The sequence below is a fragment of the Neltuma alba genome, unplaced genomic scaffold, assembly GCF_004799145.2.
Source record: "Neltuma alba isolate B1F8T4 unplaced genomic scaffold, ASM479914v2 tig00011388_pilon, whole genome shotgun sequence".
Lineage (NCBI taxonomy): Eukaryota > Viridiplantae > Streptophyta > Magnoliopsida > Fabales > Fabaceae > Neltuma > Neltuma alba.
In genome coordinates this window covers 211,414-283,502 of record NW_021636081.1, presented here as the reverse complement: position 1 = coordinate 283,502, position 72,089 = coordinate 211,414, and the positions used below count along the sequence as shown (strand labels likewise).

Here is a 72,089-nt window from a genome sequence, read left to right as displayed (position 1 = left end):
CTGTCATGATTTTTGGTAGATTGCTGTCTTTCTTCCACTGTTTTGATTTTGTCTTGTTCCTATCTTTTAAGACAGTGGCAATTTTGTTTTTCTCCTCACTTCTTTTGATGTTTGATGTGCTTTTACACATTGAGGATAATGTGTCATTTAAGTGTGGGGGTGAGGCAAAACCATTGATTTTGCACAAACTTGTCTTTAAGTTTTTTCATTTTGGTGTAGATATTTGAAAATTTCTTTGTTTTTGTGAATAGTAAAACAAAGAAAAATTTCATGAAAAATTTTGAACAAAAATTTTCTTTTCTTTGCAGGTTTGGCTTTTTCTCGTGAACATTGCTTAAGTTAGTTATAATTTAAACTTGAAAAGATGGGGTTTGAGGAGAATTTGGTTGTATCTTCCAAGAATGTTAGTAAATTGACAAAGAACTTGATTTTGGTAAATGACTTTAGGAAATCAAAAACCTTGTGAGGATTTGAGCCTAAATGTTTTTTTTTTTTTTGAGAGAGTACATTTATTGTGATTTTGTCTCTAGAACTTGTTTTGAATCTCTTTTGAGACTAAAAATTCTTTTTATATGCACAAAGATGATTTAGGCATTTATTTTCATAGTTACTTTAGCCAAATGTTCATCCTATTTACATTAATCCTTTGATTCACCCCTTTGAGCTTTAACCTTTTCTTTTAAAAAAATTGCATGGTTTAGATAGCCCTTTGTTTGAGAAGATGTAATTTTTCTTGCAATTTCATTACTTTAGTAAGTGCTAGGTAATAGTTTTTAGAAAGAGTGAAGGAATTAAAAAAAAAAAAAAAATCAATGATTTTGTGTAAATAGGAAAAGAAAAGAGAAATAGAGGGAAAAAAAGGTGTTATGAAAGAATGACTGAAAAGAAGGGTTAAAAAAAAAGCAACAAAGAAAATCATCATAGAGGGGGCGGGGGAAAGAGTATATGATTTTGGCTTCTTGAAGTTCTTCCATTCTTCTTGTGTTTTATTGAAAATCTTAGCACTTATTAAAGTTTTCCTCCATTTATCATTTTCATTTTATTATCCCACCTTATTCATTACAGCCCTTGAAAAGTCCTTTTGATTTGTGTGTGCAATTGGATAATATAGTGGAGATTGAGATGATAAACAAGCCTACGGTAGATGGGTTGCAATAAATGGAATTGAGCAAAACACAAACCCTTGAGTGTCATGAGAGATGAATGTAAACACTTGACTAGTGAGGAAGTTCCTATTGTGATTTATCTTTATCAAGTTAATTGCCTTGTTACTTATATTTTTTGGAAGATAGAAAAGAGTTCTTTAAAGACTTAATTCTTGATAGTTTGAGTTGTTTCTAACTTGGTGATGTTTGCTTTTAATTTTTGTTTCTTTTGTTTTGCTTTAGTTGTTTTATAAATCAAAATCTTGAGGACAAGATTTGAGGCAAGTGTGGGGAAATTTGATAACTCATTATTTCTAATATATTGAAAGAATATTTTGAGTGATTTTTTGAGAATTATCAATACATTCTAGGAGATTTCTAAGAGTTAATTGAAAGATTTGATTTTAAGCATGATTTGATGATTATCTTATAAATATCTTAGTTTCAAATAAATTAAAATAATTAATATTAATTTTAAGATTTAGTTTATTTTTATCTTATTTTAATTTCTTATAATTTATTTCCTTTTCTTTTATTTTATTTGCCTTTTAATTGTAGTTTTTTTTCCTTTTATTTGTTTTATTTTCTTCTCCCTCTTCCAGCAAGTGTCAACGCACCATAGAATTGAATGGAATCATGACCAAGGACGTGCTGGTGATTAGGGCTGCTCATGTTGGGCCTGTCCCAATTGGCCCATCCCGGTCCTAGTCCTATTGGGACAAGACAAGCCTGTCCCGAAATTTTTCAGGACAGGACAAAAAAGAGACCGGGAGGGGACGAGACAGGACGCGGGACGGTCTTGTCCCGTCCCCTCCCGAATATACTTATATGTATTTTTTTTTTCATTTTATTATATGTATAACATATATATTAATATATAAATATATAATATATAATAAATGCAAACCCTTATTTCTATCCTTTTCCTTTTAATGCGCTGCCCAACCAAACTTATCAGTTGTCACTCCCTTGCCTCTTGCCATCACTTGGCACTTGCACAGTCAAATGGGAAATAAAACGATGGAGACAAAAACGCTGAACAGGAAAGCATAGATCTCATCAGTTACTTCCTGCATGCACAAATCAACAAAGAGAGATTGAAGGAAAGAAAAGAGGTGCTGGGCATGACAGAAGCTAAAGGTATTTCCACTCCCTCTCTTTGTTTCATTGCTGCTACCCTCTCTCTCTTCTTGATCTCACTTTCTTCTTTCACTCTTCATTTTTTGCTGTTGGGTTTTTGTTTTTCTTCATTTGGATTTTGATTTGTTCTTCGGATTATTGTAATAGAGTTGGAATCTGAAATAATGAATATCTTGAAAAGTGAAAACTCATGTAGTTTCTGTATTGCAATCTTGCTTGACTCTGTCCTTTTTTTTTTTTAGAGACGTCCTAACCCCATCTCGATCCCGATGAGACCGGGACAACTCTGGGACGGGACGGGATAGGCACGGGACGAAAATGCCGTCTTGTATATCTTTCCGCGAGGGGATACGGGATGGAGGAATCCCGGTCTTGTCTCGTTCCATGGGCACCCCTACTGGTGATTTGAGACTTTGAATCTTCATCCTTGGACACGTGTTGCGTTGGTGAATTGGAAGACTTATTAGAGGAGTTCAAGGACGACACCGTTTGCACTTTGGGGAAGACCTATTGATCACTATTCATCATCATCTTAAAAAAAAAGGGGGGGCGAACTGGTGGAGGAACAGGGGAAGGCGCCGAAGGGGGTCTAACTGTTCTGGAGCTGTTCATGATTGTCTTGAAGGAAGGCCGCCGAAACTGTTCTGGGTGATCTTCTTCTCCGCTGGACCTGAGGAGAAACGCTGACTGGTTTTGCGAGAAGAGACGCCAAGCTGGTTTGGAGAGAGCTGGAGAAGGGTCCTCTTTTTATAAGCAACAACTACCATCTTTTTCCTAAATATAAGCAACATTTACAAGTTGTCTTAAATTTTTATAGCGAATTTTCTATTTTACTTCTATTAATTATTTATTTTAATATTCAATATATTTATTATCTTATTTCCCAAACCATTATCTTTTTCCATCACTCATTCTTTCTCTTTCATAATTATCTTTATTATAATAATTTTCTTATTTTCTTTCTTATACTCTTTGTCCTATAAATAAGAGTATTTTGAAAAAAGAACTTCAAATTTTTACTTATTTATTAGTTTTGGAATCCAATGTTGCTTTAAAAAGGGATAGAGGGAGTAACACAGATATTCTCTCTAGGGCAAGATGCATTGCAGTAAGCTATCAGCGTATATACCCATGAAAATCAAATCCTTACTTGTTGAGTTAATGCTCTTTTATCTTATACTATTTACAAGTCATTTTGTCTCATATTTATTCATTTTTTTAAAATATTTTTCGTAGTAATTGCATATATTAAAGATTTTGTCAAATTGTAGCTCTAGCTAATACACATGATTAATAAGGATAATTTAAAAAAGACAACACATATTTATTACAAATAACTAACTTAACTAATTTTATTAATATACTCAAATTAGTCAATTAACAGCTTTTATATTAAAGACCAGATGTAGTATATACTAAACAAAACCATATAGTAAATTCTGAATATTGTAAGTTAGTTGTATATTCATATAGTAAGTTATTTTTATGAAAGAAAGATACAAATATAATACCTTGCTGGGGTAGTGAGCCTTTTCGGCTTTTTTTTTTTTTTTTTTTGCTAAAGCATAGGTGTCCTCCTATTGGAGGTAATTCTATTCGAAGCACTGTCAGGTACTAAATGTGAACTCCTCTCCCAGCAGGGATTCAAACCTTGGTTCGTCACGTTATGAAAGACTGACCCCTTTCACTAGACCCAACTCTGGTTCTTTTCGGCTATTGTTATAAAGGGACAATGTCCGCACGGAGGCTAGAGATACGAGAAATGTATTAGATTCTGGATGACTGTCCTCCGAGTAATTTGAAGAGAATTCCAAAGTCTTCGAATAAGCTGAATGAAAATCATCTATAAAATATGAAATAGAAATATTGAAAAAAAGATAAATTAAAGAAGTAAACAAGTGGATACTAAATGATTTATTATTCTTTATTCTTTTAATTTCCTTCTTTCAAGAAGGACATGATATGACATCAAACATGCCACGCCCCAAAAAATAAGGGAGGACTGGCACAAAATATACGAGAACTCATATTCCTTAAGTCTTAAAACAATACAATAATTACCCCACTTAATAATGATATTATCACTAAATCAAACATATAAAAATATTTATTGTATTCACACAAAAACAGACATTCCAAATAACAAAAAAGGACAGAAATTTGCATGTAAACTACATAGAGCATTTAAATTATAAAAACAAAAAAGGCGTAAATTTAAATTTACGTCAATTAGTAGGCCTACTCAGTAAATTTACAAGCTTTGATCAACAATGAAACGCCTCTACTATCAAAGTATACGATGCTCTCTAATGTCAAAAAAAATATTTGATGAATAATGTACCATTAATGAGAACAAGATAAGACAGTGCTTAAAAGAAAATTTGTGCACGTATTGTTTTATAAAATAAATTATTAATGGTTATTTATAACTCTAGTAAAATATAAAAGAAAATATATAAATGATTTTTAGTAGATAAAATTTAATAAACATTAAAGCAACTCATGCATGAAAGATAATCATGTAATAGTGTGAAAAACCTTTTTCGATTGAGGACTTCGATAGAACGAGCAACAAGCATGGACACACAGTCCATGAGGGCAAGTAACCAACAAGTGTGGCTAAAACCATGAACACAAGCGCGGGAACGATGCCCACGAATATCAAGCGAGCTCAATGTACTTAACCATGGTACACCAATACAAGTGCAATGGAAGCCACACAAAAAAAAACACAATCAAAACCACAAATATCAAGCGCAACCAAAGCCATGAAACAAGAGCAGCTGAAACCACAAAACAAGAGAGCTCGATAGTAATCATGACACACTACGGACTAACGGTTCTGCTGTTAGCAACCAGCATTCTGTATTCAGTCCTCACAAAAACATTTGCAAGCATGTATGGGGTCGAAAACCATAGCCAACAAAGCTTTTCTTTATCACTAAAACTTTGTAAGATGAATATTTCATAACAGAAGACCCTAACTTGAAAGTTCAAAAAATCTAAAATATTTTATTCAAATTCTGTCATTGGACATAAAAACATTTCACGATGTTAAAACATTACGATGTCAATAAAGTGAAAATGAATAACAATACAGTTCAAATTAATTTGTTTTGTTTAAACCATACTTGAGAAATGTAGTAGCTAAATAATAATATAACAAATAAGAAAATGTTTATAGGAGCTATTTACACACCTACTACGCTCTCAATATACAATGTACTCCTATTAATCAGCTTATGAATTGTATTTACTCCTTACTTCCTAGTGTTCAAACAATGTCATTAGCATTCCAACCATAATTTTTGTTGAAATATTCACAGTGTCTCACTTAACAAGATTTTCTTTTCACTAACAAGGCTTTCCTTAACTTTTACCACATCCAAACATCATTTTAAGTTTTATAAGTCACTTCACATAATTATATCAACACTTAAGATATCGATGCGCTCACAATTCAATTCTTAAATCAAAGCTATTGTTTAAGAAATCATACCATGTTATACAAAACAAACGCATCCAATACCCCACAATCAACATTCTACCTTTATAGCCTAAACTTATATTACTAGAGTCATTTGTTAATATTCTTCAACAACTTAACAAGTACAATCAACCACCACATAGGCATTCCAGGATTGCATAAGAAAAAACACACTTAACTATCGAAGTTTTCAAATGGTGTTCTTTCCAACATCAACTCTTTTTTTTTCCTTTTCACCAAGTTTTCAATTAGAACACTCTTAATTTAACCAAATTTCTTTTCTACACAATTCCACAAACACTTCGTATGCATTATAAAAATCAAGTTGTAAAACAATCATCATCATCTCAAATTGCCAAGCAATCAAATTTAAGCATCCTTGTTAAACCCCAAAACCAAATAAATTAGATTTCTTGACAACTTTTTAACCTATAAATAAACACCATACATCAACCACATATCGTTCAAGTTCAAGCGCCATAGTAGTTTCACAAAAGTCTCAATATTCCATTCAATACCAATATTTTGCTTTCAATCCTACTTTCGAACATTTTATCAAACACCTAATATGCATTTAATTTGGAAAGCTTAAAAAAGCATGTTCCTCTTAAAACTACAGCCCCCAACCACATACATTATACTTATAATTCAACTTCATTTAATCACCAAAACTTGGTAAAACTCAAATCTAACATCAACTAGATTTCCCACTCCACACACATACCCGAACATGGGGAGGGGACAACACTTTGCTACATTAAGAAAATAGTAGCATTCTAAAAAACAAAGTAGGAGGAAGATCTCTAAATATACCTAGAAAATCACGTATGAATAAAAATGTGAAGCTTTGCGTACACCTTGTCTGACGGCCATGTCATGAAAACAGAAATGGGAGAAGAAGGTTGGTGTTTCAAAACAAAACCTTTTAACCATATCAGACCAACTAGACAGACACAGCATTGGCACTGCAGGAGAACAAGGGAAAAGAAAGCAAGCGATTTCAATGTTGAGAGTGGGATCGGATGAGACCCTCTAGAAATTTCTTCTCCTTTACTCAGGGTCTCAGGGTCTCAGGGTCTCAGGGATCACCCCACCTCCCCCGGAAGGAATGACGGAGTGATATATATGAAATAAAATATAATCAGCATTATGTTTATTTAAGGGCAATATGGTAATTTTGAGTGGTAAAGGTAATAAATAAATCATCCCCTCGGCGCACACACGAGACTTGAATGGAACAAGAAATAAGGCTCTATTAGATTCAGTCTCAAATATAATAATGAGATATTAATAATATTTAGTATTTAATTCCCCATATCTCTATTTTTTCCTTCCTTTTTTAATTCAAATTTATTATTATTATTTTTATTTAATAAATAAATATTTATTCACTACAATAGAATACACCCAACTTCTCCTTTTGCATTTAATCCAAAAATTTAAATATAGATATGAAATATGCTAATCTAATAATATTGTTATGATTATTACTGTTGTTACTGTTACTTTTGACTACATTTATTGTTTCTTCTCTCTATCTCCGATTTTATCAACTTGCTTCATCCATTAATCAATTATTGTTTAATTTAAGAGTTCTCAAATAATTCTTGGGGTCATTACAAGACAGAACTTGGAAAATAAAATTTAATCACCAAAGAAGGGGATCTCCGTGAGCTGATTATCTTCCAGATACAAAGTTTGCAAGTTGTCCAACCTAATTTCGCCAAATAACCCTGCTTCCATAACAACAAAAAAGGGAAATGCCAATAAAATACTACTTGACTTCCAAAATTCCATGAAGGTGATGCTAATATTTAAAAAGACAAATTGGTGACAAACTATCAATTTCACATTTCAATATCTGGGGCAAAAAATAGTCACTGGATCCTTGGTGGCTCCCAACTCATTTTTAAAATTTTTGAAATAAAAATAGTCAACACTAAAATTGGAGTACACAATAGCTAAATTAGAATAGCCATCAAAACTCTAGAAACAAAAGTAGTCAATAAATTTTAAAATCTCAAATTCCTGCTCAATGAATAATTTATCTTTTTGCATATTAGCATGACCTTTTTGAAGTTTTGGGATTCAAGTGGTATTTTTGGGTCATTTTCCAAAAGTAGTCAATAAATTTTAAAATCTCAAATTCCTGCTTAATGAATAATTTATCTTTTTACGTATTAATATGACCTTTTTGAAATTTTGGGAGTCAAGTGCTATTTTTGGGTCATTTTCCCGAACAAAAATATCATACGCAGCTTTTTAATGTTAAAGTAGGTGAAAAAATTGAATGAAAAAACATTTCATTAATATAATCAACCTCTAGATGTCTAGATGCAACGTGAAGTAAAAGATTGGCGCACAAAAACAATAATTCAAAGTTATCTTTCGCCCTTCATTATATCATAAAACTAGTGATTTAGCATAAATCAAACCTCCGATATTAATTGGCCAAAAAAACACACTTCATATATATTAGTTTGAAATATAATATTAAACATAATGTTTTAAATTATATCTATATATAAGACATAATATATGTGTAATATAATATTTCATTCAATATTTGATTGGATATTTGGTACTTTTTAAAAGATCCAAAGATGTCTACAATATGCCAGATTTTTTATTGATTAAAAATTGCCGCCTAAATAAACTTAAAAATGTAAAAAGGAAAATTAAAAAAATCAACTTATATAAAGTAATTAGATTCGCCCTAGTCATTAGTCAAACTAAATCAAACAAGTTAGAACGATAGAACAGAATATTCAAGTTCAGTGTTTAAGGATGTGTCTGGATAATATCTCATGGCATTATTATATATCGGCGTTGAGATCCTTACAAAACCCATTAGAATCACAAATCATAAAAAGTAATTAGTGGGAAAAAGAAAAAGTGACCTGACAAAGAATTTCGAGACAAATCAAATTCCTGAAGTTGGTGGAAAGGGAGGAAATAAGAAGCATTCAATGACCACTTGGAGTGTTCTAACTCTGGAGCTCTTTTATTGATCAAAACAAGGCTTATAGCTGTGTGTGTGGAATTATCACAGGTGACACCCTCCCAAGTGCAGCAATCAGAAGGGTTAAGGTTATTCCAAGAAGGAAGAGAAGAGCCATTTGGGTAATTGAAAGCTTCTTTCATTCTCAGAAGAGCTTCTCTCTCTTCTTCCAAACATCCCTCACTTCCCTCATTAAACCCTAATATTATAATAACAGCAACCACCCACCACATTACTTGTTCCCTCACCCAAATTCCCATTTTTCAGTATGCTTCTTTACTTTGCTTCAATCCTTTTCTTGGTTTCTCCATCTGCGAACTGAGTCTATATATAGGCCGTTCAGGATTTTTGCTTTGTTGTCGTCTTTACCAACCCATGGAACTTGGCTTTAATTATCACCTTTTTAATTTATGAATAAGGGTGTGAGTTGCTAGGAACTTAGGATTTACTCAATGATGACGAAAGCATTGGACCAAATCAGAAGTTCGGTTTGGACAAAAAAAAAAAATCATTGTCATGATTACTTAAACCGGCTTGGATTCAGCGTTGATCAACTATGGATCCATAATTTGAAATTACAGGGGGAATCGAAGCGACTTTTGAAAAACTGGATATGTTTTGGACTTGACAGGAAAAAAATGAAATTTTTTTTTTGAAAAAAATCTATCAAAAATTTAAAAACTGAAAAAAGTTCCATATATTTTTAAACTATTTATAATCATACGATGTCATTCAATTGAAAACTTCACACATAATGGTATTATTTTGTTGGCAAGTTTCTTCACACAGTTTGTCTTTCGTTTTGTTAATTGTGTTTCTTTCCTGTTGTTCCTTTCAGCTGGGCCGGCCTACTTTAGTTTATTTGAATTTTACTCAAATTAACCAATTATAATAAGTCGGTGTAATATCCTAATTTCTATTTTAAGATTTATTGAGAAAAAAAAGAAAGTAAAAAAAATAAAAGTAAAAATATATATAATATAATACTATTTTATTATTATAATATAATAATATATATTTAAAAAAAAACCCACCCAACCTTTTCCACCGACCGTGGAAAAAGGGGGGATTAAGGGGGTATTTGGATGAAACCAAACCATGATTTGGAAAATAGTTTCTGGAGAATAGAATTTGTGAAGAATAGATTTTGTGAAAAAGTGATTTTGAGAAGTGAGAGTGTTTGGATAGTTATTATCAGAAGCACTTTTTATATATACAAATTACTAAAAAAAACATAAGTTAATATGATAATTACATAAAAAATAAATTTTATGATATATTTTAATTTGAAGAAATAAAATTGTTAATAATATATTTTTTACCAACATAATTAATAATACATAAGATGATATAATTAATAAATAATTAATATGTGCATATATATATTTATAAGATATAAGATTAAATATGTTTATAAAAAAAATAATCAAGGGATGTTAAAGTCATATTATTGTTGAGATCTACTCTAACAGGCACAATCATACTCTCCAATTTGAACCAGAAGCAAAATGAATTCACTTCTCTTAAAACCATAGTTTTGGACACTAAAACCATGGTTTTGGCTCAAACTATGGTTTCGGATTATTGATCCAAAATTGATGCTGTTTGGGCAACATCCCACCCAAACCATGATTTTGCCTCCCAAACCATGGTTTAGGAGAGCACCCAAATAGGCCCTAAATGCTGAAGAAGAAAGTTGGAGAGGGGGGTGCATTAATTACGGAAGAAGAAGAAAAAAATGACGGGGAGACAATTGGAGAAAGGTGTATAAATGAGGAGGGGTGATAGGATCAGAAAGAGAGCGAGGCAGAGAAAGAGAGAGGGAAAGAAAGGAAGCGAGAGCAGAGTGACGGTCATTGTGAAGGAAAGTTAAGTTTTGAAGATAATTTAAGTATACACAATTATTTCTGTTTATCAAACTTTATTTATAAATATTTCATATATATTTTAAACTTTATAATGATAGTATTAGTATATTAATTAGAAAAAATTTTGAGACTTATATATGGAATAAGTTTTGAGTTTTGATGAGTATTAACCACAGTATTATAAATCTATTATAGTAGATCATCTCTATCAGTTTAGATTTACCCATTTATTGGTTTTTAGTATTTAAATTAATTTATTTACTTGAAAAATATGTTATTTACAAGATATATCATATTTGTACCAATCAAAATTTTGTTAAATAATTTATTTGGGTTGTTTGACATGTTATTAAAATTTTAATCAGTTTAATTTTATTTATTGTGTGACTGGAGGTTTGAAAATAATTATTTTAGCTAAAAGAATTCATTATTTGTGAAGAAAAAGAAATCTGATAGTTACACTATTAGAATTTTGAGTAGATTATTTATAAATATTTGAGTTACTGTTGAATTTTTTTTTTTGTTTGATTCTGAGGTTTAAACTTTAAATGGGATTTTGAAAGTTTAAAATATAATAAGTTTGTATTTGGAAATTTTGGAAAAAATTCTTTTTATTTGATTAAATAATTCAGAGGATGTATATAAATAATTTGGCTTGTTAGAGAATTATAAGTTATTTCTAAAATACTTAATTTCAGGTTATGAGAGTTGTGAGAATTTAGAATAAAAATTACATTAAATTAGAAATTTAACTAATATATATAAGCTTCATTAATTAGCTTATATTAATGTTTGATTATATTAATTGTGTATATTAATTATTAGATTATTGGTTTGAGCACGGGGTTGACTTTGTGATAATCCTTTTTATAGCCTTGGTGAAAGGTAATCACTTTCCACTTGTTATGTATGCTTGTATGATGTTTGTGAGTGATTTCGAATTATATGAGATTTTTGAAATGCCATTGGATTATGATTTGAGCAATGAAAGGCTTTATTGTTAAAATTGCCTTGAGATACTTTATGTTATTGAAAAATAGTTATGAAATAATAAATTTATAAATTTGTCATGTGGAACAAGAATTTATTGAGAAATGGTTTTGAGGATTGACATTGATTATTGAAATTTTGAAATCTCAATTTTGGTAAATGTGAAAGTTATGATGTTATTGGTAAACGATTATTTTATAAATCTTATGAGTCTAAACACGAGAGGGGATGGTGAATGTTGATTGATGGGAGACATATTATAAGAAGAATGAGGGGATGAATTTTGTACATATTATAGAGGTAATAAGGTGGGAGGACGCCAGATGTACACTGGTTGATCCTTTGGCTCTTTCATGTGCTGTAGGGCATATGACACTCCGCTAGTGAATTAGAGGGGGAACTCATGGTCCGGTCTTGTGCTCTGTGGATTTTGACATGTTCACATCACTTGATCGGTGAGCTTATTATGTTGAGCTACCAATCACATGGGTCAGTACTAGCCCATGGGTTCAGTCAGAGCAAATAAGGTGTGAGGAAATAAGGTAGAATTGAGAGTAAGATACTGTATTTTGATATGTGTATATATAACCATGTGACAATTGTGAATGTTATGATTTTTTGTAATTGTTCTACTTGACACCTCCCAAGCATTTACTTGTATGCTTGATGAGTAGGATTGTTGGTTACTGAGGCTTTTGTCTCTCCCTGTGATTTAATATTTTCATGTAATAGCTCTAGGGCTGATCCGTCAGGAAAGGCGGTGAAGGCTTAGCTATCAAGTTTATCTTGTATAGCTTCCTTTTTGCCATGTGATGAGTCATGTATATTGCCACCTATGGCTCTTTTTGCATACTCTGATTTATCTAAGACTAATGATCTTAGCTACTTTTGTGGGTTTAGAAGAATTTTATTTACAAAATAACATGTTATGGGTTTAGAGTTGAATGTGACATTCTAGGCTTCATAAAGCCCAATGCCCAGTTATTATGAAATATTATTAATTATGGTTAATGTTTCTAGCGAATCAAATTTCTTTTTATAACCATAGTAGCTTTTTTTAAAGATTATACTAAAATTCTTTTCTACCGTGATTAGTATTATTAAATTTTGAGTTTAAAAAGGCTGGAGATAACCGTTGTTACAGTCAACCTTTTAAATTGTAATCATTTTATTTGTTTTAATGAAATTGTTTGTTAATAAAAAACTGCCTTGAGTTGAATTGATCATTCGCTCATTAGTTGATCAAATAAATATAATTTATTCGTTTTTGAATATGTCATTTTCATCCTGTTGAGAATAAACTATATATATACTACCTCTAACTTTTAATGTAAAATCTGATTGATTAAGTTGAGGAGATTAAGAAAATTATTAAATTATTAAATTATAGCATTTTTATATGATCTCTTGAAAAAACTTATATGAATTACTAGGTTATATATCAATTTATAAATGAAGCAAATTAATTTGAAAAAGAATGATAAATATAATTAGTTTAAAGTGATTCAATAACTTTTTTAATTTTTTTAAATTAGTCAACTGAGTTTTATATTAAGGATGGAGATATTAACATAGGAAAAATGAATTTATTTCTTTTAGGAAAGACTCAAATTTGTTTTCCTCAAAAAATCTTTGCTTTTCTCTTATCTTTTTGGGAAAACGCCCTTTCACCTTTCTACCTATTTTAGCAATAACAACTTTTTTTTTTTTGGCCTTTGAGGCTAACTAATTATGTGTACTCCCTCCGTCCCTTATTATAAGATTCAGTTTTTTGAATGGGTTTATCTCTTTCTATAAGATCTTTTTTGAATTTGTCTGAGCATTTAATGCAGTATTACCTATTTTACCCCTAATTTAATGTATTTAATATATTCTCTTTATTTATTTATATTACTATTACTTTTTCATATTTATCCATTTATATATAGGGATATATTGGCAAAAAAAAAACTGCATTTGCTACAGATTAATTACTTTTAACTAATTTTAAATGTTTTCTTAAACCATGTAATTTAATTAAAAAGATATTATAATAAGGGACGGAGTAGTAGTTGAGTTGTCTGAGGATCTTGATTTGTCCTCTTTACATAGGTCTTTGCATGGGTTTTTTTCTAACTTCTTTTAAGGGGCAAATAAATTGAAGCTCATGGGATTTCCTTATCACCTTTAAGATCGATGGCTTGGCTTGTCGGTTGTTAGGAATGGAAAACAATTATCAATATCCGCTGTTTCTTTTCCTTTCTTTTTCTCTTTCCTTCTTGACTACTATAATGTGTGTGTGTGTGTGTGTGTGTGAATTGACTTTTCATCCAAATCAAAGATCCACCGACCTAGTTGAGAGTAGGGGAAGACTAAGCGGGCTCATGGGCTGGGCTTCACCTCAGCCCAGTACTCCACATAATGTGGAGCTTGGGCATTGAGCTATCTTCAAAGTTGAGCCTGGCGTTAGTGGATGAAGTTATTACTTTATAAGATAGTAAATCAAGGTTTAAATCTCCACTAAAAAGTGTTCACATTTAGTGTCTAATAGTAATTCAAATAGAATCATGTCTAGTAAAACAAAACAAAAAAGTGGTAGGTGTGTGACGAAGTGATGTGAGATTGTGAAAGAGTTAACAGTGCTGTGGAAAAGTGAAAGTGAGAGTAGTGTTGGGATATATATCTAGTTTTTCAATAAAGGAATGACAATATTTTATTCGTCAGTCTTTTATAGGCTTTATTATTATTTTGATAGTATAGAATCAAATTTAATGGCATAGATATGAATTTTATTCGTGTGAAGACAAGAGGACAGGGCTAATTTGTCATTCCAATAACAAAGTCTTACCTGCATGTTTTACGCTTCGCAAAAAGGTTCATTTCCGAGCAACAAACTGATACTTGATGGAGTGCATAAATTGTGAGAAGGAAAAGGTACCTACAACAATTTATTTGTGTTTTAATAACCTAATGTGTGATTCAATACTTCCTCCGCTATGCCTTATCACATGACCTCTTCTATAAGAAAATTTTTGTTGCTTTTATCAGAGCTTTTGATAGTTTTAATAAGCATTAAATGTTTAGTGAGAGAGCATAAACTAATATGATATTAAAATTTAGTACAGTTAATGAGGATAATATTAAAAATCACTTGAATTTATGATAAATTTAATACTTTTAGTTGTTTTTATTGATTCGTGTAAATTAGTTAGAATGTTCTTATCTAAGTTATATATAGCTTCTGGGAGTTTTGCATAGCAATAGAGAGTTATGAAATGCAAGACTTTTCTTTCTCATTTATTCGTACTCCGTAATTACTTCAAAGCAGACTGTTGTTAAACCGCTGAATAATTATCTAATAATATTGATAAATGTCCTGAGTACAATGAAAAATAGATTTGCTACGTAACATATTTATTTTCACGGATTAAACAAGCACAAAATGATTTCATTATTCTCCCTTTTCTAATTATTCTTTGTTGAGTTAAAACTCGAATGAAAACAATTAAAAAAAACTAAATGGACATGTCCTTAATAGAAATAAAAGCTTGTTTATGTGGACCTATCCTCATTAATAAAGAAAGTCGAATATAATTTAGATTCCATGCTATATATGGATCTAATAAAAGAATTAGAAAAACTATCAAATTGTTGAGATCAATAGACCTTCTAAAGAACAATTAACAAGTCGACATTTTTGGAGAAATTTCGAACTGGTCGCCCTTAATAGATCATATGTTGCACTCCACCTAAACCCAAAAGAGAAATATGCCACAAAGCATCTAGGAAAGATCCCTAAAAAAAGTCTCAATATATGACATTCTAATTCAGGTTTGCTAACATTTGAAAATAAAAGGGCAGGATGTGAGACCTGCATTGACATTTTGAAAATGCTGTGAAATTGCCCATAAGTTTTTCTGTGACAAAAACAAGTTATGAAACTTGTCAATTCCAGTTCAATACTTATCATTACCAGTTCAATACCATCATTTTTAATTCACAATTTGTTATGTAGCTAAAATAATGCAGAACAAAAAAAAGTTATGAAAGTTGTCATTTCCAATTCATTACTTGTCATTGCCTGTTTAATATGTGACATTTCTAGTTCACAACTTGTTAATTAACTAATTAACTAAAATAATGTAGAACAAAGAAATTACGAAACTTATCATTTTTAATTCAATACTTGTCATTGTTAGTTCAATACTTTTCATTTTCAGTTTTATTAATGTCATTTATGTTACATAAGGGCATATGGGCAATTTCATAATATTTTCAAAAAGACAGTTTAGGCCTCATTTCCATCATGTCATTTTTAAATATTAGATGCCAGAATTAAAATTTTACATATTTATATCTTTTTTAGCCATTTTTCCAAGCATTTACCCTTGCAAGGTGGGACGGTGAGTGATGGATTCTAATGGTTTTTGTGGGCTCACATTACGAGGTCAATGTGTAAAGTTGAACAATTAAGTTTTCGTTCGGAATGACTCTTAACAGCTTTTTATTTATTATTTATAAAATACAATGTAAGTATATAGGGAAGTTTTACCTTGACTTGTATAAAACATATTTATATCTAAATATGTTTGGGGACTTCGAGTGATGAATCGCAAAAACGTTTTTTTTTTTTTTTGGGGTAGTGGTGGTAATGAAAAATGAACATGAAAAATATGAGATCTTATCCCGGTGCACTGAAATTGATTAATGTCATTAAAAATAAACTATTATATGCCTTTTTCCTGCGTCCTGTTATATACCTTTTAACGCGTTTGAAGATACCCGTGCCCATATATATACACTGCCTTCTATTCTTAATATAAAATCTTATTTGATTTTTATTTTGATTCTAAATGTAAAATCTAAATTTACTTTGTCTCTCTTATTTATTTATTTTTGTAAAATGACCCTTCTAATAATGATAGTTCTAGCTAATAAATTTGATTAGTAAGAATATTTTAAAAAACATAACACTTATTTATTACAAATAACTAACATAACTTATTTTTTTAATATACTTTAATTAATCAACTAATTCTTATATTTAAGATAATAGGTAATATGTGTGTATATATTTAAAGAATAACAAACTAACTAAGATAAGAGGTAGTATGTGTGTATATATATTCAAAGAACAAGAAGTCAAAAAAAGTAGACAACTCAACAACCTATAGTACGCAATCTGTGTGACGCAAGATTTCATGACGTGATTCTGTCACGCGGATTTGGCGGTTATTTTTCTTGGGTCTTCTTGGGTCACTCACTTCATTCCAAAAAAATGAAAAAGAAATAAAAGGGGAATTCCTTTATAATTTGTCGCCACTTCCAAGATTCATTGCATCCATCACATTAACAATTAATCGAAACCGCATTATTGCGCGCCTTTACAGCGAGCAAAGTATTCAAAAAGAGGCATTTTTACTAAAATACTATAAACAGTAAAAATATTTATCGAAATGCTACATTGTAAGAATTATTTACTGAGATGCTGCATTTTAATAAACTCGATCACGCTCTAATGAAGTTTCACTCTGACACTTACATTTTTTTTAAAACAAAACGGAGAACTCGTTCAGGCTGTGAACGAGTTCACCTTTTTCCTTTTTCATTTGGGGAGAAAATTACAACTGAATTCTCTATCTTATCAAGCTGCCGCCCCTTCCTTCTGAAGTTTGGAGAAAATTGTAATTAATACCCATCTCTCATCACTCTGTATCTATTCCTTCCCTCTTCCTTTGTTCTAGATTTCCTTTCAAATAGGAAAGATATTAGTAAATTTTGTAAAAAATTACTGTTTATCTCAATACTTAATATTGCCTTCCCACGGTCACCTGATGACTTGGCAGCATGAACCTTATGTTAGCAGTGAATCAGGAAACTTAGCTTGAAGAAAATTAGCAATGAGGAGCAATACAATACTCACGAGGTGGGTGAAGGAGATCTGCGATAGATTTAGGCAGTGGAGTAGGGGGAAGCATGGACTTCCAGTACAGCTCAGGAGTGGGCAAGGCTGCATGGGTAATTGCCACCAAGTTTACATATAATATAAGAATGCACATTCTGGTTATACCAGTGAAACGATAGGTGAGGGTTGAATCTTCATTACTGAAGGAACTATGCACTGAAGCCGCATATAATGCGTCCATTAATGGAATATAAAGGAATTGAGAGGAAGCATAAAATGGGGGAGAGTGCTTAGGATGTGATTCCTTCTTCTGAGATTTGTAATGAATACATAGACAAAAACATATGCTTATGTATGTGAATATTTAGTGGACAGAAAAAAATATATGTGAATATTTAATTTGAAGAAAAATCAGGAGAATAAAAAAATATGTTAAGGATGAAATACATTTGCAAGAAAGACAAAAGTAAATATTAAAAGAATATAAAGAGAAAGTTCAAACATTTATAATAACTTAACAAAAGGTTGTCCTATAAAAAAAGAATAGTTACATCATAACTAGTAAGCTAAGTTACAATAACAGAATCAAGTTATAATAACTTAACAGAAGGTTATAATATACTTGTCACCCCTTTCAAGCAGGAGCGCATAATTATTTTTCATTCCAACCTTTGAGATAAGCTCATGGAATCGAGTGAGGTGTACAGGTTTAATGAACGCATCAAATGGTGAGCTGGTCAGCAAAGCGAACAGGAAGCAAATGAATAACTTTAGCTTGCAGCTTCTCACGAACTAAGTAACAATCCAATTCAATGTGCTTGGTCCTTTCGTGGAATGTAAGATTGAGAGCATCTGTGATGAGAAGATTGATTATCACAATAAAGGATTGCACTGTCGAGATGAGAAATTAAAGCTTGAAATCAATCATTAAATATATACTACGTAACATTCGGTCTTTCTGAATAAATGTTAAACACGCAATTAAATACTAGAAAAAGTAAAAGTTGGGCAATCGTAATGAAGTCCTTGGAAAATAAAATAAAGGGAAAGAGACAGATGTTGAAGATGTTTGTAATGCCAAGAAAGGATATAGTGAAATGGATATGTTCCTAATGAAGATGTTAGATGCTTGTCTGGGGATAAATAGTGTCTCCCTATTCATGCACACCACGTCATTCCATTTTTAAAGAAAAAGCAAAACAATAAAATATAGATGGACCCTTTGGGTTAGTGGAATTGTCAATGACAATTAAAAATGGAATGACGTGCTATTCATGGCAATGGAGCAATGATTATCATGAATTTGTTTAGTAATGTGACATTGCACCGGGAATGGAGTCTATCTCTAAAGCTCTTTATCATATGTCTTTATCAGAATTAGCAAAGTTGAAGAAACAGCTTGAGGAGTTGCTGGAAAAACGGTTTTATTAGGCCGAGTGTTTACCTAATTAAAAATCTTGGAAAAAATTAATTTTTATATTTATCATTTTTTTATCATGCATAAATATCATCGTATTAGAAACAATTTTATTTGAGACACTATCGAATATTAAATGTGAACACTTCTCCTAATAGAAATTTAAATCTTGATTTACTATGTTACGGGAGACTAATCCTTTTTGTACCAAGTTACCAAATTTTTATATTCATCGATGCCAAGTTTGTTTGTCTTCGCCTTAGCGAATGTGTGCATGACGTTAGCTTGAATCTAGCTGTTGCTAGAACAAAATGGAATTGATGATGTTGGTTGACCCTATTGTTTGGGGAACTCTCGTTTTGGCCTTTTTTTCTCTTTGAAAAAAAGGAAAGAAAATTAAAAGTGTGGTGATGACGATAGGATTGGGGGACAAAAGTTTATCTTTTAAAAAAAAATTTGTAGTAATAATGAATCAGCATAGATAGGCTACTCAATTCAATTGAAGTTAAAGAAAATCTTCGCCCTCCATTACTGTTTATAAGGAACAATTTTTTGAAAGGATATATTCCTTTTTATAGTCTACACTTTATAGACGTTTAATTAATTGCATGTTTTTTTTTCATTTCTTTCTTTCACTTATTTTTCCTCATTCTTTGTCCCACTCACTTTTTTTCTATAAATAATGGTGCTTTTGGAAAATAAGTTATTTTTTTGTTACATGTTTATCGTATATATCAACACCCATATAGTTATGCAAATATATAATTAGTCACAATACACCAACGCAGCAGTGTGTGTACGTACATATAGACACAGAAAAATCAAAGCAAGTACACTATTTACCATCAAAAAATTATTGAGAGGTATTTCATGCTTCATCCAATTAAAAAGAAGTTCAAAATAATTCTAGAAATTGAAAGACTATCCTCACACATGCATGCTGTGAACACAGTCATAAATGCTTATCAAATTGAAATGTATTTAGCTGGAAAAAGAACAAGATGGAAATTAAATGAAAGAAACTCAAATGTAAATCTCCTGATCTTGCTTCATTCCATTCAGTTTCCTGAAGCTCGAAGTCGAACAGCTATGCCTTGAGTTCCCATTTTATGACCTTATCATAATCTCCTTTCAAAAGTTCCCTATAGCTAGGGGTGTTCATGGGACGGGACGGGACCGGGACAGGCCCGTCCCGGTGAACAGGGACGGGACAGAGATTTTGTCCCGTGTCCCATCCCGTCCCGGTCCCGTCGGTACCGGGACGGAACCGGGACGGGACCGAGACGTCCAGCTTCCCTTTTTTTTTTAAAAAAAAAAGATATCATAATTTTTTATATGAATTTTTTTATGTTATAATACTTATTTTTTATTGGGCTTTTAAAGATAAAAACATTATAAAAAATATTATGTAGAAAGCTTAATTATATAGCATAGAAAAGGTGTAAAAATAATAGTGTAAAAAAATACCGTAAAAAAAAACACTATATAATGACTTTATGAATTATTTTATTGAGGAAGGAGATTTTGTTGAGATAATACTACAACTTAAGAGCTACAAATCACCATAAAATAAGAGTTATTATTAATAAGTAAATTAAATAATCTAATAATTATTATTAATAAATAATTTTTAAAAGAAAAAAAAATCCGGACGGGACGGGACGACCCCGTTCCGCGTCCCGTCCCGTCCCGGTTACTGCCCCATCCCGTCCCGAAATTTTTTTTGTCCCATCCCGTCCCGTCCCAAACCCACCGGGACCGAGACGGAACGATCGGGACGGGACAAATTGAACACCCCTACCTATAGCTACAAGAAAGTATGTATATAATTCACTTATAAGCTACAAATTGAGTAAAGTCAGGATTATATAATATGCGCATTTAAAGCACAAAGGATACAAATATATAATAAAAGTAAAAATAACCTCAATGAAAAATTTTTGAATGGAAAAAATTTCTAAAGTTTAGCAGACTGGCATAATACAAAAAGATGTCCCAATTGCCACAATCCCTCCGGCCATGTCCATGGTTCAAAGCATGACTTCTACGTAAGCGCAAGAATCATAATTTAACCAACGAATTAAGACTGAGAAAGTAATAACAATAGAACTATGTATAACAAGAAGTTACATATATTCAGCCACTGATTAAATTTAAAAACATAAAAAAAAAAGAAGAAAGATTTAATTTGTACTACCAAGTGCATGTATCCATGTATTTGAGTTACCTTGTGTAACAACCCCTTATAACCGTACAATTACTTGCTTATTAACAAGTGATTAAATTTTTAATGGCTACTATAGTAGGGGGAAAAAAGAGTTAACCCAAAACCTTTAAATGATAACTATGGGAGAAAAAATAAATCATATAATTAAAAACTACCATAGTTATAAAAGACTTTGCTAATCATTTTGAAAAGTCAACTATGGTTAAAAAAAAAAAAAGCAAAACCAATCAAGTAGAAATTTGCCATAGTTATTAAAATTTCACATCCATAGCAAAGCACTAACAACTTTTTCATGGTAGCAAAATATTTACCATAATAAGGAATAATCGAACCATCAAATTCATCATAAAACTCCGAATCCCAGAATTATAACTAAAACAAGTCATATATGGGCCAAGGTATTTGAAGCACACAAAATAACAACCACTGCAACATATTATAACAACTACAACTAAAATAAAAGTCACATGTATCCAAAAAGGGGCTTTGTCTAACAACACAAGTCTTAGTATGCAATAGAATATTCAAAATATGTTAAGTATACTTATAACAAAAAGACTCTAAAGTTTAGCAATATACATCGATCAACACATGTAAAACAAAAGGAGTTTATATAGAGTAGAAAAGAAAACTCAAGCCTTGGATAACTTTCTCTTAGAACCAACATCTGAACCTTTGCCTAAAAATAATAAATAACCACGGGATGAGTCAAGTATACACAACAACTACAGTTCCAATTCAACAAACATACACGGAGTGATTACAAGATAGTTAAGTAGACAAAATATAAATTCGTATAACATAGTTTAAGCAATTTTATAAAAAAATATATAATAATTCCAGATGTAATTTGAATGCATGAAACTCCATCAACCATCCTTACAACCTTTGATAGAACCCATTGACAAACCACAAGTAACAGGATTCATCTATTTAACATGACTACACCCAGTTCTCCAATAATGAGGTTTAATTTAGCCAAAAGTTATAGAGTTCACATTGAACCAAATGTTCTCGACCGCTTAGAGACTATCTTCTTCCTGGCATCATGCACTTCACATCAAAAGGTGAAAGTAGCAATTGTATTACTTGTAGATATTACTAACAAGTGGTGGGACAGTGTTAAACCATCTCATGGAACCTTCCCTACATAGAAGGTGTTTACGGAAATGTTCGTCCAATACTATTTCCCTTCAGTCCTGTAGTTACTCAAAGGGAACCCATGTTAAAGCCTAGTGGCTAGCTTTTAATACATCGAAGCATGGCTTTAATGTTTTTAGGGCCTTCCGTATCATATATTTATGTTTACAATTAAATTTGGAATGACATGAAATGCAGGGAAACGGATCAATGTTTATCTAATTAAAGATCTTGCAAAAGTTGTAGTTTTTGTATTTATTTAGATAAAGATAAATCTAAAAGTCTTAATTGGCTCCGCACGGTTTATATTTATTGTTCACCTTCTTTTATTCTCATTTTTTTTGTCTCCTTCTGGATAACTCGACTTAACTACAAAAGTGAATTCTCTTCTTTATCTTATTCTTCTTACCCCCCTCCTTTTTCATTTTCATTGCCATTAATTATAATTTTAACTGTTCAAATTTAATATTTTATAAAACTATTAATGTAAATTTATATGAAAAATATGTAATAAATTTAAATTGTTAAAATTTGATTTCAACCATTCATAAAGTGAAAAAAAAAATTTTTAATGACAATTTATGTTGTAAGCTATTTACATAAAATTTTAATCAAATTAAATCAATGGTGAACGATAAAGGTCAAAAAGAGAAAAGCAAAATTAAGATAAAAGAGAAAAGCGAATTCCGTCAATCACATGGCGGACACGGTCAATATTTCCTTCATCGCCACTACTCTTTCCTCCCTGCTTCGTAGAAGTTAAGCAAAGCCAAATGGAAAATAATTAAAAGAAGTAAAACAGAGAATATATTAGAATGGTCATTGATGAATACAGTCAAGTAAATTAGAAGAACGCCATCGTGCCACCTTCTTAGAAAAGCAAAGTCATTGAATCCATGAGACGACTTTGAAAAATTTAGGATTCCAGTATAAAGCCTCATATTTTTCATAAAAAATGTAAAAAATAATTTTTATATGAAAAAAATATTAGGGAGTCAAAAGTTTCATATTTTCGTTGTTTCAAAGTTGAACGGGACTAGTCTTTTTAGCCTCCCATGCTTTTTCTGTGGAAAATAATCCTTCGCGGTGGGTTGTTATGTGTAGAAAATAACGCATTCACAAAGCAAATCTCCAAGTGACGTGGAGAAAAAGTTTGAATTTTCGGGGTAATTTGCGTTTCTATCCAATTGTCGGAGTCATTTCAAATCAATTATGCATTTACTTCTCTAACAAGCTAAACTAAAAGTCTTCCATTCCTATTTTCTAAATTTTTTTAATTTATACGAATAGGAAAATTCAAAAAAAAAAAATCACGTCATTCCATTTTGTAAAAGAAAGTGCTAAGCAAGAATAGCTATATCAAAGATTATGGAGATAGAGAATAAAAGGATAAAAAACAGATATAGAGAAAGAGGGCTACGACTGAGTTATTTATTTTTTTTATAAAAAGGATTTAAATTTAGTCCTCTAGGAGCAACCATATGTAATGATTCATCGATGGCAATCAAGTTTTTTCCCCCCCTTGAAAAGCAGAGGATGTTTTGTCCTTTTAAAAAATATTTTGAGGCATATTTTAACCTGGAAAAATCCAAACATTAATATAGATACACACACACATTTAAATACATGCCCCTTTGTTGATTGATTTTTTAAATTCATGCCCCTTTGTTGATTGATTTTTTTTTTTTGTGTGGCATGTTTGGTACATAACTTACAATGTCTCCATGTGAATTATTTGTACCAAGGCAAGGCAAAATAACAAATAATGATTTCTTTATATAGCTCTTGGTGGCTCCACACGGTTTATCTTTTAGTACCTTCTTTTTTATTCCCATTATTTTTCTATTTCCTTCTCTTATACCCAACTTACATGGTCTTTTAGATGGAATAGGATACTGAAGAGTAAAAAAAGTGAACCAATTTTAAACCGGTCGTTTAGATGGAATACATAGCCTCTTGCACAGGTTCCAAGAAAGTCGTAAAATGCCAAAATGCCTGATGAAAGGACTATAAGGACTTCAAAGGCTTCGACACCAAGGAAATACTCCTAATGTTTCAAGAAAGCAAGAAACAGCGATGATTTGATGCCCGAGAAGAAGGGAGAAGATGAAGGTACATGACAAATGATAATAGCAGTGTCCTCATTAATTAATATAAAGTGGAATCTTTTAAACTTATCTAATGAGTACAGGCAGGGCAGCGGTGTTTTGTGTCCATATCTAATTATGTATGAAGTATATGTATGAACTCCGTTCCTATCTCTCTTTTGGATCCGTTCCCATTATCATGTATGATGAAAAAAGTTGTGGTTTTTATATTTATTTGGATAAACTTGAAGTCTCAGTCGGCTGCGCACGGTAACACCTTTATTTTTCCCCTTCTTTTATTTCTATTTAACAAAGAAGATAAACCAGCTCCATTAATTACGTGGCAGCCACTGAGGATAATTGCTCCATTATTAACACCACTCTTTCTTCAGTGATTAAGCAAAGCAAAATAGAAGGGGTTAAAGTGTAGCAAGTACCTCTGAAATATTTTCTTAAGTGTATTCAACCCCCAAAATATTTTATGGTGCATTCAAAATATTGAAACATTTTTTAGGTGTGTTCAGCCCAAGTATTTTTTTGTCTTGGTGCTTGATGCATTAAAAAATATTTTTGGGTATTGGATGCATCCAAAAAAATATTTTGAGGCACTAGATACACCAAAATATACTTCACAGTGATAGAGGCACCCAAAAAATATTTTAAAATGTTAACTGCACGATAAATAATTTAAAATGTTAGATACACTTAAAAAAAGGAAAAATATTTTAACCATTTTTTCCCCCCAAAAAAAGAAAAAAGTAGGGAAAATAATAAATAAATCCCCTGAATTACCAAAATTACAAAGAGGTCACCTAAATAAGTAAAATTATCATGAGAGACCTGGTCCCATATTACAAATATGAAATTTTGGTAAAATGTATGAGATGCATCTCAACCAAATGATAAGTTGACCATAGAAAATGATAAATTTACTTTAGTAAATGACAATTTCAGTCAACCAAATCACAATTTTACTAAAGGTATGACAAATGACAAGTTGATTATGAGAAATAACGAGTTCACTTTATTGAATGACAATTTCAATAGACCAAATCACAACTTGGCTAAGGGACATTTTAAATTTCTTGTCAAGATTTCATATTTGCAATATGAGATTGAGTCCCTTATGATAATTTTACTTATTCAGATGACTTCTTTATAATTTTGGTAATTTAGGGGTCTTTATTTGTGATTTTCCTAAAAAAGTAATACACCGGAACCTAGGTTGGAATAATTTTCAATTAAATTAGTCAAAAAGTCAAAAGAAAGGTTGCAGAAAAACCAAGCCTAGACCTCTGGATGTATAGAAAAGCAACAGTCCCACCACGCGTAAGGGTGAATGTTTTGTCAAGACTGACCACAAGGAAAAAGAAGAGAAGCTGCATTTTGTTTTGTCATGTGAATATTTTTATTAGAGGTATAATAGAAAAAAATTGAAGATGTAATTTTATTCATGATCCCTTCGGATGTTTTTATTTTATTAAGAAAATTTTAATGAGATCCTAAATAATAAATATAATTACTAAAAATCTGAATGATGAGTGAGCCCTTATTATTTATTGCTCTAAAACTGCCTTTTTAGACCCTCGCCCTACAGGGTCAGGACCAATTCTTTTTAAACCCTGTTTTTCATTTTAATAGAAAAATTCTAAGCTAGATCCTCATAATTTTGTGGCTAGACGTGCCAGTCAGATAAGCTCGACCTATTTTTTTGCTCTAATTACAAGCTGCTTTGTTATTATTGAAGCTTTTTAATAATTATATTGTTTACTTAAAAATTTATTGCAATTCTTCCCATTTTATTTGGTGTAATTTTATTCTTGATCTTTGAATGCAGCGGTAAAATTTTAAGAAAAAAATATGGATAAATCATATTACTGAAAAAGCTAGGGATAAAAATTATACCATTAAAAAATTAAAGGTAAAATTGCATTTTGGTCTAATAGAAAAACTAAAATGCTTTTTAAAATACTGAATTCTCATTCCAGAAAAATGCCATGAAAAGCACAAAATTATTTGAAGTACCTCGTTATATAAATAATTTTTAGCGTACGTTAATCAAAGTGTCCTGACTTATAGTGAGAATGGAAGGCCAAAAAGGAATTTAAAAAAATGCAACACTGAAAAAATAAAAGACGTTTAGAATTAAAAATTATAATATTATTATATTAATGACATGTAAAATAAATTTATAAAATTAAAAAAATAATATAGAAATCAGTATGAAACACCTCGTCCAGTGTCATGTCCAACTCTAAGACATTTTGTCTCATCTCTCTTTTATTTCGTCTCAAAAATTTTTGTTTTAAATTACTGAATTTTACTTGTTCATTCATACTCAAACACTAACATTTGGTGTTATGAATTTTCTTATATTTCTTGTGAATCACCAAATTTATATTATAAATCCATGAATTTTTGTTGTAAATCTTTGAATTTCATTTACTATTTCACACATAAATACTTGTATTTGGAGTTGTAAATTCAATTATGTTACTTGTAAACAGCCATATTTTTGTTGTGACATGCTGAATTTCACTTACAAATTGTCGAATTTTACTTATTCAGTTACACTTGGACACTTGCATTTATTTTGTTATATATATTTGCATCATATGACTAAATAACTTAGTTAGCTTAGTTTTATGTTAATGGAGTAATATGGGAGCTAATGGCTTAGTTGGCCTGGCTTTGTGTTAATGGAAAAGAGACTATTTATTTGCATCATATGTTAATGGAGTAATATAAATATATATTATATATATTTGTTTTGTTATATATATATATATTATTATTTTTCAAAAGGCTTTTCTAAGAATTTCTATTTAGGTCGGACCAAGGCTAAGCACAAATACGAAGACAGCCCGATACCCAAACTCCACGTCATGTGGGTGTACTTGGGTGAGATGAAGCCTGGCCATATGAGCCTGCATAGTCCTCCCATTCTCAGATACTCCCTCTCATCCATAATATACAAAGTTGATCAAATTTTATCACAAACTAAAAAATAAAGTTTAAATTCCTAAAATGATAAAGTTTTTCTTTTTTATTCCTAAGGAATATAATTCAAAAGTAATAAATTATCTCTCATCTCTTGTTTATATTTAATAGGGGAAAAAGTGAAAAAATGACATTAATTCGTTTTATATTTTGCATCACGTAGTTTTTCTAACCAACTTCTTTGATTCGGATGAAAAGTCAAATCACATGGATATATAGTATTATATAGTAGTCAAAAAAGTAAAAAAGAAAAAGAAAGAAAAAGAAAAAGAGCATGGGCGGTATATAGTTCGTGGGTCGATCTCATAGGCAAATCGATAATTGATTTTTTATATCCCTAACAACCAACAAGCCTATGTCATAAATTTTAAAGCTAAAGGTGATAATTAAAGCCCGTGAGCTTTAAAAATAAGGTAGAAATAACCCATGTAAAGAGGACAAATCAAGAGGCTTAGAAGATGGGGACAAGTTTTATGCATTGTTATAAGTTCAATAAGGTTAGGATTAGGAAAGAAGAATCTATTTTTGAGAGGACATCTTGTTTTTAATTTTTGATAGGTTTTTGTCTTGAAATTTTTTAAGCTTTTTTTTTCCCCTCTTGGTCAAGCCCAAAGCCTGTCCAGTTTTCTAAATCCGTTCAGATTTTCAGTCTAATTTTGAGTTCTAAGTCAATGGGTCAATGAGTGCTCAACTCTGATTTTTTTTTTTTTGGCTCCATAATGAGTCGTTGAACTGGTCCAACGCTTTAATCGTTGAGTAAATCCTAACAACTGACAATCCTATTCATAAATAAAAAAAATAATTAAAAAAATCCTGAGCGGCCTATATAGACTCAGCTCGATCGCAGGTGAAGAAAACAAAGGAGGATTGAAGCAAAGTAAGGAAGCATACTGAAAAAATGGGATTTTGGGTCAGAAAACAAGTGATGAGGTGGGTGGTTGCTGTTATTATAATAATATTAGGGTCTGATGATGGAAGTGAGGGATGTTTGGAAGAAGAGAGAGAAGCTCTTTTGAGATTGAAAGAAGCTTTCAATTACCCAAATGGTTTTGCTCTTCCTTCTTGGAATAACCTTAACCATTATGATTGCTGCACTTGGGAGGGTGTGACCTGTGATGCTTCTACACACAGAGTTATAAGCCTTGTTTTGATCAATAAAAGAGCTCCAGAGTTAGAACACTTCAAGTGGTCATTGAATGCTTCTTATTTTCTCCCTTTCCACCAACTTCAAGAATTGGATTTGTCTGGAAATTACTTGTCAGGTCTCTTTCTTCTCCCCTCTAATTGTTTTATGATTTGCATATTTAGAACATATTTAAGAGTAACTGATCTGATGATATTTCTGTTGTTATATATTGGAGCAGGGCTATTTGGCGAAATTATGTTGGACAACTTGCAAGCTTTGTATCTGGAAGATAATCAGCTGACTGAAATCCACTTCTCTGGTGCTTGAGTTTTACTTTCCAAGTTCTCTTAGGTCCCATATCATGTTCTTTGGTTCTTGCTTTTTAGAAAGATCAGCAATCGAAGTTTAGAGGTCGTTGAAAACATTGAGAGTTGAATAATAAGATGGTGTCTTTTCTGGCAAGAAAAAAAAATATGATGGTGTTTTTACTTAAATGTATGAAAACTGAAGGAAAAAATAGGGATTACTAAGTCATTTAGTAACTTGATCAATCAATTTTGAGATAAATAAAGTAATGGCAGCTCCAAGCCACCAGCAACGTGAAGGCTATAACTTGAAGGACATAAAACTTAGTATACACTTGTTTACTTATTTATGATCATGTTTTTTAATATTTATATTTCATGTTTTGTAGATGATTTTCATTCACGCAATTCGAAGACTTTGGAATTATCTTCAAATTACTCGGAGGGCGGTTATGCAGAATCTAATCAATTGTCTCTCACATCTCCAACCTCCTTGCGAATATTGTCCCTTTATAACAATAGCCTAAAAGGCTCATTACCACAGCAAGGTAATATCATATTTATATCTTTCTTTGGTAAAAATAATTTACTATGTCAAATGTTTAACCTCATTGATGAATTATTTATTTTGCTATATTTATAGAACAGACAGAGAAAAAAAATTTTGTTCTATTTATAAAATAGAGAAATTTTTTTATGCAAATGTACAATTTTATCTTTCATTTATTATTATGTTAACATTGTTTTCATGGGGTATAATGTGCATCAAATAAAAATAAAGTTGAAAAATCATTGAATTTTAAATAAAAGTTAATAAAGTTTAAGGTTTTTCTTGAGTTATATTGATTGAATAAGTAAGCATTTAATTTTCATGGATAGGCCAATATATAACTTGCTGTAGTTATTCTAATGCGTCTAGCCCTAGAGAGAACTGCTATATTTTATAGTAAAACTCGACTTATATCTTAAAAATTTTATTTGAAATAATGTTTAATTGAGGCAGAGTGAAAACAAGGAGAGAAAAATATTTTTTGAGATCTAAACACAAATGTCAAGAAGATAACAATTTTGATTTCTTTCTTGCACTATGGAGCCTCAATTTTTTATTTTTGGTCATATTAGGAGTGATTGAACTCTTAACCTCTACTCACACTCCACTAAACTAACCTAACCTAAATGGCCCTATATATGTACTCCTATCAGTTCAAATTCCCTTTTAGGAGCCCATAATCAATTTTTTTAGCTCAAGTATTTAATCATAAATTAATTTATGAAGTCTAATCTACACATAAATTGGTTCATTGCGCATGCACCCATACTTTAAAAAATCGTTAATATATATTAAAGTTTAACCTATATATTGCATAAAGTTTAACTTTTTCTTTTCCATCACTTAAAGAATTTAATAAAAAAATACATATGTTGCAGGAGGCTTATGCAATTTGAAGAATCTAGAAATGTTGTCACTTGGCGAGAACAAGTTTGAGGGACTCCTTCCTCCATGCCTCAATAATTTGACATCTCTCCGTGTACTTGATCTTGAATACAATGGTTTTGAAGGAACCTTCCCATCTGAACTCTTTCATTCTCTCAAGTCCCTCAAATACATTACCTTAGATGAAAGTAATTTCACTGGCATAGCATCGCTTTCTTTGTTTGCCAACCACTCCAACCTTCAAGTTTTCACAATTTCATGCTTTAATAATCCCAATCTCAGGATTGAAACTGAAAACCCCCAATTTGTCCCTTCATTCCAATTAAAGATTTTCAGTGTATCCAAGTGCACTATGAATGAAGGAAGCAATGACAGAATTGTACCATCTTTTCTTCTTCATCAACATGACTTGAGAGTTCTAGAACTTGTCCGTTTGAACCTTTCGGGAAGTTTCCCAAACTGGGTTTTCACAAACAATACCAAATTAAATACTCTCAATGTCAACAACAACTTCTTGACTGGTCCCTTCAAGCTCAAATCCACCTCAAAATTACTTGATATGCAGTATTTTCATGCTTTCGCTAACCCTATTAGTGATGAAATCCCTCCTCATATTGGATATGTTCTTCCCAACTTGCTTTCTCTAAACATGTCTTCCAGTTCATTATTTGGTGGATTTCCAGCTTCGCTCAGTGATATGAGGCAATTAAACTCGCTAGACTTGTCCAATAACAATTTGGCTGGCTATGTGCCCCAAGAATTTGGGAAGGGTGCCAATGACTTGCGGTTTCTGAAGTTGTCAAAAAACAACTTAAGTGGTCCGTGTTTACCAGGAGGTTCAAATTTCACACATTTGTTGTCTGTGGATCTAAGCAACAACAACTTCAAAGGAAAAGTGCCAAATGGGATTGTTAAAAGTTCAGAACTAAGAATGTTGGATTTAAGTGCAAACCAACTATATGGAGAAATACCTAGTTGGATTGGAAACTTCAAGCATTTGGCTTACCTCATTTTATCCCAAAATTCTATGTCAGGTCCAATTCCACAAAGCTTTTGCAATTTAGCTGAGCTCAAATACTTAGACCTTTCTCAAAATAGATTCAATGGCACTTTGCCCAGCTGCCTAAATATGTCATCACTGAGGTACTTGCATTTACAAAGCAATGGTTTTATGGGACCCATACCTTTTGTTGTGGCCAAATCTCCCTTGCTGTTAACCTTGGATTTGACAAGGAATAGATTTTCCAGTCATATTCCGCGGTGGTTCAAGTCAATGTTGAATCTGAGGGTCCTCCTCCTAAGGGGAAACAAACTCGAAGGTTCCATTCCTGTGGAATTATGCAGGCTCAAGAACATAAGCATACTGGATCTTTCACAGAACAAGCTTTCTGGTGGGATACCATATTGCTTGAACAACATCAACTTTAGAAGGAAGGATGAGATCGACGAAGCCAAACTGGGAAAATATTTTGTACCCTGGACTACAAGAGGCCCCTTATTTGAATTCAATCACACAAGTGGGGAGCTTGTTCAAGGTGAATATGTAATGAATTTTTCATGGCACGAGGAACAAGGAGTGAACTTCATGTCAAAAAGTAGGTATGAATTATATGAAGGAAATATATTAGATTTCATGTCTGGCCTAGATCTCTCAGATAATCAGTTGACAGGTGAAATCCCTTTACAAGTTGGATACCTCAACACTATCCATACGTTAAATTTGTCAAAGAACCATTTGTCAGGGCCTATTCCGGAAACAGTTTCTGACCTTATGCAGATAGAGAGTTTAGATCTTTCATACAACAAACTGACAGGTCATATTCCTTCCCAACTTACACAGTTGTATTCTCTATCTGTCTTCTTTGTGGCTCACAATAATTTATCTGGTATGACGCCTGAAATGAAAAATCAATTCTCAACTTTTGACCCAAGTTCTTATGAAGGAAATCCTTTTCTTTGTGGTCCACCTTTACAACATAATTGTTCATCTATGGATAAACCAGCAGGGAGAAACGCACAATCATATCATTCAGAAGAAGATGGCTTCCGAGAAGCTTTCTTATGGAGTTTTACAGGAGCATTTGGAGTCTTCTTTCTTGGTGCCGTTACCTGCATGTATCTCAACTCTTACGTACTTTATTGTATATTACATGTGATTTCAAAGAGAGTGGACAGATTATTTGTATAGGTAGAAGTAAGAAAAAACCCGTTAATTTTTTATGAGATTTTGATCGTGTAAGTGATGGTGAACTCGAGAAATACAATTTTGTGCATAATCCGATTGGAAATTGTAGTGAATACTACCTCTTGCCCTAAATATAAGATCTAATTTATAGTACAAATTACATTACAAACTAGGTCTTATATTTAGGATTGATGGTGGTATTTAGCGGATTTATAGTCCTGCTCTAAATTGTAATGGGATGTCCCACATGTGTTCACATACTGGAATTACATGTACACATTAGGATGAGTTTTCTCAATATTTGGCTAATTACATAATAATTTATTTGAAAATATCTAGCATCCTTACAAATGAGATTGAAAAAAACTATAGGACAAATGTGTAGTCAACACCTTAATCTTATTTTCTAGGTACATTCAGCGCACTAATCTTTTAGAGAGAATTACAATCAAGTCCCAAGAAAGAAAAATAATTACTAAAAAGTCTTAATAACAAACTAAGCAGCCTGTGATGACAAGATTCAAAGTAAAAAATAACAACTTTAGAGACTTGTTTTGTAATTATTTTTCTTTTCTGAAACCTCATCGTAATTCTCCTGATCTTTTACATCACGCATCCAATATCCTGATTTTTTTTTTTTGTGTACCCACTATCCAGCACTCCGATGTTATTTTTTGGTCACATCCTACACCCTAATTTTTATGGTGCTGGATACACTAAAAATAGGATTAGTGCATTTAGTACCTTAACTTGCTAGATGCACTAAAAATGAGATTAGGGTGTTGGATGTACTAAAAAAAAAAGATCACGATGCTAGATGTACCTAAGAAATAAAGCTATTGAATGCGCCTTTACTCCCAGAAAAAAAATTAGGGAGAATTATAGTGAGATCCAAAAGAAGGAAAATAATTACTAAAAAGTTCTAACAACTACCTAAATAGCCTGTAATGATAAGTTTCAGAGTAGAAAATGACAAATTTTGAGACTCATTTTGTAATTATTTTTCTTTCTTGAGACTTCGTTCTAATTTTCTTAAAAAACTATAATACATATAACAGCTATGTTTAAATGAAAATGTATGTTATGATTTATCACTACCGGAAAGGTAAAAAAAAAAAATAAATACCAGAAATTCGAGATGAGAGATGCATAAATAAATAGGTTAAGGTGTAAACTTACCTTTTTTTTTTTGGTGCCAATTTGCTTTGAGAGTTTCATAGCAGTTTTATCCTTTGGATTTCAAACTTTTAGAGCAAATTTGCACATACAAAAAAAACCTTACGGGTGCTTGACAAACTCAATTATTTTTATATATTTTGGTATCTTTTATATGGGTTTTGTCAACTTAATTGGTCCCTTTTTGCCTTAATTGATTGTTCTTTGATTTATTTTATTTTATTTTGAATTATTATTTTATAGGGGCAAAATTGTCATATTTTGGTTTAATTGTGACTAATTGATTTTTGAGGACAATTAATGCTACTTTATCCTTAAATTTTGTTTGCAGGTTTTTGGAAGATTTAAAAATAAAAATGAAAATTAAAGAAAAAAAAAAGAAAGAAGAAAAAAGAAAAGAAAAAAAAATATAATTAAAAAAATAATAAAAAAAAAGGGGAGCAAAACGTTGCGTTTTGCCCCCCAACCTAATATACTATTAGGGGTGTGCATAGACCAGACCAGACCGGGTTAAGCATCAACCCGAGATCTGGTCTGGTGAAGATCTCGGGCTGCACAAAGCAGCCCGTAGTCTGGTCTGGTCCAGCACTAACCCGAAGTCAGGCTGGACCAGACTTGGTCTGGAGGACTACCTGGACTAGTCCAGGTAGTCAATGGTGTCAATTTTTTTTTCGTCTTCCAAGCAAATAGAATTGATCGGAGGAAGAAAAAACAGCAGCCAAATATTCAACACACGTTCAAAATGTAAAAAAAAAAAAAACTAATGGAAATAGGAAAAAAAATCTGTGGGTGAAGAAAAAAAAGAACCAACACAGATAGAATCAACGCACAGAGGACGAATGGCAAGGTAGAGAGCAGTGGAGACTTCACCCATGTGAGAGAGAAGCATGAGGAGCAGATGGAGATGAATCATCAAACTAATTAACTAGATAACACGAAACTAAATAAACTAGATCTAAAAAAAAATCAAAGATCTTTTGCCATTGGAAAAACTGAAAAAAATAAGAACACAGCATCTAACATAAGTTAGATCTACAAAAATCGATTGAGGAAAAAGACAAGAAGAAGAAGAAGAAGCTGAGTATGCGAAGCAAAACCAGCAACTCCTTGAGAAGACCCAGCGCTAGTTCGTCGTTGGTTGAAGACGGTGGCTCCGTAGTGGGGATCTGACGCAAGGCTAATGAGCCACGGTTGATGGGTTGCAAATGAGGATAAACCTTCCATTTGCAAAGTTGTAGAGCAGAGGAGGAGGCAAAATGGAAAATGAGAAAATGACGAGGAGAGAAGGGGGTGCGAATGGAGAGAGAGGGAGCTATGAGGGAATATAAAATTAAAAATAAATATGTAGATATTGGGCCAGACCAGACCAGACTATTTGGTCTCAAAAGGTAGCCCGAAACCCGGTCTGGCCCGATGACTTGGTCCAGTTTGGTCAGTCTAGTTCTCTCACCAGGTTGTTTTTTTTGTCATCGGGTTGGACCGGACCGGACCGGGTCAAGACGGACCAGACTGGACTTCGGGTTTTTTGCACAGCCCTATATACTATAATTCAATCATCTTCTTCAGCCGAGGGGGGGGGGACACGCAAGGGAGACACACAAAACAGAACACGCCGAACGGAAGCTGAAGACGCACGCCGGACGGAAGCAAAGACGGAAGGCGCGGAGCGGAGGCGCAGCGGGAGAAAAACAGAGGAGGCGCACGCACGAACCAGGAAGCAGACACCAGAACGAAACGGAGGAAGCTGGGGGCGGCGAACAGAGCTGAACGGCGGCGACAGAGCACGCCGAACGAGCTGAACACGGGGGAGACACACACACACGCTGAGCCGGAGAAGCTTGCACGTACCTGAAGAAAAACAGAGCCGAACCATTCAGCGTGAACAGTGTTCTTCCATGGGATCCTGTAGCAAAATACTGATTGCAGCGAATTTGATGGCAAACCGTGGCTAATTCCTAATTCTCTAATTCAACAATAATGGCAGGAGCTTGGATCATCAAAGGGGAGTTTTAGTTGCTTTAATTTCCTACTCAATAATTGTTTAACAATTCCTAGGTCTTAGGATAGTTTTTCTAATTGTTGGGATAATTGTATTGCTTAATCTGATTATATTTGGAGATTATTGTGACTGGATTATTGCTTAGTATTTGACATTGGGCTGTTTATAGTTTTGATCTCAATTATAATGTTGTGGTTATGACATTTGTATTGATTTTGGAATTAATATATTGTGATTTTCTAAGGTGGCTTAGAATTTTGGATCATATAGTCTCTTGCTAGCTTTAATTCTGTTATTTTGGATTTAAGAGTTCTAATTAAGCATTGGTTTTTAGCATCCTTAATCCCATTTTACTATTCTGGTTGCAGTTAGTAAGTTGGGATTTTAGGAAAATATTTTGTGGCAACTCGAGGTGGCTCGGTTGTTGGATCAAAAGCTTAATTATAATTCTTAATTCATTGTTTTTAACTCCCACATCTTTTAGAGTGACGATTGCCTGCGTTGTTGAATTGGAGGATTGATTTTTATCAGTGTTATCTGTGTCTCTCATTTTCATTTCTTTAATCTCCATTCATTTTAATCACTTTTATATAAAAAAAAAAAAAGTATTTTAATTTCAATTTGATTCGTAGTATTTAATTAACAGCTTATCAAAATTGAAAATCTCTTTTTATAGTTTAGGTTACTTGCATTTATTTACTAGGGTTTAATTTCGTTTTCGGCTCCTCAAAGTGAAACGACCCGAGTTGTGCACTATACTGCATTAATTCGGTTAATTTTTGGAGTAACCCCAAAGCGACAATTAAGGGCAGTTCAACTTCAGTGCTCAACAAACACTTGAATAAAAATTTTTTTAGGATAAATTTGTACCTCAGCCCCAAATAAATAGTGGGGCTTATATTGGCATGCAATCCCATTATGTGGGTTCACTTTTATATCTTTAAGCGTATTACTCCCTACAAGCTCACACTGTTAATTGAGTAATTAAGAAAGGTTTTATTCAGTCAGTAACAGATAATGGCCGGCATTGATTAGACCGAAAAATAATTGCGTTTCCTTTTCAGTCTTTAGCTGCAATTGCAATTCCATGTTTAAAAAAATGGTGGAAGGAAAAGAAAAGGATAGACTATAAGGTAGACAGATGACAAAAATTATTTGATTTATTACATTTAATTATTTTAAGAAAGACTACCCCCAGTCCTAAATATAAGATGTTAATCCACTTTGTCTGTCAAGTTTATAATGTGTTCTTAAAAATATCCCTCTTGATTATAAAGTATTTTCACCCAAGTATAGTTTCAATAGAATAAGAATAATTAAAGAAAGTCAACACATTCTTATTACAGATAACTGACTTAATAATTTTTTTAATATCTCTAAATTATTTATCTAGTTCTTATATTAGGATCATATTCTGAATTTTGAGCTTAGAAGCTTAAAAATAAGTCTAAATTACATAGATTACTAAGTTTACTTGATGAGAAGTCCCATTAGTGCCCTGCAAAGATATATAGAATGGCTTCCAAAAACTAAATCATCAATTTACAATTTTTTTGGGAGAAATTTTCAATGCCAAAAATGAAAGAGAATAAGGACATGAGTGCAAAGAAAGAAATGTCCAATTTAGAAAAAGAAGGTAGAAAGCGTATAGGTACCAAACTATGATTACTGAAAGTTAGAAATACTTAAGTGTAAATAACTATTATGAAGTTACATAATAATTCCCAGAACTAGAAAATGGTTTATCGAATATTTTAAAATAAGGAAAAGGCTTATATGTTTTTATGGGAATAGGATAATGGAACGCTATGGCATGATCAATGTATAAGTGGAATGATACTACAGCCACCGTACAACTGTGTGTTGGTCGCATGTGTTTGGTATATCATCTCCCTCATTCTTGTTTTATGCCTAATATTTTTTTTTGCAATTTTCTCATGCATCCAGGCTACACTTTGTTGTTTATAAAATCTTTTCTATGTAAGAAAGTTGAAAATTTCAAAACACAAATTACAAATGTCGGGGGATCTCTTAGACCTTCAGAGTTTCATGCAGATGGGTAGTAAAAGTTCTATAAAAGCATGTTTTCAGAGGGTTGTTAAAGAAAGCCTAAAGTTGGGTAAAGCAAAACAATTACTACCTCTGATTCTTAATAGAAGAACTAGATAATTAATTTAAAAAAATTAAGAATATTAGTTAATTAAGTTGGTTATTTATAATAAGTTGACTTTCTAAGTCATTTTATTTAATTATGTACATTAAAATTACCTCTTGGTGAGAAACCCTTACAAGTAATAGGTATATGTTGGGAAAAAATTACAAATTTCAGGAGACAAACTAGATTGATGTATAATATATTGGACCAAATTCAACTCTTTAACTAGCTCTCATGTTTAGGACCGGAGATAGTACCATGAGTAACCAAAGGATATATAACGCACACCTTAGCAAATGACCAAAGGATTGCTTTCACATATGTGCTACACTCATGTAAGGGAGGATGGGGAAACCAAAGGCGTATGTTGTGCCTCCTAAGCTTGAAGAATCATGTGCTAAGAGGAATATATATGCGGGATCGAACAGGAACGATGAATCCCTAGTTTTAATTTTTAATTGATTTGTCCATATGATTTATGATTTATTAGGGATTTTAAGATCTTTTAGAAGAATCTGTGTCTTCAGAAGATCTAAATTGCATGCCAAAGGCAAACATGAGATTCTTAGTTATGAAGTAAAATAAATTGAGAAACCGAAAGCCTACTTGGCTTTATATATATCACTCATACATAGATTGGAACACACAAACAAGAGATATTGTTTAAGTAGGACATGGATTCTCTGTCGCCACTCTATATTTAGATCATGCAGCCCTGCTTTTATTTATTTAAAGCTCACTCCTAATCTACCGCAGAGTACGTGGAAATTGATTCCTAGTTTTGTTTGGGAACCCACGCAACGGTGTCCTCATAAAGGAAGTGGCATATTGGAACACTGCCTCGTTTCACTTTTAGCATTTGGAAGGCCAAATGTTTTGGGTACCACTGTGACGTGTCTCTGTGACACACACTCACAGCTTTCACTCTACTCCCATCAGCCCCCTCCAACCACACCGTATAGGCCACTGTGTTCTCTATTTTGTGACAATAGAACACAGCATACACATAATTGAGCTTGTGGCATACCACCAGATTTGCCCCTCCCACCTTCTTCACCCCATTAGTTATTGTGTATTGTTGGTTCTTTGTTTCCTTCTTCTGCATCACCTCGGTAGACAAAGCTTGAACGTTTCTGCCAAGCCTCAGAATGGTGAAATCAAGCATGGATTCTAAAGATGTTGCACAATACTTGTCTTCTCCTTTAATCCCCGACTCCTCACACACTTCAATTGTGTTCTCCATAACCTCAGCTTTTATCGAGCCAGGCTTCGCAGCAAACTTGTTCAGTATTTCAGCCATCTGTTGGTAAAAGAATCATGAATACATGAACTATGATCTGTTTTTTTTTTTTTTAATTACAGTATATCGGATTCGGGGTGTTAGCTGTACTTAGTTTTTACCCACTTTCCAATTTTTTTTCTTTTTTTATCATTAGATTCCGTCAAAGGTTTAATATTATATTTAATTCTTGAAATTTGATTTCATTTTAGTTTTGATACATAAAATTTGAAACCAACGGTTTTTGTCTTTGAAATTTACCCGTATTTTAGTTTTTATCCCTGAAATTTAAAATTAGTGGTTTTGTTCCTTGACATTTGATCTCATTTTGATTTTGGTCTTTATTTCAGGGATAAAAATACTGTTTCAAGGACTAAAAGTCTTCAAGCAGACCGAAATGAAATTAAATTTCAATGAACAAAATGACTAGTTTCAAATTTCAGGACCAAAATCATAACAAAATCAAATTTAAGTAACTAAAGATGATATAACTCTATATAAAATAAGTTTCATTTTGATATCTTACTAGAAAGAAAATAGTACTGTTTTCAGTTTTTTGTGACTTTTCAAAGAATTTGTACCTAAATTAAAAAGAAACTACACTAATTTTAGAGTATTTTTCCCTTGAGAGGGGTCGGCCAGAATGCCATAGTTCACACACAGAAATGGTAAAGTTAGTGAGTCAGACACTACGAACCTTGCTTGAAGAAAAGGGAATGGATTTCACGACATCGCGAGGCAGGAATGAAGGTTGGTTGGAGGATTGCGTAGTGAAGAGAAATTTCATATTGTGACCCGATTTCAAATCCTTTTCCAGGAAGAAGAGAGCTGTTTTTGGGTTATCTTGGAGTTTGTTCTCAAAGTGACCACGAGAAGGACCACCACAATGATGACCAGGAGCACCATAACACTTCTCAGTCCGACTTGGAGTATTGAACACCGTTATACCTGACTTGCCAGCATGAACTATACACATATTAGCACTTAAAGAAACTTACTGTACGACCTTATTTGTCAAGTTAAAAAAATTACGAATGAACAGTGATACTATACTAACCAGGCGCGCGTAGGAGATCAGTGATAGATCTGGGCATTGGAGTAGCGGGAAGCATGGACTTCCAGTAAAGCTCAGGAGTAGGCAAGGCAGTATGGGTAATTGCCACCAAGTTTACACATAATATAAGAATACACATTCTGGTTATGCCACTGATGCGATGGGTGAGGGATGAATCTTCATTACTGAAGAAACTATGAACTGAAGCTGCATATAATGCGTCCATCAATGGAATATAAAGGAATTGAGAGGAAGCATATAACGGGGGAGAGTGCTTAGGATGTGATTCCCTCTTCTGAGATTTGTAATGAATATATAGGCACAGACATAAAGCCTAACATCTTTCATGCATAAAAAATGTAAAAAAAAATTATATGGAAAAAAAATGCATCAGGGAACCAAAAGTTTCATATTTTCGTTGTTTCAAAGTTGAAAGGGACTAGCCTTTTTAGCCTTCCATGCTTTTTCTATGGAAAATAATCCTTCGTGGTGGGTAGTTATGTGTAGAAAATAACGCATTCACAAACCAAATCTCCAAGTGACGTGGAGAAAAAGTTTCAATTTTCGGGGTAATTTGCGTTTCTATCCAATTCTTCCGAGTCATTTCAAATCAATAATGCATTTACTTCTCTAAGAAGTTAAACTAAAAGTCTTCAGTCCAAAAAAAAAAGTTAAACTAAAGGCCTTCCATTCCTATTTTCTAATTTTTTTTTAAATTTATACGAATAGGAAAATTTAAAAAAAAAAAGATCACGTCATTTCTGCAAAAGAAAGTGCTAAGCAAGAATAGCTATATCAAAGATTATGGAGATAGAGAGTAAAAGGATAAAAAACAGATATAGAGAAAGAGGGATATGACTGAGTTATTTATTTATTTATTTTTGTAAAAAGCATTTAAATTTAGTCCTCTAGGAGCAACTATACGTAATGATTCATAGATGGCAATCAAGTATTTTTTTTTTGGTGAAAAAGTATTTTTTTTCCCCTTGAAAAACATAGGATGTTTTGTCCTTTTAAAAAATATTTTGAGGCATATTTTAACCTGGATAAATCCAAATATTAATATAGATACACAAACAGACATTTAAATACATGCCCCCTTTCTTGATTGATTTTTTTTGTGTGTGCATGTTTGGTACATAACTTATTAAATTTTCTGAAAAACGAGAAAAAAGAGAGATATAAGGGAATGATTTGTAAATGCAAAGAGAAAATTTTAATGAGGGTGAAATTAAAAAACTCTCATCAATTTAATGTATTTTAATATATGAATTATAAGTGACTGATAATTAAAAATTAGAGTGATAATTTACAGGAATTTTCTTTTTTTTTTTTGGGTTGAAATTCACAGGAATTTTCTATTATAATTAAGGATTACCCTAAAATTTCCTTGTTTGTCATATTTACTGGAGCTAACCTTGATGAAAACTGCCTAGCATGTGCAATATTATAGAGATTAATTGGGGAGAAATGGATGAATATTAGACAGAAAGTGGATTGGAGTTTTAAATTTACAATCAGATTGAATATGAAACTAACTCTTATGTTAAAGACCGGAAGTAGTATAGGATTCACTTAAAAACTCAATAGCTTAAATTTGACTTGATATGACTTATTTAAAATTCATTCCTTAATTTTTGAATTATTTAAAGGTTTAATTTTACTCCTAGTATTATTTTACATGTGCAATTTTAGTCTTAATCCCTTTAATGGTGTAATTGTACTCATAATTAGTCCATGCAGCAAGTCATGGAGAAATAATTAATTGAGACAATTTTACTTCCTTTGAAAAAAAATTTGAAACTTTACTGGACCCTAAGAATTAAAATGAAATTAAATTCTAATTCGGGTAGCTAACACTTGAAAATAAGAAGATAGGATGTGAGACCTGAATTGACATTTTGAAAATGTTGTGAAATTACCCATAAGTCTTTTTGTGACAAAAACTAGTTATGAAACTTGTTAATTCCAGTTTAGTACTTATCATTACCAGTTCAACACTATCATTTTTAATTCACAATTTGTTATGTAACTAAAATAATGCAGAATAAAAAAAGTTATGAAAGTTGTCATTTCCAATTCATTACTTGTCATTGCCAATTTAACACTTGTCATTTTCAGTTCATAACTTGCTAATTAACTAACTAACTAAAATAATATAGAACAAAACAAATTATGTGCGGAAGTTATCATTTTCAATTCAACATGTGTTCTTGTCAATTCAACACTTTTCATTTTTAGTTTTATTGATTGATGTCATTTATGTTACATAAGGGCATATGGGTAATTTCATGATATTTTCAAAAAGACAGTTTAGGCCTCACTTCTATCCTGTCGTTTTTAAATGTTAGCTGCAGAATTAAAATTTTATACATTTATACTTTTTTTAGCCATTTTCCCAAGCATTTGCCCTTGCAAGGCGGGACGGTGAGTGATGAATTCTAATGGTTTTTTTTCAAGATGGTTATTCTAATAATAGTAGTTCTATACTTCTAGCCAATAAATTTGAGTAGCAAAAATATTTTTTTAAAAAAACACTTATTTATTATAAATAATTAATATAATTTATTTTTTATTATATTTAAACTAATCAATTAGTCCTTATATTTAAAATAAAAAGTAGTGTGTGTATATTTATTCAAAGAATAACAAGTCAAAAAAGTAGACAACTCAACAACCTATGGTACGCAATCTGTGCGACGCAAGATTTCATGACGTGATTCTGTCACGTGGATTTGGTGGTTATTTTTCTTCGGTCTTCTTGGGTCACTCACTTCATTCCAAAAAAATGATAAATAAATAAAAAGGGGATTCCTTTATAATATGCGGCCACTTTCAAGATTCATTGCATCCGTCACAGTAGCAATCAATCGAAACTGCATTATTGCGCGCCTTCACAGCATAAGATGGAGCATCAATAACTTGATAAGGATGCTGAGTCATAATTTTTCGCCGACTTGAATGACGAAGTTATGACGCCTACGGATGAAAAATGATAAAAATATAAAGGATAAAGATATAATTTTAGTGATACCATTTTACTCATGATTCTTTTTATATAAAATTATATTCAAAGACTGTTTTTTTTATATATAATTTATTATTTTAAACAAAAATAAAAATAAAAATGTATTTTTATATAATTATCATATTAACATATATCCTTTTTAATGACTTCCACATAAAAAATGATTATGAAAACAACTATCTACACATTTTTACTTTATTAAAATAAATTTTTTCAGAAAATCTAGTCATAATATCTTTTTTAAAAATATATTCACATTTTTTTAATCTATACTTACAAAATTAATTTTTTTTAAAATGTATTCTTCAAAATCCTCAAATTTGTTTTTCAGAAGTTATTCTTTAAACTCTAACACCCGGTAAGTGCTGTATTAATATTTTTAAAAGATGTTACCCATTAAACACTAATATTATAATAACAGCCACCAGTCACCACACTTGTTCTCTCGCCCAAATTCCCATCTTTCAGTATTCTTCCTTACTTTGCTTCAATCTTCCTTGGTTTCTTCTCTTGCGATTGAACTGAGTCTATGTAGGCAGTTTAGGATCTTTCTAACCCCTTTCTTGGTTTCGATACATTTGACTTCGGGTATTTTGTTCTACCAACTAGGGGGGCCATTTTGAAATTTCTCCGAAATGACTTGTTATTTTTCCTTTAGAGGGTCCACTGATGTTAACCATTCAGTATTTGTAGACCAATTAATTTAGATCCATATATATATATCTATATATATATAGCATAGAATCTAAATTATATATGCGACTTTCTATATCTATTGATAAGGATAATTTCCCATAAAATGTACATACTTTTCTTTTTCATCAAGGACATGTCTAAGTAGAGCATGGTTGTTTAATTAAACCTCTTTATCACTAAAAAATTTTTTTTTTAAAAAAATATTGCATAAAAGAAATTTTACGATATTTGAATAAATTTTCAAAATAATCAGAAAATAGATAAAGAAAGTCGAATATATAATTTTAGATGATATGCTGTATACATGGATCTATTGATAAGGATAATTTGAGTTACTTGTGATAAGTGTGGGACTGACGTCTTGCTTTGCTTATGCAAGATTTGAAAGAATACTTAAAGAATTTTGTGTTTGAAGCTACGAATTAAAGCAACTAATCAAGCGCATTAGTTGAAGCCCAGATACAAAAATTCTTCGATTATAATATTACCCCTCTGTTTCAAAATATAAGGTAAACTTTGTTAAAGTTCTTGGGTTTTTTATCAGACAATATTTACTTTTATTTAAACATTTAATGAGTTTTTTTTAAAAAAATTTCTATATATTCTCTTTCTTCTTTGATCATTTGTTGCATCTTTTACTCATTCTCTTTATTAATGATAACTTATTTGAGAAAAAAATATATGTCTTACATATTTATTGTTTTAAATTGATTTCAACTAATTTCTTAATAAATGTAAATGGATAAAGTTTATCTTATATTTTAAACTAGAAGGAGTATGAGATTAAATACCATTTTGAAATTTCATTATATAACTTTTTGCACATCATTCATTGTCTAGGAGCACAATTATTACCAAAATTTCACTTGCTTCTAGCAAATTTTTTAAATTCACAGAAAATAATCAAATCAACAAGTGAATGAGATCATTTAAATTCTTGATTTATTGATAATTATTTAATAAGAACAAAAAGTCTTTGCATGTGTACGCCCATCACATTCAATTCTCTAGATATTGCAATCTGTCGCCAATACAAGTTTTTAAAAGGGAACCATTTTGAAGAAATTACGATGAATTTTTCTATCTTTCGAAAATTCTTTATGAGATGACTCTACAACTCCTTATTCACGACGAAAAATTAATTCACAAATTTTTCTTCTGAATAAACTATAATGAATTTTTCGAAGTCTCTTGGTAGAAGAATTACTCCAAAAACTTTTAAAACTAAAGTAATTCCTGCAAATTGCTATTTTCATATAATGTTAGGGAGTTCGTAACAGATATAAAGATTTAGGTAAACCATGTACTTTTGGTTTGTATGGATTTTTCCTTCATTTTTAAAATCTAGAAGGGTCGTGGTTAACAAAGAAAAACAACTCTGCCTCAAAAAAAGAAAGAAAGAAAAAGAAAATAACTCTCTTTATTATGGGCACTCCGTGCACATCACTCGCTGATGGTCGGTTGATTACAATTTTGTTGCTTCTAATCAATTACTCGAAAATTTTCCAAATCATTGACAAGTGACCAGTTGAAATAATTTCCTGTAGCTGATACAATTCGATTCTTAAGTGACATCTTCCAACCAATTACCTAATGATACAGTTCAATTATTCAAAGAGTAAAGACAATTTGGCATAATAATTCATCATCCCTTGTACGTACCACAATTCATTAGATTTCCTGTGGGAGAATAATAAATAAGTAGGAACCGAATAATGAAATTACTTGTTTCTAGGAGTCAGTGGACACTTGTTTCCCCTTATGAAAGGAATCAAAGTCTCAGATTAAGCATTGAAATTGAAATTTATTATGAATAATTTAATAATGAAATTACTTGTTTCTAGGAGTCAGTGCACACTTTTTTATCCTTATGAAAGGGATCAAAGTCTCAGAATAATCATTGAAATTGAAATTTATTATGAATAATTTATCTCTTTATGTGGTCCTTGTTTATAATTTCCATTCTCCAAGTTTCATTTTATCTGGAAGATATATATATATATATATATTAAGAAATTAGTTAATATTTTATTTATATATCTTCTATCAGAATTTCAAAGGTATGAACTGTCGAGAATCTGTACGTCTTTGGAGGATCTAATTGGAACACACAAACAAGACATGCTATTTATCAAAATACATACATAGAGATCTTACACTGCAGGTACACGAAAGTGAAACTTGGATTCTTCGTCACAACATGAAAAGAAAGAGGCATAGTAGTTAAAATGTTAATTTCACTTTACCTAAATCCCTAAATCCTAAAACTTGAGAGAAATTGAAAGCCATGCCGCCTGCATATATATCATGTATTTAGAACACAGAAACAAGAGATATTGTTTAAGTAGGACACAGATTCTCCATCACCACAAATATATAACACTGAAGTTCATGCTTAGTTTTGTTTGGGAAACCACGCAATGGAGTCTTGAAGAAGGAAGTGGCATATTGGGACACCCCCTGGTTTTTCTTTCAGTATTTGGAAGGCCAAATGTTTCGGCTTCCAATGTGATGTGTCTCTGTGACACACATTAACAGCTTTCACTGTGCTCCCATCGGCCCCCTCCAACGACGCCGTATAGGCAACCGTGTTCTCCATTTTGTGACAGAAACAAAGCATACACATAATTGAGCTTGTGGCATACCGCCACATTTGCCTCTCCCACCTTCTTCACTCCCCCACCTTCTTCACTCCATTCTTTATTGTGTATTGTTGCTTCTTTGTTTCCTTCTTTTTCACCACCGTAGACAAAGCTTGCAAGTTTTTGCTAAGCTTCAAAATGGTATAATCAAGCATGGATTCTAAGGACGTTGCACAATACTTCTCCTCTCCTGTAATCGCCGGCTCCTCACACTGTTTAATTGTCTTCTTCATAGCGTCGGCTTTTACTGAGCCAGGCTTCACAGCAAACCTGTTCAATATTTCAGCCATCTGTTGGTAAAAGAATCATAACTACATGAATTATCAGTGGTTACAAAAGTGGCAGACTGAGTTTGACGCTAGGTATACCTTGGTTGAAGAAGAGGGAATGGATTTGACGACTTGACGAGGCAGGAAGGATGCTTTCTTGGAGGACTGCGTGAAGAAAAAGTTCATTTTGTGACCAGCCTTCAAATCCTTTTCCAAGAAGAAGCGAGCTGTGTTGGGGTTACCTTGGAGTTTGGTCTCAAAGTTACCCTGAGGACGACCATAATAAACTAACTCAAAGGGAGGAGGACCAGGACGAGGACGATCGTATGATATTGCCTTCCCACGGTCACCTGATGACTTGGCAGCATGAACCTCATGTTAGCAATGAATCAGGAAACTTAGCTTGAAGAAAATTAGCAGTGAAGGGCAATACAATACTCACGAGGTGGGTGAAGGAGATCTGCGATAGATTTAGGCATTAGACTAGTGGGAAGCATGGACTTCCAGTAAAGCTCAGGAGTTGGTAAGGCAGCATGGGTAATTGCCACCAAGTTTACATATAATATAAGAATACACATTCTGTTTATACCACTGAAACGATAGGTGAGGGTTGAATCTTCATTACTGAAGGAACTATGCATCGAAGCTGCATATATGCATCCATTAATGGAATATAAAGGAATTGAGAGGAAGCATGTAATGGGGGAGATGCTTAGGATGTGATTCCTTCTTCTGAGATTTGTAATGAATATATAGACACAGACACATATTTATATATGTCAATATTTAATTTGAAGAAAAATCAGGAGAATAAAAAAATGTCAAGGATAAAAAAGATACGCAAGAAAGACAAAAATAAATATTAAAAGAAAAGACAGAAAGAATAAAAAGAGAAAGTTCAAACGTGGTGTGAGATGGGAAAAAAAAGACTTGCTGATGAGAAAGAAGAGATAAAAAAAAGAAAGAGGGAGGGAGAGGAAAAGAAAGGAAGTGATGAAAGTCAAAAAAGAAGAACAAAAGCCATTCAAAAGGAAAAAAAAAAACAAGAAGAACAAGCGTAAAAAGGAGAGAAAGGCATGATATTATACATCGTTTACTTGCTATAATATTACCTTCCCTCCTACATATAAAAGCTAGTCAAAAAAATCAATTTGGCGTTAAATATAAAATTTTAATCTGTCTTTTTTTTTCATATTTATTCAGTTTTCTTCAAAATAGTCTCTATTGTAATTGTACATCTAAAATGTTTTCATTCTAATGCATATAATTAAAGTGGGTATTTTAGAAAAGACAATACATATTTATTACAAATAAGTAACTTAACTAATTTTTTTAATTAATATTTATAAATTAGTTATCTAGTTCTTATGTTAAGAACATAAGATAGTACTCCCTTTGTCTCATTTTATAAGCAACAACTTTCGTCTCCCTCTTGTCCCTAAATAAATATAAGCAACATTTGTAAGCATATGTATGACAAGAAGTTACACATATTCAGCCACTGATTTAATTTAAAAACATAAAAAAAAATATTTAATTTGTACTTCCAAGTGCATGTATCCATGTATTTGAGTTACCTTGTGTAACAACCCCTTATAACCATACAATTACTTGCATATTAAAGAGTGATTAAATTTTTAATGGCTATTATAGTAGGGGGAAAAAAGAGTTAACCCAAAACCTTTAAATGATAACTATGGGAGAAAGAATAAATCATATAATTAAAAACTACTATAGTTATAAAAAACTTTTCTAATCATTTTGAAAAGTCAACTATGGTTAAAAAAAGCAAAACCAATCAAGTAGAATTTTGCCATAGTTATTAAAATTTCACATCATAGCAAAGTACTAACAACTTTTTCATGGTAGCAAAATATTTACCATAGTAAGGAATAATCGAACCATCAAATTCATCATAAAACTCCGAATCCTAGAATTAGAACTAAAACAAGTCATATATGGGCTAGGGCATTTGAAGCACATATAATAACAACCACTGCAACATATTATAACAACCAAAACTAAAATAAAAGTCACATGTATCCAAAAAGGGGCTTTGCCTAACAACACAAGTCTTAGTATGCAATAGAATATTCAAAATATGTTAAGTATATATATAATAAAAAGGCCCTAAAGTTTAGTAATATACATCGATCAACACATGTAAAACAAAAGGAGTTTATACAGAGTAGAAAAGAAAACTCAAACCTTGGATAACTTTCCCTCTTTCCCTTAGAACCAACATATGAACCTTTGCTAGAAAATAATAAATAACCACAGGATGAGTCAAGTAGACGCAGTAACTACAATTCCAATTCAACAAATATAAAAGGAGTGATTACAAGATAGTTAAGTAAGCAAAATATAAATTCGTATAACATAGTTTAAGTAGTTTTATAAAAAAAAATATAATAATTCAAGATGTAATTTGAATGCATGAAACTCCATCAACCATCATTATAACCTTTGATAGAACCCATTGACTAACCACAAATAATAGGATTCATCTATTTAACATGACTACACCAAGCTCTCCAATAATGAGGTATAATTCGGTTACAAGTTACAGAGTTCATATCAAACCATAGGTTCTCAACTGCTTAGAGACTATCTTCTTCCTGGCACCATGCACTTCACATCAAAAGGTGAAAGTAGCAGTTGTATTTCTTGTAGATGTTACTAACAGGTGGTGGGACAGTGTTAAACCATCTCATGGAACCTTCCCTACATAGAAAGTGTTTACGGAAATGTTCTTCCAATACTATTTCCCTTCAGCCCTGTAGTTACTCAAAGGGAACTCATGTTAAAGCCTAGTGGCCAGCTTTTCCTACATCGGAGCATGGCTTTAATGTTTTTAGGGCCTTCCGTGTCATATATTTATGTTTACAATTCAATTTGGAATGACATGAAATGCAGGGAAACGGATCAATGATTATCTAATTAGAGGTCTTGCAAAAGTTGTAGTTTTTGTATTTATTTAGATAAAGATAAATCTAAAAGTCTTAATTGGCTCCACGCGGTTTATATTTATTTTTCACCTTCTTTTATTCTCATTTTTTTGGCTCTTTCTGGATAACCCGACTTAACTACAAAAGTGAATTCTCTTCTTTATCTTAGTCTTTTTACCCCCCTCTTTTTTCATTTTCATTGCCATTAATTATAATTTTAACTGTTCAAATTTAATATTTTATAAAACTATTAATGTAAATTTATATGAAAAATATGTAATAAATTTAAATTGTTAAAATTTGATTTCAACCATATATAAAGTGAAAAAAATAAAATTTTTTAATAATAATTTATGTTGTAAGCTATTTACATCAAATTTTAATCAAATTAAATCAATGGTGAACGATAAAGGTCAAAGATAAAAGAGAAAAGCGAATTCCATCAATCACATGGCAGACACAGTCGATATTTCCCCCATCGCCACTACTCTTTCCTCCCTGCTTCGTAGAAGTTGAGCAAAGCGATATGGAAAATAATTAAAAGAAGTAAAACAGAAAATATATTAGAATGGCCATTGATGAATACAGTCAAGTAAATTAAAAGAACGCCATCGTGCCACCTTCTTAGAAAAGCAAAGTCATTGACTCCATGAGACGACTTTGACCGCTTTGAAAAATTTAGGATTCCAGTATAAAGCCTCATATTTGTAACACCCCGAATTTTCTGACTCAGGATGAGCAGAAAAGAGAAAGTTCATTAAAATTATTTAATAGCTCAATCAACTAGGAAAAAAAATTATGGAATATTGATTTTTCAAGGTTTAGAAATATTTTGGAAAAGTTCATTCCCTGAAAAGTGGCTTAAATGATTTTAAAGCTATTTTCATAGCAAAATGGGTTATTTTCTTAGAAAATACTTAGAGGTTTCTAATTAACTAGAAAATTTTAGGGAAATTATCTTATGAGGTAAAGAAGTTATTTGAGGCATAAAATCCTTAAAATGGGTTAAGGATTAATTTCTGAAATTAAGAGCTATTTTCTTGGAAAATTTCAGAAAAATAGTTAGGAATTGACTTTTGACCTGAAATTTTTTTTTTAGAGAAATTATTTTATGGGTCAAAGAAGATAATGGAGAAGGAAAATCCAAACAAAACATCATGGAAAATTTTTGGATTTATTCTATGATTTCAGAAATTTAGTGAGAGGATGAAATTGGAAGTAAGAATGGTTAGAGGGGCAATTTGGTCCAAGAATATCTCTCACCTCATACGTGTACCCTGCCCTTTTAACCATCAGACACTCACCCACTTCTTCATTCATTTCGGTGTCCGTGGAAAATCAGAGTGAGAGCGCGAGCGAGAGAGGGAGAGCAGGGGAGAAGATGCTGTGCTGAATCTTGGTGATCGGAGGTGATTCAATTGCATGCAAACCGGTTAAACTGTCAAGGTGAGCATCCTGATCAAACTCCCACCATTTTCTTTTCTGTTATCTGCGTAGTTGGGTTGTAATGGAAGAGAGAGAGAGATGAGTTAGTGAGAGAAAATGGACAAAAGAAGAGGAGGACCGGTTGGTTCGTGTCCTGAGGCGAGAATGAGGTATATGATACCGGTTTTTGGGTTTGCATGTAAGGTTGATACTCTGTTTTGAGATTACCGAACTGATATAACATATTGGTATACTTCGACGTCGTTGCATGCGCTGCTTTGCTCTGTTTATGATTACCAAACAGGTGGTTATTTCTGCAAGTTGTTGGCTTCGGGTATAGCTTGTGAAAGTGAAGTATAATAATCCAAGCTTGTAGTTGCTGATTTAAATTCATGTGTTTCGAATCTGAAACTTTGTTTGACGGCATGCCATTCAGTTTTTACTGAAGTTAAAACAGAGCATTAATATGTGAATCTATACTCCCAAAGCTGGAAAAAAATCAGATTTATTCAGTGGGGCTGTCCGAAGTTTTAAGGAGAAAATGGTACCCAAAAGCCAATGGACTTGTATTATAGAGTTGTATGATATTTAGAGGACCGGGACGTGTATGTGCGTGCGTGTGACGTAATGAGTGAAGTTGGGAGCTTTATATATTAGATGGTTAAGTTTTCAAAAGTAGAGAGATATTAGTGGGTTGAATTATGAATGTTCAAGTATGTTCGTAAATTTGGAAAATATTTCCAGATTAAGTGCAAGGTTATGTGAATCATTGGAGATATAAACACACATGTGTATAGGGATGTGCTGTAATGAAAACTCAATATATAGTTACTGTTTAGTATCTCATGATGTTGAACAAGTATTGTAGGTTATTAAATTGAGTTTAGAAACTTCAAATGAAGTGGTGCTGGTATGTTTTAGGGACGTGGCATAGTTTGATTGAGATGCTAGTTACTAAGTAAGGTAATATTATGGGTTGAGATAAGGAAGGAAGCGTTCCAAAGATAATAGTTCAAATAAGAAAAATTGTCCAGGATGACCAACTATTAAGTAAGGGTAGAGATTGAAAGAGATTGGGATTTAAAGAGAGTTATTTAATTTATAAATTATGTTGGATCAAGTATTAACCAACCCTTACTAATATAATAGGTTTTGATATCTGCAAAAGCCTACCGAAGAAGCTAAGAGAAAGGAAACAAGTAAGGTTTGATTTTGAAGCAGAAGGTTCAGGTAGTAGTTCTTTCCTCCCTTACACTTGTGTATGATTGCTGCATGTCTGTTTGTGCCATATTGCTATTCAAAAAGCATGAGAACATGTAATCCTTAATTCCTTGCATGGATTATTTAGCCGTGATCACGTGCAGCTGATAGACATGGGGCAGTGATTGCCAATTATTTGCGCTTTACTTATTCAGCTTGTCTAACAGACATGGGGCAGTGATTGCCAATTATATGCGCGGCAGTGATTGCCAATTATTTGCGCATTATTTATTCAGCTTGTCTATCTGTCATTGCGCATAAATGCTTAATTGCATTAGCTTGCAAGGTTTTGTTCCATATGGCTTGTTTTGCATGTTTTATGTGATCTGCACATTTGTTTGATGGAAATTACTACTACGGGGATTCTTCGGAATCTCACCCCCCAATTTATGATGAACAGTGAAAGCTAGTAGCCTGAAGGACAAGGAGGTTGTTTAAGAAGAAGGTGGGCTGGTTGAAGAGCAGAGATACCTGTTATAATTCTGTAAATTGTATAGCAAAATATATGGGCAAGTAACTTTACTTGCTCTATGGAAATATTATTTTGTATCCTCTAGAAGAAGGAGGTGAGCATTGCAAGGTGCATGTATATGCTGTCAACCTAGAGCGTTGTTTTATTTTTAATATAATATTATAAGATTGTATAGTATGAAATTATTTTAGGTGATAATAGATTAAGTTGAAAGCAGGGTTGATATTGGACCACTCATCAATTATCTGAAGGTTTGAAATATTTGATCAATGGATTTTAATGTTAAAGGAAAACAAAAAAAACAAAAATTCCCTGTCTTTTCCCAGGACGGAAACCTGGCGTTAGTGATTCACAGATGTTAAAATGATCCTATTAGTATATAAAAGTGAGGTGTTGCAATATTTTTCATAAAAAATGTAAAAAATAATTTTTATATGGAAAAAAATATGAGGGAATCGAAATTTTCATATTTTCGTTGTTTCAAAGTTGAAAGGGACTAGTCTTTTTAGCCTCCCATGCTTTTTCTGTGGAAAATAATCCTTCGTAGTGGGTTGTTATGTGTAGAAAATAATGCATTCACAAGGCAAATCTCCAAGTGACGTGGAGAAAAAGTTTCAATTTTCGGGGTAATTTGCGTTTCTATCCAATTGTCCGAGTCATTTCAAATCAATTAAGCATTTACTTCTCTAACAAGTTAAACTAAAGGGAAAGTTTCGTTTAAGAACCGCAGTGTAGACTTAATTTCAAAAAGCCCCAAAACTTTCTAAAACTTCATTGCAGGACCAAGTGGGCAAACTGATATTAATTCCGCAAAGAAAATGATACTATAGCCCCTCATGTGAACAAGTGTGGGAAAGTTCATTTGCAAGTGAAACTAGACAATTTGTAACATATATACACATATTTACAACTAGAGTTAGTCAATTAGTCTATTTACATATCACCTTTTTCACTTGAAGAAGGTGTCCGTGAGTAAACAAGTGTGGGAGAGTCCATTTGCAAGTGGGACTAGACAATTTGCAACATACATATATTTATTTACAATTGGAATTAGTCCGTTTATATGTCACCTCCTTCACCTAAAGAAGGTGTCCGTAAGTGAACAAGTATGGGAGAGCCTATTTGCAAGTGGGACTAGATAATTTGCAACATATATACCTTTATTTACAACTGAAAGTAGTCCATTTACATATCACCCCGCAATAAGTATTATGAGGGGCAATAGCGTCATTTTTTTTGTGAAATTAATATTAGTTTGCCCCTTGGTCCTGCAGTGAAGTTTTAGAAAGTTTTGGGGCTCTCTGAAATTAATTTTGTATACGGTCCTTAAACAAAATTTTCCCCAAACTAAAAGTTTTCCATTCCTATTTGCTAATTTTTTTTTTTAATTTATACGAATAGGAAAATTCAAAAAAAAAAAAAAGAATCACGTCATTCCTTTTTGTAAAAGAAAGTGCTAAGCAAGAATAGCTATGTCAAAGATTGTGGAGATAGAGAATAAAAGGATAAAAAACAGATATAGAGAAAGAGGGATACGACTGAGTTATTTATTTATTTTTCATAAAAAGCATTTAAATTTAGTCGTCTAGGAGCAACCATATGTAATGATTCATCGATGGCAAGTATTTTTTTTTCCCCCCTTGAAAAGCATACGATGTTTTGTCCTTTTAAAAAATATTCTGAGGCATATTTTAACCTGGAAAAATCCAAACATTAGTATAGATATACACACACATTTAAATACATGCCCCCTTTCTTGATTGATTTTTTTTTTTTTGTGTGTGCATGTTTGGTACAGAACTTACAACGTCTCCATGTGAATTATTTGTACCAACCAAGGATGGCAAGGCCAAATAACAAAAACTGATTGCTTTATAGCTCCTAGTGGCTCCACACGGTTTATCTTTTAGTACCTTCTTTTTTATTTCCATTATTTTTCTATTTCCTTCTCTTGTACCCAACTTACATGGTCTTTTAGATGGAATAGGATACTGAAGAGGAAAAAAAGTGAACCAATTTTAAACCGGTCTTCTAGATGGAATATATAGCCTCTTGCACAGGTTCAAAGAAAGTTGTAAAATCCAAAAATGCCTGATGAAAGGACTATAAGGACTTCAAAGCCTTCGATACCAGGAAAATACTCCTAACATTTCAAGAAAGCAAGAAACAGCGATGATTTGATGCCCGAGAAGAAGGAAGAAGATGAAGGTACATGACAAATGACAATAGCAGTGTTCTCGTTAATTAATATAAAGTGGAATCTTTTAAACTTATCTAATGAGTACAGGCAGGGCAGCGGTGTTTTGTGTCTACATCTAATTATGTATGAAGTATATGTATGAACTCCGTTCCTATCTCTCTTTTGGATCCGTTCTCATTATCATGTATGATGAAAAAAGTTGTGGTTTTCATATTTATTTGGATAAACTTAAAGTCTCAGTCGGCTGCGCACGGTAACACCTTTATTTTTCGCCTTCTTTTATTTCTATTTAACAGAGAAGATAAACCAGCTCCATTAATTACGTGGCAGACACTGAGGATAATTCCTCCATTATTAACACCACTCTTTCCTTAGTGATTAAGCAAAGTAATAATAGAAGGGGTTAAGGTGTACCAAGCACCTCTGAAATATATATTTTTTTAAGTGTATTCAGTATCCCAAAATATTTTATGGTACATTCAGAATCTCGAAACATGTTTTAGGTGTATTCATCACTATAAAGTCTTTTTTTACCTTGGTGCTTGATGCATTAAAAATATTTTTGGGTGTTGGATGCATCTAAAAAAATATTTTGAGGCATTAGATACACCAAAATATACTTTACGGTAATAGAAGCACCTAAAAATATTTTAAAATGTTAACTGCACTATAAATAATTTAAAATCTTAGATACACTTAAAAAAAAGAAAAAATATTTTAACCGTTTTTTCCAAAAGAAAAAGAAAAAAGTAATACACCGGAACTTAGGTTGGAATAATTTTCAATTAGGGGGGTGTTTGGATAAAACTAAACTATTGTTTGGAGAATAGCTTCTGAAGAATCAATTTTGGGAAAAATAGATTTTGTGAAGAATAGATTTTGTGAAAAAATAATTCTGAAAAGTGAGAGTGTTTGGATAGTTGTTATTAGAAGCACTTTTTATATATACAAATTATTAAAAAAGGCATAAGTTAATATGATAATTGCATAAAAAATAGATTTTATGATATATTTTAATTTGAAGGAATAAAATTGTTAATAATATATTTTTCATCAACATAATTAATAATACATAAGATAATATAATTAATAAATAATTAGTATGTGTATGTATATTTATAAGATATAAGATTAAATATGTTTATAAAAAAATAATTGCGGGGTGTTAAAGTCATATTATTATTGAGATCTACTCTCAGGCTCTCCCTCGTACTATGTCTGAAAAGAAAGAGATGAATAATTGGGAAGGGTATATCTGTCTGGGTAAAAAAAAAAAAAACAACAAAGCACATATCCCATAAACTCTCACACTCTCTCTTTTTCTCCCAAAAGCGAAAAATTTTTGTTTCTGCCAAAACCATGGTTTTGGTTTTTTTTTTATGGTATTTGAGTGATTTTTTCCCAAACCATGGTTTGGGTTATCACCCAAACACCCCCTAAATTAGTCAAAGAGTCAAAAGAAAGGTTGCAGAAAAACCAGGCCTAGACCTCGGGATGTGTAGAAAAGTAAAGGTCCCACCACATGTAAGGGCGAATGTTTTGTCAAGACTAACCACAAGAAAAAAGAAAAGAAGCCGCGTTTTGCTTTGTCATGTGAATATTTTTATTGGAGGTATAATAGAAAAAAAAAATTGAAGATGTAATTTTATTCATGATCCCTTCTGATGTTTTTATTTTATTAAAAAAATTTTAGTGAAATCCTAAATAATAAATATAATTACTAAAAATCTTAATGATGAGTGAGTCCTTATTATTTATTACTCTAAAACTGCCTTTTTTAGATCCTTGCCCTACAGGGTCAGGACCAATTCTTTTTAAACCCCATTTTTCATTTTAATAGGAAAATTCTAATCTCCTCACAATTTTTGGGGTTAGGAACTGGACCTGTTTTTTCAACTCTAATTACAAGCTACTTTGTTATCATTGAAACTTTTTAATAATTATGTTGTTTACTTAAAACTTTATTACAATTCTTCTGAGAATGGAAGGCCAAAAAGGAATTAAAAAAATCCAACACTGAAAAAATCAAAGACTTTTAGAATTAAAAATTATAATATTATTATATTAATGACATGTAAAATAAATTTATAAAATTAAAAAATAATATAGAAATCAGGATGAAACACCTCCTCCAGTGTCATGTCCAACTCTGAGACATTTTTGTCTCATCTCTCTTTTATTTCGTCTCAAAAATTTTTGTTCTAAATTGCTGAATTCCACTTATTCATTCACACTCAAACACTAATATTTGGGCTTATGAATTTCCTTATATTTCTTGTGAATCACCAAATTTATGTTATAAATCCATAAATTTTTGTTATAAATTTTTGAATTTTATTTGCTCATTCACACAAAAATACTTACATTTGGAGTTGTAAATTCTATTATGTTACTTGTAAATAGCCGAATTTTTGTTGTAATGTATTGAATTTCACTTGCAAATTGTCAAATTTTATCTGTTTATTTACACCTAGACACTTGCATTTATTTTGTTATATATATATTTGCATCGTATGACTAAATAACTTAATTGGCTTGGTTTTATGTTAATGGAGTAATATGCTATATCATGGCTTTGTTGGCTTGGCTTTATGTTAATGGAAAAGAGAATATTTATTTGCATCATATGTTAATGGAGTAATATAAATATATATTATATATATTTGTTTTGTTATATATATTTTATTATTTTTTAAAAGGTTTTTCTAAGAATCTCTCTTTAGGCCGGGCCAAGGCTAGACACAAATACGAAGATAGCCCGATACCCAAACTCCACGTCATATGGGGGTACTTGGGTGAGATGAAGCCTGGCCTCCCACTTCTCAGCCACTCCCTCTCATTCATAATATAAAGAGTTGATCACATTTTATCATAAACTTAAAAAAATAAAGTTTAAACTCCTAAAATGATAAAGTTTTTCTTTTTTATTCCTAAGGAATATAATTCAAAAGTAATAAATTACTTTAAATACACTTTATTATCTCTTATCTCTCTTTTATATTTAAGAGGGGAAAAAGTAAAAAAAATGACATTAATTCGTTTTATATTTTGCAGCACATAGTTTTTCTAACCAACTTCATTGATTCGGATGAAAAGTCAAATCACATGGATATATAGTATTATATAGTAGTCAAAAAAGTAAAAAAGAAAAAGAAAGAAAAAGAAAAAGAGCATGGGCGGTGTATAATTCGTGGGTCGATCTCATAGGCAAATCGATAATTGATTTTTTATATCCCTAACAACCAACAAGCCTATGTCATAAATTTTAAAGCTAAAGGTGATAGTTAATGCCCGTGAGCTTTAAAAAATAAGGTAGAAAGAACCCATGTAAAGAGGACAAATCAAAAGGCTTAGAAGATGGGGACAAGTTTTATGCATTGTTATAAGTTCAATAAGGTTAGGAAAGAAGAATCTGTTTTTGAGAGGACATCTTGTTTTTAATTTTTGATAGGTTTTTGTCTTAAAATTTTTTAAGCTTTTTTTCCCCCTCTTGGTCACGCCCAAAGCGTGTCCAGTTTTCTAAATTCGTTCAGATTTTTAGTCTCATTTTGAGTTCTAAGTCAATGGGTCAATTAGTGCTCAACTCTGATTTAACTCGGTTTACCTAACAACTCACAATCCTATTCATAAGTAAAAAATTAATTAAAAAAATCCTAAGCGGCCTATATAGACTCAGCTCGATCGCAGGTGAAGAAAACCAAGAAGGATTGAAGCAAAGTAAGGAAGCATACTGAAAAAATGGGATTTTGGGTCAGAAAACAAGTGATGAGGTGGGTGGTTGCTGTTATTATAATAATATTAGGGTCTGATGATGGAAGTGAGGGATGTTTGGAAGAAGAGAGAGAAGCTCTTTTGAGATTGAAAGGAGCTTTCAGTTACCCAAATGGTTCTTCTCTTCCTTCTTGGAATAACCTTAACCATTATGATTGCTGCACTTGGGAGGGTGTGACCTGTGATACTGCTACACACAGGGTTATAAGCCTTGTTTTGATCAATAGAAGAGCTCCAGAGTTAGAACACTTCAAGTGGTCACTGAATGCTTCTTATTTTCTCCCTTTCCACCAACTTCAAGAATTGGATTTGTCTGGAAATTACTTGTCAGGTCTCTTTCTTCTCCCCACCAATTGTTTTATGATTTGCATATTTAGGACATGTTTAAGAGTAACTAATGATATTTCTGTTATTATATATTGGAGCAGGGCTATTTGGCGAAATTAGGTTGGACAACTTGCAAACTTTGTATCTGGAAGATAATCAGCTGACTGAAATCCACTTCTCTGGTGCTTGAATTTTACCTTCCAAGTTCTCTTAGATCCCATATCATGTTCTTTGGTTCTTTCTTTTTAGAAAAATCAGCAATTGAAGTTTAGAAGTCGTTGAAAACATTGAGAGTTGAATAACAAGATGGTGTTTTATCCGGCAAAAAAAACAAAGATGGTGTTTTTACTTAAATGTATGAAAACTGAAGGAAAAAATAGAGATTATTAAGTCATTTAGTAACTTGACCAATCAATTTTGAAATAAATAAAGTAATGGCAGCTCCAAGCCACCAGCAACGTCAAGGCCATAACTTGAAAAGGACATAAAACTTAGTATACATTTGTTTACTTATTTATGATCTTGTTTTTAAATATTTATATTTCATGTTTTGTAGATGATTTTCATTCACGCAATTCGAAGACTTTGGAATTATCTTCAAATTACTGGGAGGATGGTCATGCAGAATCTAATCAATTGTCTCTCACATCTCTAACCTCCTTGCGAACATTGTCCCTTTATAGCAATAGCCTAAAAGGCTCATTACCACAGCAAGGTACTATTATATTTATATCTTTCTTTAGTAAAAATAATTTACTATGTCAAATGTTTAACCTCAAAGATAAGAATAGATTGATGAATTATTTAATCTGCTATATTTATAGGGCAAACAGAGAAGAATTTTGTTGTCCTATTTATAAAATAGAGAAATTTTTTTTTAAAAATGTAAATGCACAATTTTATCTTTCATTTATTATTATGTTGACATTTTTTTCATGGAATATAATGTATATCAAATAGAAATAAAATTGAAAAATCATTGAATTTTAAATGAAAATTAATAATGTTTAAGGTTTTTCTTGAGATTCATTGATTGAATAAGTAAGCATTTAATTTTCATGTATAGGCCAATAGATAGCTTGCTGTAGTTATTGTAATGCGTCTAGCCCTAGAGAGAACTGCTATATTTTATAGTAAAACTCGACTTATATCTTAAAAATTTTATTTTGAAATAATGTTTAATTTAGGCAGAGTGAAAACAAAGGGACAAAAGTATTTATTGAGATCTAAACACAAATGTCAACAAGATAAGAATTTTGATTTCTTTTTTGCACTATGGAGCCTCAATTTTTTATTTTTGGCTATATTAGGAGTGATTGAACTCTTGACCTCTACTCACACTCCACTAAGCTAACCTAACCTAAATGGCCCTATATATGTACTCCTATCAGTTCAAGTTCACTTTTAGGCGCCCATAATCAATTTTTTTTTAGCTCAAGTATTTAATCATAAATTAATTTATTAAGTCTAATCTACACATAAATTGGTTCAGTGCCCATGCACCAATACTTTAAAAAGTCGTTAATATATATTAAAGTTTAACCTATATATTGCATAAAGTTTAACTTTTTCTTTTCCATCACTTAAAGAATTTAATAAAAAAAATACATATGTTGCAGGAGGCCTATGCAATTTGAAGAATCTAGAAATATTGTCTCTTGACGAGAACAAGTTTGAGGGACTCCTTCCTCCATGCCTCAATAATTTGACATCTCTCCGTGTACTTGATCTTTAATACAATGGTTTTGAAGGAACCTTCCCATGTGAGCTCTTTCATTCTCTCAAGTCCCTCAAATACATTACCTTAGATGAAAGTAATTTCACTGGCATAGCATCGCTTTCTTTGTTTGCCAACCACTCCAAGCTTCAAGTTTTCACAATTTCATGCTCTAATAATCCCAATCTCAAGATTGAAACTGAAAACCCCCAATTTGTCCCTTCATTCCAATTAAAGATTTTCAGTGTATCCGAGTGCACTATGAATGAAGGAAGCAATGGCAGAATTGTACCATCTTTTCTTCTTCATCAACATGACTTGAGAGTTCTACAACTTGTCCGTTTGAACCTTTCGGGAAGTTTCCCAAACTGGGCTTTCACAAACAACACCAAATTAAATACTCTCAATGTCAACCACAACTTCTTGACTGGTCCCTTCAAGCTCAAATCCACCTCAAAATTACTTGATATGCAGTATTTTCAAGCTTTCTCTAACCCTATTAATGATGAAATCCCTCCTCATATTGGATATGTTCTTCCCAACTTGCTTTCTCTAAACTTGTCTTCCAGTTCATTATTTGGTGGATTTCCAGCTTCGCTCAGTGATATGAGGCAGTTAAACTCGCTAGACTTGTCCAATAACAATTTGTCTGGCTATTTGCCCCAAGAATTTGGTAAGGGTCACAATGACTTGTGGTTTCTGAAGTTGTCAAAAAACAACTTAAGTGGTCCGTGTTTAGCAGGAGGTTCAAATTTCACACATTTGTTGTCTGTGGATCTAAGCAACAACAACTTCAAAGGAAAAGTGCCAGATGGTATTGTTAAAAGTTCAGAACTAAGAATGTTGCGTTTAAGTGCAAACCAACTATATGGAGAAATACCTAGTTGGATTGGAAACTTCAAGCATTTGGCTTACCTCATTTTATCCCAAAATTCTCTGTCAGGTCCAATTCCACAAAGCTTTTGCAATTTAGCTGAGCTCAAATACTTAGACCTTTCTCAAAATAGATTCAATGGTGTTAGTGTATAAGTCCAATGGGCTTTAGTTGTGTCCAGCTGTCACCATCTGTCAAGTTGGCAACTTGTTGAGTCTGTAACTAAGTTTAGTTAGAACCCACGTGTACTATATATGCAGTAGATGTACACCGTTCTGAATTGGGTTGATGAATAACAAATTGAAGGTTTCATCATCTTCTTTCTCTGACCATAATCGTATATGGTATCAGAGCCGCCGTGCTCTGCCGGCGTGATTCTTCGATCCACTATTCCATTCTTTCCGTTCTTATCGTGTTCTCAAGAACGCTCTATCATGACTTCATTGGATGGTTTCAGTGCTGCTCGTGATGATGCTCATATTGCTATTTCAGCACCAAGATTCTTCATGAACAAGAAGATTACAGTAAAGCTCGATGATAATAACTACTTGATGTGGAAACAACAAGTGCAACTGATGGTAAAGCAACACCGATTGCTTGGCTTACTCGATGGTTCTGCAAAGGTTCCGGCAGCCACCATCACTATTGGAAATGATGTGACGGGTCCAAACCCGGCCTATGAAGAGTATGAAGTCCAGGATTCCTCGCTTGCATCTTGGCTTCTTTCCTCAGTCAGTCCTTCGGTATTGCCCGAACTTGTCGGATTCAACACTGCAGCTCAGATTTGGTCTCGACTTGAGCAGATTTTTTCGTCCAAATCAGATGCTAAGATTCTTTCGTATAGGAATCAATTGACAAACCAAAAGAAGGGCGAGCTTGCTATGCGTGATTATCTTGCCACTATTAAATCCATTTGTGACCATCTTGCAATGCTCGGTCATCGTGTAGCTGATGCAGATCATATCTCGCACATTCTCAACGGTCTGTCAGCAGAATATGAAGCGGTCATTGCCGTGATAAATGCTGCTCATGGGCGTTATGCACTATCAGAGGTTCACACTATGCTACTAGATGCAGAGATTCGTCAAAAGTCATTTATCTAGTCTGCTTCAGCACAAGTGCATCTAACTTCTGCAATGAAGGCTGTATCAATTAATCAACCAGAGGAGGTTTTTCAAACAGCCTATAATCCTCGATATGGTTCAAATAGAGGAGCACCACCGCCACCTTTTAGAGGTCCTGCTCCCTCTCATGGTCGTGGTCGAGGTCGATTTATTACCAGTGCCAAACCATCGTGTCAGATTTGCAGTAAGCTCGGTCACACCGCTGATCGTTGTTACTTTCGGTATGATCTTCATTATAATAACAACTCTAATGTTTCCACTAATTCTTCTGCTCCTGTTGCTTATGCTACGACTTATGATGCTTATGATGTGCCAATTGGCGAATATACCGCAACTCATGAGTCATCTGCACCACATAATGCTTCTACTCCTACACATTCCACTTCAACGAGTGTTTCAAATTCAGTATCTGCACCGACTACTGACCAAGCTGAAAATCCACAAGTTTATCTGGCCACTCCAAGTACACAAGATGGTGATAATGAATGGTATTTTGATTCTGGTGCAACTCAACATGTTGCACGCACTTCTGCTCAAATTCAACAACCTTCTGCTGTTTATCATGGCTCCGGCACAGTGGAAGTAGGTAATGGTCATCCTCTGCCCATCACTGTAGTAGGAAACTCTGTTTTGCCTGCTACTAGGCCGTTACATCTTCATAATATTTTGTGTGTACCACAAATGAAAAAGAACTTGGTGTCAATTGCTCGTTTTACCAAGGAGAATCAAGTCTCTGTTGAATTCTTTCCTAATGACTGTATTATTAAGGATCTGCAGACCCGAGTGACTTTGGGGCGTGGCTATGAGGTACGCGGCATGTACAAGTATCAAAGCGCCAAGTCAAGAGCTCAACAACCAGGTTCATCAGTTCCGTCTCCCTCATGTTTTGCAGCATCTATGACAAGTTCCTTAGAACTCTGGCATCGCAGATTGGGTCACCCCTCTATGGAAGTTACAAAAAAAATTTTACAGTCAAATAATGTACCCATTCCTAAAGATAGTTCTTGTTTTGTGTGTACGGCATGTCAAATGGGCAAGAGCCATAAACTACCTTTTGTATCTTCAGATACAGTTTACAATAAACCTTTTGAGTTGATTGTGGCAGACTTATGGGGACCAGCCCCGATTGTTTCCTCTGGTTACTCCTACTATATTAGCTTTATTGATGCTTATAGTCGCTTTGTCTGGATTTATCTTCTGAAACAAAAATCTGAAGCTCTGCAAGTTTTTAAGGAATTTAAGTCCAAAGTTGAAAATCAATTCCACACAAAAATTCAGCAATTTCAGTCAGATAATGGTGGTGAATTTTTAGTGTTCAGTAAGTACTTGGCTGATTCAGGCATTACACATCGTTTTTCTTGTCCATATACTTCAGAGCAAAATGGACTAATTGAAAGGAAGCATAGGCATATTGTGGAAACTGGTCTCACCTTGCTTGCTCAAGCCTCGTTACCTCTGTACTACTGGCCTCATGCATTTACTGCTGCAGTCTTTTTAATCAATCGGCTACCTTCTCAACCTTTAAAAGGTAGTTGTCCTTATGAGAAGCTTTATGAGAAGAAGGCTGAATATACTATATTAAAAGTTTTTGGGTGCCTCTGTTATCCATGGTTGCGCCCTTACAATGCTCACAAACTTCAATATAGGTCTGCACCATGTGTTTTTCTTGGCTACAGCTCTCAGCATAAGGGATACAAGTGTCTTGATTTGTTGACAGGGAAGCTTTACATATCAAGGCATGTGATATTTGATGAAAATTCCTTTTCTTCTCAGTGTCAGTACAACGTACAAAATCAACCATCTTCTGAAATTACTTCTTCTTTAATACCAGTCTCTTCACCAATCACCAAACCATCTCCCACTATATCTGACTTACCTCACCCGTCTCCCTGTCCAACACAAACCCCCTCTCCTTCACCTATATCCGTTCAAGAATCATCCTTACCACCAACTATTCCTACCATGTCTTCCAATTATCATCCCATGACTACCCGAGCCAAAGCTGGTATCTATAAACCCAAAGTGTACTTAGCAGCATCAAATATTCCTTATTGTCCCACTACCATTCATGAGGCCTTTGCTGATCCTGATTGGAAATCAGCTACTGAAGATGAGTACAATGCTCTTATACAGTTTGGTACTTGGGAATTAGTGCCAACTCCTACTGATAGGAAAATAGTTGGTTGCAAATGGATCTTCAAAAATAAAACCAATGCTGAGGGTATCACTGTTAAAAGGAAAGCTAGACTTGTTGCGCAAGGATTCTTGCAGGAAGCTGGAGCTGATTATACTGACATTTTCAGTCCTGTTATTAAGCAATCAACAGTACGTATCTTGCTCACACTCGCAGTAACTAAAGGAATAGATTTGACAAGGAATATGTCATCGCTGAGGTACTTGCATATACAAAGCAATGGTTTTACGGGACCCATACTTTTTGTTGTGGCCAAATCTCCCTTGCTGTTAGCCTTGGATTTGACAAGGAATAGATTTTCAAGTCATATTCCGCGGTGGTTCAAGTCAATGTTGAATCTGAGGGTCCTCCTCCTAAGGGGAAACAAACTCGAAGGTTCTATTCCTGTGGAATTATGTAAGCTTAAGAACATAAGCATACTCGATCTTTCACAGAACAAGCTTTCTGGTGGGATACCATATTGCTTAAACAACATCACCTTTAGAAGGAAGGATGAGATCAACGAAGCCAAACTAGGAAAATATTTTGTACCCTGGACTACAAGAGGCCCAATATTTGACTTCAATCACACAAGTGGGGAGCTTGTTCAAGGTGAATATGAAATGAATTTTTCATGGTACGAGGAACAAGAAGTGAACTTCATGTCAAAAAGTAGGTATGAATTATATGAAGGAAATATATTAGATTTCATGTCTGGCCTAGATCTCTCAGATAATCAGTTGACAGGTGAAATCCCTTTACAAGTTGGATACTTCGACACTATCCATACGTTAAATTTGTCGAAGAACCATTTGTCAGGGCCCATTCCGGAAACAGTTTCTGACCTTATGCAGATAGAGAGTTTAGATCTTTCATACAACAAATTGACAGGTCATATTCCTTCCCAACTTACACAGTTGTATTCCCTATCTGTCTTCTCTGTGGCTCACAATAATTTATCTGGTATGACACCTGAAATGAAAAATCAATTCTCAACTTTTGACCCAAGTTCTTATGAAGGAAATCCTTTTCTTTGTGGTCCACCTTTACAACATAATTGTTCATCTATGGATAAACCAGCAGGGAGAAACGCACAATCATATCATTCAGAAGAAGATGGCTTCCGAGAAGCTTTCTTATGGAGTTTTACAGGAGCATTTGGAGTCTTCTTTCTTGGTGCCGTTACCTGCATGTATCTCAACTCTTACGTACTTTATTGTATATTACATGTGATTTCAAAGAGAGTTAACAAATTATTTGCATAGTAAAATTAAGAAAAAAACCGTTATTTTTTATGAGATTTTGATCGTACAAGTGATGGTGAACTCGAGAAATACAATTTTGTGCATAATCTGATTGGAAATTGCAGTGAATACTACCTCTTGTCCTGAATATAAGAGCTAATTTATAGTGAAAATTATATTACAAACTAGATCTTATATTTAGGATTGATGGTGGTATTTAGCGGATTTCTAGTCCTACTCTAAATTGTAATGGGATGTCCCACATGTGCTCACATACTAGAATTACATGTACATCTTAGGATGAGTTTTCTCAATATTTGGGTAATTACATAATAATTTATTTGAAAATATCTTGCAGCCTTATAAATGAGACTGAAAAAAAACTATAGGGCAAATGTGTAGTCAGCACCTTAATCTTATTTTCTAGGTGCATTCAGCACATAATCTTTTAGGGAGAGTTACAATCAAGTCCCAAGAAAGAAAAATAATTACTAAAAAGTCTCAATAACAAACTAAGTAGCCTGTGATGGCAAGTTTCAAAGTAGAAAATGATAAATTTTGATATTTGTTTTGTAATTATTTTTCTTTTTTGAAATCTTATTATAATTCTCCCAATCTTTTATGTCACGCATCCAGTAACCTGATCTTTTTTTTTTTTTTGTGTATCCAGCACATCCTAATATTATTTTTTGGTCACATTCGGCACCCTAATTTTTATGGTGATGGATGCACTAAAAATAGGATTAGTGCATTTAGTACCCTAACCTTGCTAGATGCACTAAAAATGAGATTAGGGTGTTGGATGTACAAAAAAAAAAAAAGAGATCATGATGCTAGATGTACCTAGAAAATAAAATTAAGTTATTGAATGCACCTTTACTCCAAAAAAAAAAAAACTGGGGAGAATTATAGTGAGGTCCAAAGGAAGGAAAATAATTACTAAAAAGTTCTAATAACAACCTAAGTAGCATGTAATAACAAGTTTCAAAGTAGAAAATGACAAATTTTTAAGATTCATTTTGTAATTATTTTTCTTTATTGGGACCTCATTGTAGATAATACATATGACAGCTATGTTTAAATGAAAATGTATGTTATGATTTATCACTACCGCCAAGGTCAAAAAAAAAGAAGAAAAAGAAAAAAGAAAAATCAATACCAGCAATTCGAGATGAGAAATGCATAAATAAATACGTTAAGGTGTAAACTTACCTTTTCACTCATAAGTAATAGACACCCAATAGTTTTTTTTGTGTGCCAGTTTTCTTTGAGAGTTTCATAGCAATTTTACCCTTTAGATTTCAAACTTTCAGAGCAAATTTGCACATATAAAAAAAACCTTATGGGTGCTCAACACACATTTGAATGAAAAATTTTTAGGATAAATTTGTACCTCACCCCTAAATAAATAGTGGGGCTTATATTGGCATGCAATCCCATTATGTGGGTCCACTTTTATATCTTTAAGCGTATTACTCCCTACAAGCTCACACTGTTAATTGAGTAATTAAGAAAGGTTTTATTCAGTCAGCAACAGATAATGGCCGGCGTTGATTAGACCCAAAAATAATTGCGTTTCCTTTTCAGTCTTTAGCTGCAACTGCAATTCCATGTTTAAAAAAAAATGGTGGAAGGAAAAGAAAAGGATGGACTATGAGGTAGACAGATGAAAAAAATTATTTGATTTATTACATTTAATTATTTTCAGAAATACTATCTCCAGTCCTAAATATAAGACCTCAGTCAATTTTGTTTGTCAAATTTATAATGTGTTCTTAAAAATATTCCTATTGATTATAAAGTATTTTCACCTAAGTATAGTTTCAATATATATGATTGAATAAGGATAATTTAGGAAAGTCAACACATATTTATTACAAAATAACTAACTTAATAATTTTTTTAATATCTCTAAATTATTTATTTGGTTCTTATATTAGGAACCGGAAGTAGTAAATTTTATAAAGGTCATATTCTGAATTTTGAGCTCAGAAGCTTAAAAATAAATCTAAATTAAGTAGATTGCTAAGTTTACTTGATGAGAAGTCCCATAAGTGCCCTGCAAAGATATATAGAATGGCTAACAAAAACTAAATCACAAATTTACAAGTGTTTTTGGGAGAAATTTTCAATGCCAAAAATGAAAGAGAATAAGGACATGACTGCAAAGAAAGAAATGTCCAATTTAGAAAAAAGAAGGTAGAAAGCGTATAGGGACCAAACTATGATTACTGAAAGTTAGGAATACTTAAATGTAAATAACTATTATGAAGTTACATAATAATTCCCAGAACTAGAAAATGGTTTATCGAATATTTTAAAATAAGGAAAAGGCTTATAAGTTTTTATGGGAATAGGAGAATGGAACGCTATGGCATGATCAATGTATAAGTGGAATGATACTACAGCCACCGTACAACTGTGTATTGGTCGCATGTGTTTGGTATATCATCTCACTCATTCTTGTTTTATGCCTAATATTTTTTTTAGCAGTTTTCTCATGCATCCAGGTTACACTTTGTTGGTTTATAAAATCTTTCTATGTAAGAAAGTTGAAAATTTCAAAACACAAATTACAAATGTTGAGAGATCCCTTAGACCTTCAGAGTTTCATGCATATGGGTAATAAAAGTTCTATAAAAGCATGTTTCCAGAGGGTTGTTAAAAAAAGCCTAAAGTTGGGTAAAGCAAAGCAATTACTACCTCTGATTTTTAATAGAAGAACTAGATAATTAATTTAAAAAAATTAAGAATATTAGTTAATTAAGTTGGTTATTTATAATAAATTGACTTTCTAAATTATTTTATTTAATTATGTACATTAGAATTACCTCTGGCGGAAACCCTTACAATTAATAGGAATATGTTGGGAAAAAATTATAAATTTGAGAGACAAAGTAAATTGATGTATAATATATTGGACCAAATCTATGAGGTAGTACTAAGAGGAACCAAAGGATATTTAACTAGCTTTCATATTTAGGATCGGAGGTAGTACTATGAGTAACCAAAGGATATATAACGCGCACCTTATCAAACGACCAACGGATTGGTTTCACAAACGTGTTACACTGATGTAAGGGAGGATGAGAAAAACAAAGGCATATGTTGTCCCTCCTAAGCTTGAAGAATCATGTGCTAAGAGGAATATATATGCGGGATCGAACAGGAATGATGAATCCCTAGTTTTAATTTTTAATTGATTTATTCATATGATTTATGATTTGGTAGGGATTTTAAGATCTTTTAGAAGAATCTGTGTCTTCAGCAGATCTAAATTGCATGCCAAAGGCCAACGTGAGATTCTTAATTATGGTGATGGTAAGTAAAATAAATTGAGAAACCGAAAGCCTCCTTGGCTTTATATATATCACTCATACATAGATTGGAACACACAAACAAGAGATATTGTTTAAGTAGGACATGGGTTCTCTGTCGCCACTCTATATTTAGATCATGCAGCCCTGCTTTTATTTATTTAAAGCTCACTCCTAATCGACCGTAGGGTACGTAGAAATTGATTCCTAGTTTTGTTTGGGAACCCACGCAACGGTGTCCTCATAAAGGAAGTGGCATATTGGAACACTGCCTGGTTTCACTTTTAGCATTTGGAAGGCCAAATGTTTTGGGTACCACTGTGACGTGTCTCTGTGACACACACTCACAGCTTTCACTCTACTCCCGTCAGCCCCCTCCAACGACACCGTATAGGCCACTGTGTTCTCTATTTTGTGACAGTAGAACACAGCATACACATAATTGAGCTTGTGGCATACCACCAGATTTGCCCCTCCCACCTTCTTCACCCCATTAGTTATTGTGTATTGTTGCTTCTTTGTTTCCGTCTTCTTCATCACCTCCGTAGACAAAGCTTGAACGTTTCTGCCAAGCCTCAGGATGGTGAAATCAAGCATGGATTCTAAAGATGTTGCACAATACTTCTCTTCTCCTTTAATCCCCGACTCCTCACACACTTCAATTGTGTTCTCCATAACCTCAGCTTTTATTGAGCCAGGCTTCGCAGCAAACTTGTTCAGTATGTCAGCCATCTGTTGGTAAACGAATCATAAATACATGAACTATGATCTGTTTTTTTTTTTTTTTTTAATTACAGTATATCGGATTCGGGGTGTTAGCTGTACTTAGTTTTTACCCACTTTCCAATTTTTTTTTTCATTTTTTTATCATTAGATTCCGTCAAAGGTTTAATATTATATTTAATTCTTAAAATTTGATTTGATTTTAGTTTTGATACACAAAATTTGAAACCAATGGTTTTTGCATGTCTTTGAAATTTACCCTCATTTTAGTTTTTATCCTTGAAATTTAAAACTAGTGGTTTTGGTTATTGAAATTTGACCTCATTTTGGTTTGGGTCATTGTTTCAGGGATAAAAATGCTGTTTCAAGGACTAAGTCTTCAAGCAGACCGAAATGAAATTAAATTTCAATGAACAAAGTGACTGGTTTCAAATTTCAGGGACCAAAATCATAACAAAATCAAATTTCAGGAACTGAAGATGATATTAACTCTATATAAAATAAGTTACATTTTGATATCTTACTAGAAAGAAAATAGTACTGTTTTCAGTTTTTTGTGATTTTTCAAAGAATTTGTATCTAAATTAAAAAGAAACTACACTAATTTTAGAGTATTTTTCCCTTGAGAGGGTCCGCCAGAATGCCAAAGTTCACACACAGAAATGGTAAAGTTTTTGAGTCAGACACTACGAACCTTGCTTGAAGAAAAGGGAATGGATTTCACGACATCACGAGGCAGGAATGAAGCTTGGTTGGAGGACTGCGTAGTGAAGAGAAATTTCATATTGTGACCCGATTTCAAATCCTTTTCCAGGAAGAAGAGATCTGTGTTTGGGTTATCTTGGGGTTTGGTCTCAAAGAGACAATGACCAGGAATACCATAACACTTCGAAAACCGACGGGCAGTATTGAACACCGGCACACCTGACTTGCCAGCATGAACTATACACATATTAGCACTTAAAGAAACTTACTGTACGACCTTATTTGTCAAGTGAAAAAAACTACGAATGAACAGTGATACAAGACTAACCAGGTCGGTGTAGGAGATCAGTAATAGATCTGGGCATTGGAGTAGTGGGAAGCGTGGACTTCCAGTAAAGCTCAGGAGTAGGCAAGGCAGTATGGGTAATTGCCACCAAGTTTACACATAATATAAGAATACACATTCTGGTTATGCCACTGATGCGATGGGTGAGGGATGAATCTTCATTACTGAAGAAACTATGCACTGAAGCTGCATATAATGCGTCCATCAATGGAATATAAAGGAATCGAGAGGAAGCATATAACGGGGGAGAGCGCTTGGGATGTGATTCCCTCTTCTGAGATTTGTAATGAATATATAGACACAGACATAAAGCCTAATATCTTTCATGCATAAAAAATGTAAAAAAAAAATTATATGAAAAAAAAAATGTATCAGGGAACCAAAAGTTTCATATTTTCGTTGTTTCAAAGTTGAAAGGGACTAGCCTTTTTAGCCTTCCATGCTTTTTCTGTGGAAAATAATCCTTCGTAGTGGGTAGTTATGTGTAGAAAATAACGCATTCACGAAGCAAATCACCAAGTGACGTGGAGAAAAAGTTTCAATTTTCGGGGTAATTTGCGTTTCTATCCAATTCTCCGAGTCATTTCAAATCAATTATGCATTTACTTCTCTAACAAGTAAATCTAAAAGTCTTCAGTAAAAAAAAAAAAAAAAGTTAAACTAAAGGTCTTCCATTCCTATTTTCTAATTTTTTTAAATTTATACGAATAGGAAAATTCAAAAAAAAA

At 32.6% G+C, this 72,089-nt stretch overlaps 4 protein-coding genes across 4 annotated transcripts; 2 read left to right on the top strand and 2 right to left on the bottom strand.

Moving 5' to 3' along the window:
* Positions 1-30,274: 30,274 nt before the first annotated feature.
* Positions 30,275-32,440, top strand: LOC114712665 (receptor-like protein 15). Its single transcript, XM_028897212.1, has one exon. It carries the CDS (start codon positions 30,275-30,277, stop codon positions 32,438-32,440), a length of 2,166 nt encoding a protein of 721 aa, XP_028753045.1.
* Positions 32,441-38,542: 6,102 nt separating this feature from the next.
* LOC114712664 (BURP domain protein RD22-like) lies at positions 38,543-46,988 on the bottom strand. Its single transcript, XM_028897211.1, has 2 exons — positions 46,835-46,988; positions 38,543-39,067 (listed from the first exon to the last, which is right to left on the bottom strand). Exons 1-2 carry the CDS (start codon positions 46,919-46,921, stop codon positions 38,543-38,545), a joined length of 612 nt encoding a protein of 203 aa, XP_028753044.1. The 5' UTR covers positions 46,922-46,988.
* Positions 46,989-58,778: 11,790 nt separating this feature from the next.
* Positions 58,779-61,884, top strand: LOC114712663 (receptor-like protein 9b). Its single transcript, XM_028897210.1, has 4 exons — positions 58,779-59,142; positions 59,240-59,320; positions 59,695-59,853; positions 60,890-61,884. The coding sequence occupies exons 1-4, from the start codon at positions 58,779-58,781 to the stop codon at positions 61,882-61,884; spliced, it is 1,599 nt and encodes a 532-aa protein (XP_028753043.1).
* A 7,910-nt stretch (positions 61,885-69,794) lies between these two features.
* On the bottom strand, positions 69,795-71,566 carry LOC114712662 (BURP domain protein RD22-like). Its single transcript, XM_028897209.1, has 3 exons — positions 71,344-71,566; positions 71,005-71,252; positions 69,795-70,319 (listed from the first exon to the last, which is right to left on the bottom strand). Exons 1-3 carry the CDS (start codon positions 71,564-71,566, stop codon positions 69,795-69,797), a joined length of 996 nt encoding a protein of 331 aa, XP_028753042.1.
* Positions 71,567-72,089: the final 523 nt, after the last annotated feature.

Coding starts and splice junctions, on each gene's coding strand:
- LOC114712665 (XM_028897212.1), top strand. CDS start 30,275: ATGTTGTCACTTGGCGAGAACAAGTTTGAGGGACTCCTTCCTCCATGC.
- LOC114712664 (XM_028897211.1), bottom strand. CDS start 46,921: ATGAACTTTTTCTTCACGCAGTCCTCCAAGAAAGCATCCTTCCTGCCT. Junction 39,068..46,834: donor TTCCCTCTTCTTCAACCAAG/GTATACCTAGCG, acceptor TTTTACCAACAG/ATGGCTGAAATACTGAACAA.
- LOC114712663 (XM_028897210.1), top strand. CDS start 58,779: ATGGGATTTTGGGTCAGAAAACAAGTGATGAGGTGGGTGGTTGCTGTT. Junction 59,143..59,239: donor GTCTGGAAATTACTTGTCAG/GTCTCTTTCTTC, acceptor ATATTGGAGCAG/GGCTATTTGGCGAAATTAGG. Junction 59,854..60,889: donor AGGCTCATTACCACAGCAAG/GTACTATTATAT, acceptor ATGGTTTTGAAG/GAACCTTCCCATGTGAGCTC.
- LOC114712662 (XM_028897209.1), bottom strand. CDS start 71,566: ATGGACGCATTATATGCAGCTTCAGTGCATAGTTTCTTCAGTAATGAA. Junction 71,253..71,343: donor TGATCTCCTACACCGACCTG/GTTAGTCTTGTA, acceptor ATATGTGTATAG/TTCATGCTGGCAAGTCAGGT. Junction 70,320..71,004: donor TTCCCTTTTCTTCAAGCAAG/GTTCGTAGTGTC, acceptor GTTTACCAACAG/ATGGCTGACATACTGAACAA.